The 60,948-nt window shown below is 40.1% G+C and overlaps 3 protein-coding genes and 1 pseudogene across 3 annotated transcripts in view; 3 read left to right on the forward strand and 1 right to left on the reverse strand.

Annotated features, from left to right (window-relative positions):
* LOC148907728 (uncharacterized) overlaps positions 1 to 2,189 on the forward strand; it is a 2,898-nt gene extending 709 nt beyond the window's left edge. Inside the window, exons 2-4 of the mRNA XM_089036121.1 lie at positions 41 to 183; positions 829 to 1,887; positions 2,055 to 2,189. Coding sequence (XP_088892247.1) covers positions 76 to 183; positions 829 to 1,827 — 1,107 coding nt within the window. The 5' untranslated portion in view covers positions 41 to 75 and the 3' untranslated portion in view covers positions 1,828 to 1,887; positions 2,055 to 2,189. The remainder of the gene's footprint in view (positions 1 to 40; positions 184 to 828; positions 1,888 to 2,054) is intronic.
* Positions 2,190 to 21,163: 18,974 nt separating this feature from the next.
* Positions 21,164 to 25,713, reverse strand: LOC116288554 (uncharacterized). Its single transcript, XM_089035729.1, has 9 exons — positions 25,617 to 25,713; positions 25,404 to 25,462; positions 25,107 to 25,217; positions 24,193 to 25,023; positions 23,685 to 23,796; positions 23,316 to 23,577; positions 22,681 to 22,969; positions 22,276 to 22,579; positions 21,164 to 22,161 (listed from the first exon to the last, which is right to left on the reverse strand). The coding sequence occupies exons 1-9, from the start codon at positions 25,711 to 25,713 to the stop codon at positions 21,188 to 21,190; spliced, it is 3,039 nt and encodes a 1,012-aa protein (XP_088891855.1). The 3' UTR covers positions 21,164 to 21,187.
* A 4,080-nt stretch (positions 25,714 to 29,793) lies between these two features.
* LOC148907729 (uncharacterized) lies at positions 29,794 to 33,404 on the forward strand. The gene is made up of 3 exons (XM_089035730.1): positions 29,794 to 30,192; positions 30,583 to 30,951; positions 33,285 to 33,404. Exons 1-3 carry the CDS (start codon positions 29,794 to 29,796, stop codon positions 33,402 to 33,404), a joined length of 888 nt encoding a protein of 295 aa, XP_088891856.1.
* Positions 33,405 to 36,509: 3,105 nt separating this feature from the next.
* LOC148907730 (uncharacterized) lies at positions 36,510 to 46,795 on the forward strand (annotated as a pseudogene).
* The last annotated feature ends 14,153 nt before the right edge of the window (positions 46,796 to 60,948 follow it).

A 60,948-nucleotide genomic window follows, 5' to 3' on the forward strand; every position in this document is an offset into this window, starting at 1 on the left:
GGAAGTAGTATTTTAAGTCGTAGTGTGCATTGTTTGGCAGGTATCTGCGTGAGTTGCAGGAAAAAAATAAGAGAGATGGTCAGTAATATTGACACACAGAAATCTAGAAGTTCGTTTGTAGATGAGGAATGCATTGACGCGGAAACAGAGACACTCGAAAAACTAAAGCATTTGAGAATAGAGGTAGGTCTGCCAATCTAAGCCTTTATTTAAAAAGGTGCTAAAATAATCCAATCCATCCTTCTCATTCCATCTATTGTATATCCAACCAACCATCCATCCATCCAATCTCATTCCATCCATTCTTCTATATCTTCTATATTCCTTTTATATCCCATCTATTCCATTCCCTTCATCACATTCCAGCCTATCCATCCATTTCAGCCAATCCTCCATACATCCATCCCTCCATCCAACCGTCAATCTCAGACCCGCATCAAGGAACGCAGCAAGGCCCACAGCTTAGAAATATGGGAAGGGGAGAGGGGGGGGGGGGGGGGGGGGGGGAAGGTGGGAGACAAAACAACTTTTTTTCCGGAAGACCATAATATACTCGCCTAACCATACTCTAGCCAAGTCAGCAAGTATGATTACCAAAAGCTGCACCAACAGATATTGATTTATTTACATTTTTATTCACGTACCATTTCAACGTAACCTACCTCGACCCTATATATCTCAACTTTGCCTTGTACCTTTTTTTTTTAAAAAGAAGAAGCTGAGTGGGGGGTGGACCTGAATTTATCACATTCCATGCACCCTTATTCCAATTTATTCATACACCCACTCAAAAAATATAAAGATTTATATTTCTTTTCCCGGTTTTAGGAAGAGAGGAGTAAAGAGCAAAACGAAAAAGAGGAAAAAGAAGAGGAGGTGTTCTTTAAACAGCCATTACCTTTAAGTCCAACAAATATTTCAATGTCTTCTACGTGGACGAATACGCCAGTGAGTCAATATCACGAAGAGGACATTTCTAGTGTAACTGTTGACGGTTCTTTTCTTTTCGATTCGTCACCAAGAGAAAAACTCAATGCTTATTTAGCATCAAGAGATGTTAGTCCTGTCCGCTTTGTGCTAGCAACCCCATGGGACGAAGCATCTGAACGCTCGAGACGTTATTACAAAAGAAAAGGAAAACAAGTGGTTGCTTCATGCTTAGAGGAAGTTGCTCCTGGGCAGTCCGACAAGATCTTTGATTCTTTAGCAAAATCCAATCTTAAACATGGCGATACTACTTTTGATTTTTCATTGATGGAAGCCCTTTGTGAATGTTACAATAATGCCAATCATTGGAGCACTAGAAGACAGATCCTCTCCCTTATGGCAGATAAAGTAAGCTTCAATGATTTAAAGAGATGGATACCCGACATATCGATGTACCCCCTTAAAATAGCGCGGCATCATCGTTTACTTCATGGTCGAGGTTCTGTTCTCTCGCCCGTAAAGAATACGCGCATGTATATAAAACCCGAGAAACTAGAGCACTTTTTGACATTCATTACGAGCTCTCACATAGTTCAAGATTTACCTTTCGGAGAAAGAGTACTCAAGTTGTCGTCAGGCTGTGAGCTAAAAGTTCCAAATGTGGTTCGAACTCTCATACCGGAACAAATAATACGTCAATACCAAAGTTACTGCTCGGAAACAGGTTTTGCCCCAGTAAGCCGTAGCACATTGCTCAGGATCCTCAGTGCCTGCTCTGCGTCCATCCGCAAATCCCTTCAAGGGCTGGACTATTTTTCAGCAAATGGAGCCCAGTCCTTTGATGATCTAGAAGACGTGGTGGAGACACTTGGGGATAGTTATGGAAAGGGACTAACGTGAGCGAACATGACTAATGAAAAGCTAAAACAAGCGAAACGATACCTTAAAAGCGATTATAAGGTAAAACTGAATTTTGAAACTCAAGTATTAAAGCTAACACCACAACAAACACTAGAAAACTGACAAAACAAAAAACAAACAAACAAACAAACAAAAAATGAAAAAAGAAAGACAAGAAGTTAATGCATTTTCCTCCTCCTGACGACTATCTTTTTATTTTATTTTAGGTGCATGTTTCAAAAAACTCGGTGGTTGCCGATCGCTGCAGAGTGTTCGCTCTCAGTTCCCCTGACGACCCCTGCTTCGAAAAGTGTTGTGATCACGAACATAATCTAAAATGTGATAGATGCAGCATCTTCCCTAGTGCTCTTGAAGAAATACGTTCAGCCATTAAAAGCGTTGACTGCTCATTAGAAGAAAGAGAAGAGATTGGAGAATACCATAGGTCAATCCGCTCAAAATATCGATGCGTGGAAAGCTCATCTTCTTCGAACCATCAACCAGGATACCGCAAAACATGAAATATTGAAAATTATGGATGATCAATCAGTGGTTCTTGTATCTGATTGGGCCATGAAATTCGTACCGCGAAAGTTTCGCGAAAGCCAAAGAGATTGGTTTGGAAAGCGCGGGATTTCCTGGCACCTTACAGTTGCTGTAACGAAACCAAAGGATAATGACATAAACATGTTGACTTTTGTTCATGTTTTTGAAAGCTGTACTCAGGATAGTCCCACAGTCTTGGCTATTTTCGATGATGTCCTCCAGCAACTCAAGAGTATTTTATCAAGTGTAAAGTTTGTCTACATGAAACAAGATAACGCTGGATGCTATCATTCGGCACCAACTATGCTTGCTATAAAGCACATTGCTACGAAACACGGAATCTGCCTTTCTCGGATCGACTTTTCGGATCCACAAGGAGGGAAAGGCGCATGTGATCGAAAGGCCGCGAACATCAAAAATCACATGAAAAGATATTTGGACTCAGGCCATGATATCGAAACAGCCAAACAAATGAAACAAGCAATTGAGTCATCTGGAGGCATACCGGGCGTAACAGTGACTTTGTGTGGCCCACAATCTACATCAGGCTTCAAATCTGTCAAATTTGATGGAATTAGCTATATTAACAATATCCAATACAGCGAAGAGGGAATGAAAATGTGGAGAGCCTATGAGATTGGTCCTGGGAAATACATCAATTGGAATGACCTAAGTCTCCCAACCGGCATACCCACACTAAACAAAACGTCGGATGATAATAGCAACAAAATCTTATTTGTTCCTGTAAAACCCCGAAAAGCCCAAAAAGTTCAAAATTAGAGAGCAAAGATGATGCCAGTGACGATGATGATGAAGGTAATAGCATTGATGATTGTTATGATAATGATGATGACAATGATGATGGCGATGCTGGTGGTAATGCTGATTGTGGCGAAGGCGACGCTGAGGATCTACAGGCAGATGCTGATAAAAAGCTGTTCTGTTGTCCAGAGGAGGGCTGTACAAAGTCGTTTCAGCGGTATTCGTCACTTGAAAAACATCTGGACATTGGAAAACACAAGTATTCCCTTGAACTTCAGACATTTTATGACAAATCAATGATAGGTTACGCCTCAAAACTCGAAAAAGGGATGAGTGAAGTTCCAACATTCCCTCAGCCAGACACGCTTGAATCAGAAGATAGTATGGCAGATTCAGTACTTCCGATGGGTTGGGCCTTGAAGTCTACAGGAAAGAGGAAAAGGTTTACTGAAACCCAAAAAAAATATCTCATGGAAAACTTTAAAAATGGTGAATTTATCTGGGCAAAAAGCAGATCCACGAACTGTATCTAAGTCAATGAGAAAAGCCAAAAATGCTGATGGCTCTTGCATGTTCCGGAAAGAGGATTTTCTATCTTCTCAGCAAATTTCAAATTTTTTTTCTCGCTTAGCAAAAGCAAAAAATATAGACTCTTATGAAAAAGATGTAATGGGAGGAAATGTTGGAGAAATTGTGAACAGACATGTGCAAGAACTGACGGATGAAGTGATGAATGCAATTACTCTTCAACACCCAATAATGTATCACACTTACGACATCTGCAAAATGTCTTCACAATCAAAACTTCCAAGATTCTCTATTGCCATGCTGAAAGATATTTGTGCTGCTTTCGAACTTGATATATCCAGTATTACAGTCAATCGCAAAATGCCGTACATCGATATTCTCAATGAACTTGTCAGGCAACGTAGTTGTGCAAGCAATACATAAAACTATAGTCCAGCCTTGTAGCCGGTTTATTTCGAAAGCAGGTATAGTCCGGGCTTTAGAAGTCGAATCAATTATATGGTTACTTAATTGTCGTATACTTAACTATGATATGCCTGGTTGAATCAGATTTCTGTGATTGCTGTATTTATATATACAAATACAGCAATATGTAGAGACTTTAACTAAAATAATGATAAATCAAGTTTTTTCTAGTATACTCGATAAGAGTATTGCTTGAAAAAATATAGGCAGATGATAGTGACAAAATTGCTGCAAACGTCAATTTTTTCCTATTGATAAAACAACGGTTAAAGTCTGTTGTGAAGAATTATTCAACTCGGAACTTGTCTGAGATCTAGGACTGGGACTATGCGTTTAGGATTATGATCACAAGCCGGTTGAATCCGATTTAAACGGTTTGATTGGCTTCGATCTCTCATTCAGATTCTCACTCTTGAAAAGATTTCTCTTGAAAAATTAAAGAGACAAACAAACAAATAAATACTTTTATTTCTCTGAAATTGAAAAGAAAAAGACTTTATTTTTAAATTGCAAAAACTAAATCTGTCGCGTTACACATTTCAGCCCTGCCGCTCAGTCACTAAATAATTGTAAACAGAAGTTCCCGGGCATAAATTGTTGTTAAATTCTAGGTAAAATCAAATGTAAAAACGAAATTCTTGCGGTATTTGTCATTATATTACATTGAACTTGTATGCTGATGATGTTTTTATGATACTTTGCCAAATTAAGATTTAAAAATCCAAAAAGTTATGCAAATTTGTCAATCGCTTTGATTTGGCCGACCGTCTGAGCTCTTCAAAATTTCTGTAACTTTTAGATTTTATTTCTCATCGCAGAACAAAAACCCCCAAAAATGACTTCACCCACGATTAGAACATTATTTTAGCTTTTCAATTTCTTAATATCAACGTCTTATTTTATTTAGCACACGGATAAATTTTTTTTTGAAAATTCCTCATTTTTGACGCGAAGTCAAAGTACCCTGGTGAATAAATATTTTTCGCCACTATGAATTTATTCGAACACCGTGAAATTCCATCTTTTTAATGTTAAAACACTATCCCAAATAATTTCCCAAGATTGAGTCTGTAGATATTTTTGCGAAGGCGCGCGAAGCCCCCAAAGTTGGAGTATATTTTGACTCTCTCAGAGAGTCAATTATGCACGAATTTGTTTTTCTTGTTTTTCTCGCAAATAAAGCGATATTTTGGCAAATGAAGCATACCACGGTTTATATCGCATCAAGGTCTTCCTAATACCAAAATATGAACGAATTCGATTTTTCGGCTGTTGCCGGCGTATGGTCGATTTTTGCTGACATCCTCTCTTAAATCTGGAATAAAATAATGATAGCTCTTTTTAATTTATGCTATTCCGGTCGGATTATAGAATGCGGAATATACTTTCCCTATGCCGCTAAATCGGAAATGTCTAATAGCATCTCAAAATAGAACATGTAGCTCCTTATCCTTGCTTTAATTTTGCTAAAACTGCATGCCTTTATCCTCCTTTCTTTTGTTTTCTCTCATTTGATACTATATATTACCAAGCTAAAAAGACACCTCAAGAGTATAAGCCTGTGGTTTAGCAGCAGTAAGGGGGATTCGCGACTGCTGTTCGGAATACGCTGGGGATTATCTGCCCCCACGTAACGGCGGCCCCCTCGGGAATTATCTGAGCCAACTCTACGGACTTTTAGGCAAATATCCGATTTGTCCACCTTACCCGTACCAAACCCGTAGGCAGTAAGGGGGACTCGCGGCCACCATTCGGAATCGCCCGGGAATTACCCGTGTTTACGCACTAGCGTCCCCCGCGGGAATTACCCGTGTTCTGTTATATGTTGCGCGAAAGTTGGGAATATTTGTCTTATATATGCATGAATGTAAAAAGTTCACCAATGACTTCTGTATAATTTGCCTAAGATCCACCCAAGCATCTTGGGTTGATGTCACGGGCATGTCCGTGGATTTGAACTACTCGGGAAAGAAGTTGATAATATGCAGTATTTGCATTGGCACGAGTAGTCACGCCAACGTCGGCTTTAGGTTCCTGGATGAGAATGGCGTACTGCAGCCTATGAGAAATAAGACAAACAACAGAGAGGCTACACATTTTTCAGTAGAGCCGCCCCCCACCAGCAACGAAAACTTATCGGTTTGGACTTTTCACATGGTTGCTGATTGTCATGGGTTAGTGAAGCTGCAAATGCGCGTAGATGACACCGGGAGCGTTTGTGTAAATAGTATGGAAAATCAAAGAAATGCGGTTTTTAATCACGCCACCATTAGCACTCTTACGGTATTAAGCTTATGAACCTGAAATATATGAACCCACATGTGAAGGAAGATTGGTTTCTTCATTACTTAGAGTATAAAAAATATACGGGGGGGTGATAGTTGGCGCGACACTGGGTTGTGGGTTGAGGTTGGAGGCTTGGGATTGATTATTTGCACTATTAGCATTAACACGGGGAACAGGTTTAATGTTGGGTTTAGAATCCTAGACGAGACCAATACACCATTACCGCCTTATAGGATAAAAGATAACAAGAGGAACCCAGCCCATTTTTCGTTTGAACCCAACCCACGAAGCGGAGAAGACTTAACGCCCGTGACTTTTCATATGATAGCTAATTGTCAATATGCAAAGCTTCAAGTTCGCCCCAGCGATGCCGCCAGTGGCGTCTACCCCGGCATCCTCCGAATAAATGGGCAATATGAATGGGTGGACGACGCTTATAATCATAAGGCCATTAGCACCATGAGTGTGCTGCCGCTAGTTCCGCATTATCAAGGCGGTGCGAATACTATCTTTACTTATCCCCAGTCGAGAACACCTCGGATGCCTGACGACGATAAGCCACCAGTAATACACAAGGATAAGATCAACCCATCATCTTCTTCAGGAGTACCACTCCAATAGCGACGACCAAGATCCAAATGTTATTCCACACGAACTTCAACAGTTCACCGCCGGTTCTTAATACCAGGCCAAGAACGCTACTGAGCAAGCCAGGAATGCTTGCTGCCATTTTTTTACCTAAGTCCGTTAGCCCATTGCCTAATTTCTTTACGCCCGCGCCTGTAGCCTTAAGCGCGGATAGGATAACTCCTACTACGGTGCTAATAGCAACCGCAAACGCCAGCGGAACGCCATACTTCAAAAGGGCTCTTTTTACCTTTTCCTTGGTGGTAAGCCCCAGCTCCTTTTCCAGGTTTTCCTTTTGCGCCCGTAATTCCGCAAGGCGCACCTCTAGATCTTCTGTTTCCCTTTGGGCAGCCTCCCTTTCCTCTTCGGTACGAGTTTGGTCCGCAACTACTTCTTGCTGCCGCTCTATTTGCTCCTCCAGGTCTTCAATTGCCTGATCTCTTTGCCGGATTTGTTCCTCCTTAGTATTGATTTCAGCCATTAACCGCCGCCTTTCCTCTAAAGAGCCAGCTATGGTAGTTTGTAGGTCCTTAGCGTCGTCTCTTGTTAAGTCCAACTCTTGCAGGGCAAGGTTAAGGGCCCTTTGGGTTTGGTTTCTTTCGCGACGAATTTTGGTTCTTTGTTCTACCAGCTCCCTTATATCTTGATCTTTGAATTCGACCTCCCTTTTGTGTGCGTCGGCGAGCCGCTGGTTTTGCTTCATGTATTCTTCCTCCCTTTCTTCCAACAATCTTCCTAACAAACAACAAGAAAAATAAGATCAGGATTTGAGACTCTTTGCACAAACCCTGCTTTACTATTAAAGGCCCCAAGAAATGCTATTGCGTATCATATATTTCAAAGAGTGTCTCAGAATGTTGACAATAAGGTTAAATCTTTGTTAAGGATGCCTGGAAACTATTTCAAAAATTCCCGGGCGATTCCGAATGGTGACCGCGAGTCCCCCTTACTGCTGCGGGTTTCTTCCTGAGGTGTCTGCCGCCCTGAGTTTACTATTTAATTTATTACTATAGCTGAATCTTTGTAAATACAATAATAACAAAAATGACAACAATAGTAGTTTTAATAATCTTGCTGATACTGTATTGTAAATATTCATGCTTTATATATATATATATATATGTAATTGTATAAAATTATTGTATTGTAAACCTTTATTGTAAAAAATGTAGAACTGTAATGTAAACTCTAGGTGGTGTGAAATATGATTAAATGAACTTGAACTTGTCATGCTCTCTGTTGGTAAATATTTTACTCTTTGGTTACCATGCAGGTGTGCATCCTCATTTAACTTGGTTATCACACAGTCAATCACAAAATAATCAAGGTATCTCTCTCTCCCACCAAAGTCGTGAAAGATTGTAAATCAAGAGACTTGTTTTCAACTTTCAAAATAGTTGAGCCCATATTGCTGTTCCATAGCACATCTCGTATTGTTCTCATCTTGTGGTCTTGAATACCATACATGGAATCCTTCAACCAGACCTGCTCTCTCTCGACGTCCTTTTTTACTTTGTTTACTTCACAAACGTTTTGCAACCCATAAATACCACTGCCATTAAAATACCCAAGATGCCCAATTTTTACAATAGTTGGGGAGAACAGTTGTGAAGAATGATCTGTTTGCGCTTTCCACCATATTTCCTGTCTAATTTTTCTTTGGCAATTTCGTACGCTGCTGCTGAATGCCCGAGGCTTCCAACAACCTTCAGGGCTTCTCCTTCGAGGCTGTTGTGCAGGCATAGTAATTTGGGCGTGGCTGTGGTTTTGTCCACACAGGACACGAATGCTGTTCTCCATGATTCGTAGTTTCTTTTTTCTCCAGCAAACTTTGGGAATTTGTACTCTGCTTAAGAGTGAGTGTCTGAGAAAACCGGGCTGGTCGAACGGATGGGGATCGGCCGATTCTTTTCATACTTCGGCTGTTTTATACATTTGACTAGCTATGTTGAAAATAAATATTATTAGATTTGAAATCCCTTTCGTTCTTGAGATCGACCACCCCCCCTTAAAATGCGACCGGCGGCGACATCAAATTTTTATCTGTCACGGCATCTGAAGATAAACATCACAGTTTCACATTAAACGTGTTGGAAACCGATCCAAACTTCGTATTCTTTTTAATAAAGGACTAAGTTATACCTCCAAGGCCAAAACGAATTAAAAGAAGTCTTTTCAGGAAAATTATGAAGTCAAAAATTTGCATAAAGCAAAATTCGATGATTCTCGCTTCGCTGAAAAAGCCTTTTTTTAAAATCAAGTTTCTCCGGTCGGCGGCGTTTGTTTAAAACAAACCAAAGTTCTCCGTTCTCAGCGTTATTTCTTCTTTCACAACATGTTTTTAATTTTTTGGGATCTTTAAATGCCTTTGAAATATGAACTATTTTCAGGACCATATTCATCGCTAATTACTCTAAATGAGCATTCGCGTCACGCAATGTCACCTGTTGACAAACTACATTTTGGAAGACTTTTAGACTTTTTAACTTAATTCTGAACAAAGTATACAACTTTTCTCGATTTTATGAGGGTGTATAAGTGTTTATTCCTTTTTATTAGCAATGATCAAGGAACGAGCGGACCGTATTGTCAACAAACAAAGCCGTATGTAAACACAGTCACGCATAGTACTGAAGGCCTCTCTAAAAGCCCAACATTAAAACATTCATTCATTGATACCTTCGTGCATCCATTCATCCATCTATCCATATCTATCCATCTATCCATCTACATCTATCCATCCATACATCAATCCATCCATTCATTTAACTTTGTGACTAAATTAAAGTGCACACGGCGAAATGTTTATTGTTCTTCAGAATGTGGTAGATTAATATTTGCTTAAAAAGAATGATAAGCTTATCAGTAGATAAAATGAAAAAATTCACATCCGAATTTTAGGCTTCACGGGCAATATAATTTGAGGTGTCATTTTTATGAAACTTTGTATGAATATACTTTAAGATATACACTTTAAATATACAAAAAGAAAAAATGAGGAGTCACCGTCTTCGTTTTTATGAGCCGTACAATTTTGACGGAATTGCGAAAGAAAATTAAAGCGAGCGGGATACGCTCTATGTGCACAGCCAGAAAATGGAAGTCAAAAATATGAAAAATGTCTTAAACAACCAGATATTCCATCTGAAGCATCTGAAGTAATTTTCGAGATATTTCACTTTGTTCGCTATTTTGAATTGCTCATTCGAATGACGTCATCACGAAGTGCGCAGGCGCACAAAACCGATTGAAAATCGATGCGCAGAAAGATGCAGGTGAGTATTCCCACGAACGTCGTTAAAATAGCCTACTTAAAAATAGCTTACTTCTGTCCTGAAGATTGGGGCGACTTTTTACAATTGTCGCGTCACTTGGGTTCCAAAACTTTCAGTTGCAAACAACAACAACAAGCAAGGAAAATGGCAAGTTCAAACGACGCAGTATCACTTCCTTCTCTTCTTGCTGCTTGTGCGCTGGTCATCGATTGACTCCTATTTTCTTGAAGCTGATATTGCGACCTATAAGTAAAGTCAAAGTGGAAAAAGAAGTGGCGTTTTTTGGCGATTCAAATGCCATTTTAATTGTAAAGAAAAGGAGGGCAATATTCGAATTATGCATTTTAGATATGATATGCACGTTAAACTTTTAATTAAAAATTGACATAAGTGTACCTGGTCATCGCTTGAAACACGAACAACTTGAGACAAACACGGTTATGCTGTTGACATAAGGGCGTTTTAAATTTCTTGATTGACTTGACCTCTCGACATCCAGACCATAAAGGTTGCAAATACTTTCAAGTTGGGCAGTCTTGAAACTTGTAAGCTTGTTGTTCTTTGTCATTTCACAGATGTTGCGTCCCTCAAAAAAAATTGGGTGTTCTATATCAACCGCATTGTAGACGGCATTCCTGAGATCCTCATTGGCGATGTTTGACTCCAATTCTCTGTAATCTCCTTCAGTTAAGTTTTCCTCTTCATCGACAGTCACTGGATGTTCACTTTTTCTTTGCAGTGCTGATAAGCGTGAAAAAAAGCTGGCTATTTGTCTTTCTGTTTTCCAATCTTCTGGAGTAAAGAGTAGTTTCCCCTCAGAGTGTTGCCCTCTGCATCTCTCAAGAAACGTTTTCTGGACTTGCTTTCTGGCCATTCCCCAAGCCTTCATTAAATTTCGCTATCAAATATGTTCTGACATGAGCTGGGAATTTTGCAGCGGCCTTCTGGCTTTTCAGTGCCCATCCTTGTGATACTCTCTCTTTGGGACCGGATTTGTTTGCAGTTCATGGATTGGTAGTGGTTTTGTCTGTGGTTGCAAAATTTACTTCTCCTATGGTGGAAACCATTTCTCCAACATTCTGAGCCCATTTTTGTCTTACGGAGTCATAAAAACTTTCTCTTTCTGGAACAAGATTATGAACTCCTGTATCCATATGAGCTTCAGCATCGTCCTCGCTAGCAAAGGTAAGCACACACCCTGGGACATGACAGAAAAAAACTTCAGATTTCGGCGTATGTTTAGAAGCAACTCGTTTGGATGTCAAATATGAAGGTGGTGTAGATCCGAACGGCTCTATAACTGTCAAACCAGTCCTTCCTTGAGTCTGTTTTCCTTCAAGTGATTCTGTCTTGCCGCAGTCAATATCATATGCTCGCCACATTTGGATTTCTTCCTTTTTAAACTCGAAGTTGTTGAGCTTACTGATTCCTTTAAGTTTATGCTCAGTGCCACGTTCATTAGCGGTGTTAATAGCTAGAACAGTAGCTTTGCAGCCTTTGATCCCACCATGTGATTCTAGCGCCTTCTTCATGTCGCTTGCTGTGGTGACGTTCTTTTCATTAACGTATCTCCTAATATGAGCTTTCATCGGCGCAATCTTACGATCGCACTTATCTTTACCCGACTGGGGCTCGGAAAAATCATATCTTCAAATTCCAATTCCTGTTCTTGTGCCAATAGATGACAGAGCGAAAATCAAAGGGGCATTATGATAACAAGCACCATTGTCAGATCGAAGATAAGCTTCCGTGATATGTGGTTGTTCAATCTTAATCGTTTCCAATAAATGCTCAATAATAGAAGCGACTGCAAACCAGTCCTGGGTGCAACTATGTTGAACGATGTGAACAAAGCATTGTACGATAAAATCGCCATCTTGCTTTAGGATCGCTGCACTTACGTGCCAGCTAATTCCTCTCTTACCGAAAAAATCCTTCATTGTTTCTCTAAAGTACATGGGTACAAATTTCATTGCCCAATCCATAATAATCAGGCAGCTATTAGAACTCAGCTTAGAAAGAATATCTTGCTTTGCAATCGCTATCGCGTTAATATATTAACATTACAATTCATGGTCATGATAGGTAAGGTATGTTTTTATTTTACGGCCTGACTCATATTTAAAATTGAAATTGATTTTTTTTTACAAATTGCAATACTTTTGCTTGTAAGTTTACTCCGGTGTACAAAGAAATGATATATATGGCCGGTCGTTTTGCCTGTAGAAGCTTTATACCTCGTCATTACATTAGATATGGCCTTTATTTTCAATGTCGAAGTAGATTATGCTATAAAACAACTACAATAAAACAGGTATCGAAAGCGCCTCAAATGAAAAGGTACCCACCCTTCCCCGCCCCCTAAGCCCATCGTCTCCGCGGTCGCTGTCTTTGCATTATAAAATATCAATAATAACGATAACGATAACATGCGCATTATCAACATACAAGCATTCAATTATGTTAATTATGTTTATAAAATAACTGTTATGAATGTCGCGTTCTGATTGGTTTGGAGCGCGTGCTTTAAGGTGACTGCCTACTTTTGGAATCTTATTCAAACTTTTTTTAAAACTTCGATTTTCCGAATTGAAATTTAATGCTGATTCCAAATCTGGAAAGAAAAATAGGGTGTCCCGAGCTCGTTTTCGAGATAATCAGCATTTAATGGAAGCCTACGCACGAGCTTTTGGAGTAAAAATTGCGCCACCGGAAGTGATTAGAAAAAAATTAAGATGAATAAGATAATAGTTATTTGCAGACTAAATGATTGCACGAATGAAGGCTAGTCATGGATATCTACATGAATACATGGATATTTTCGACAAAAAGACAAAGGGATACATTGATTTGTCATATTTTGTAGTTTCGGTGCTCTTAAAAAATCTCATAAAGTCGAACACAAATCCCTACAAAAATCTATTTTTTCATGTGTTACTGATTTAAACTTTTTCTAAAATGTTGATATAACCTAGATTTTTAGGAGTTTTTTCAAATGAGCTATTAAAAAATAGAGAGTCCCGTGCAAAATTTGAGGGTTTTGCCCTGTTGAAGCTCAAAACGCGTATGGTTCTTCAATAAAATCTTGTAGATTTTTCAGCGGTTTTTGAGCGCGCGCTCATCATGGGCTCAATTCGAACGTTCAAAAGTAGGCAGCCACCTTAAGAGAGCACATTGCACGCCCGCGCACTTTTCGTTCCGTCATTCCTATCTATCACTGTAATTTGTATTTTATAAAAGAAATAAAAATCTTGCTTGCTGTGTTGTGTGCAGTCATAAAGCACTTGCGGGTTGGTAGAACACTCGAGAAGTGTCGAGAAGCAATCCGCTACGCGTCGCGCTTCTCCTAACACTTCTCTCGTGTTCTGCCAACCCCCGCGTGCTTTATGACAGCACACAGTACGCGCGCGCGTTTTTTATTTCTTCAATATTTCAGCCTTAAGACCACAGAAGCACGCGCGTACAAATTGCGAAAACAGATTGATATGTTTTGTGATAGCTTGCATGCATCCTTCTCATCAATTCGGTGTCTCTAAATATTTCATTTTTGTAGTGAAGACTTACCTGCTCCAATAGGAATGATTTGATTTTCGAACTTTAGAAGACTTCGCGACATCTCTAAATTAATGTGACGTGGATTCACCTCTTTCTTTCGCTTACCAACGTGTTTACTATGAAAGCAAGAATGCCGTTTTCTTCCATCCCATCCGACAGTAAATTGATGACGATGTCTAGGACAAACTGTTAATTTTAGAACTTCTTCTTCACTGCAAAATATCAATCCGGCACGATTCAACAGGACATCGACTTCTTTAACTAAATTTGTTTCTTTCTTTCGCCCGATCCATTTGCTTATCCCCAGTGCCGATAAATGACTGCTCAAGTCATTAGTACAAGATGTTACTGGTATAACTGTTGTGTATTCATTGTTTTCACGAGAAGCACCACATGGTGAAGCGTCGCTTAAGAAAGAGCAACTCATCGTGTAGAACTCTAGATTTATTTACTACACGAATTCAGACTTGCGACACTTTTTAATTGACGGTGTAACCAACAAACTGCATGCTTTTTAACACGCGTAATGATCAAAGTTTCAAAATAATTCACTCGCACTGAGTTTAACTTCAAACTATGATTGTATACACAAAAGTTATAACATGATAGAATTAGAAAAGGTATTTAATGTTTAAAAAAGGAAGTTAAAAAGTCTAAAAGTCTTCCAAAATGTAGTTTGTCAACAGGTGACATTGCGTGACGCTAATGCTCATTTAGAGTAATTAGCGATGAATATGGTCCTGAAAATAGTTCATATTTCAAAGGCATTTAAAGATCCCAAAAAATTAAAAACATGTTGTGAAAGAAGAAATAACGCTGAGAACGGAGAACTTTGGTTTGTTTTAAACAAACGCCGCCGACCGGAGAAACTTGATTTTAAAAAAAGGCTTTTTCAGCGAAGCGAGAATCATCGAATTTTGCTTTATGCAAATTTTTGACTTCATAATTTTCCTGAAAAGACTTCTTTTAATTCGTTTTGGCCTTGGAGGTATAACTTAGTCCTTTATTAAAAAGAATACGAAGTTTGGATCGGTTTCCAACATGTTTAATGTGAAACTGTGATGTTTATCTTCAGATGCCGTGACAGATAAAAATTTGATGTCGCCGCCGGTCGCATTTTAAGGGGGGGGTGGTCGATCTCAAGAACGAAAGGGATTTCAAATCTAATAATATTTATTTTCAACATAGCTAGTCAAATGTATAAAACAGCCGAAGTATGAAAAGAATCGGCCGATCCCCATCCGTTCGACCTGCCCGGTTTTCTCAGACACTCACTTGTTTCCTTCTATCTTATTTAGCTGAAAAAAACGTGATCAAAAACAAAATTATTGAGAGGCTTCATAGTCGATGTGTTACTGCTTAACAATATTCATTCATGTCACATCTAAATTGTCTACTTTACATTTTTCAACATTTATTTAATACAGTACCACCTGAATTCATTGCAGCATGGGAACGTGTTTGTTTCGCGTCTTTACCGTGTCGGAATGGACGCGAATGGAGGCGGTCAGTATGCTCTTTCGTTCTTATTGCGGTTTATAGAACGTACAGTAGCATTTATAGCACATGTGCAATGTGAGTACATTTACAGTGAAAGTGCCCCAAAAACGAGACATCACTTTTTAATCAAATGAGCAGCATTTTCTGAAAAACGTAGCATAATCATCGACCGATTGTACGTATATAGTCAGATAGTCTATTAATAATGGAAGTTTGAAACTTTCGAATATTTTCGAAATTAAAATGTTGGGAATATTTGGAAGTAAAGTCAAATCTACAAAAACCGTCGAACTCTTCTTTTAAAGTTTATTTAAAAGTATCACAATATGTCACTGAGTTTTAAGTTAGTTGTTGGCTCTTAAAAGAGCCGTTGTGTTTTTTCTGGCATCACTGTCTTCCAAAACTGTTGGATGTCCGACAGAATCTCTGCCTTGTTCTTAGGCTTGGCATCCTTTCGAAGAAAGTGCTTCATTTCATGCCATAGCATTTCTATTGGGTTCGGCCTTCCCGCTCAATACATTTTGGCACGATTTTGTTTAGGTGACCAATGTACTGTTGGCATTTTTCTGGCATCACTGTTTTCCAAAACTGTTGGATGCCTGACAGAATCTCTTCCTTGTTCTTAGGCTTGACATCCTTCCGAAGAAAGTGTTTCATTTCATGCCATAGCATTTCTATTGGGTTTAGGTCAGGGCTTTCAGCAGGAGTGCACCAATGATTTATATTGTTATCCGCTATGAATTGCATTGCTAATTTGCCTAAAATCAAACAATTAGATAAACCCAATTAGATAAATTTATTATTAAAATCCGAGATTAAGGATCAGTGTATACCACAATCCTGTTGAAATCGATGACCATCAGGAAATCACTCTTTAATAAATGGCAGTAGGCTGTCACGGAAAATGTTCTCTGTAAAGAAGACCTTTTCCATTGTGCCGGTGAAATTTAGGATGGGAGAGCTCCCCGCTTAGAAATGGCTGCCCAAAATTCATCTACATGTTTCCTTTGTCTGACTAAGAGCTAGACGAATTTGACGTGTTTTCCTTCATGACTGAACAGGAATGACGATGTCCTTTACAAAATATTCGTATATAATCAATCGCGGGTCAAGTAATGAAAGCCCCTTTGTTCAAAAATCACTTAATAACGGTTACTTTAATCAGTTGAGGTTTTTGGGAATGGAAATTTTGTAGGTGTCATAAATTTGACTAGGAAGACCATTGCCAATAACGACTACCACTTGTTTCACGATAAGGTCTGGACTAATGAAATAGCATTTCAGTATAATTACCCACAATAATTTCCATCTCTGATTACATGTTTATACCAATGTTCAACTTCACTCTTATAACGGGGCACATACCTTTTTCCTAACGTGTTTTGTAATGTTGCAGAGATCACGTGACCCTTTATTGCACTTTTGGCACTTGTGTAGAGTGATGGTCCACATTTCTGGCTTTTTTATGAGGAGAGCGGGACATTAGTACAGATCCTTGGGAGGCTTCTGGCGCTGCATCGGTTAACAAACGTCAATGCCACTTGGCCATGCACTTAACTGTTGCCTTTATCGTTTTACTGCTCTTACGAACCGCCTCAGCTTACCTTATATCCTGAAATAGATTATGTAATATTCAAAGCTATTAATATCTGTATTGTATTATAAATATTGTGGTAAACTTCCTGTAGAAATATAAGGAACAACAACTATAAACGCTTTAACTGACCCCTAGTTTCGCTGTTTGTAGTTTCTTTTCATAATCGGTTGACATCGATTCTCTTTCTCTCCATATCAAATAAATGACAAATAAAGAGGTATTGGAATGTACGACTTTGTTGATATTCTGGACAATAGAAAGGCGTAACGAAATATACAAAGTGAAATGAAATGTTTCGGAATGTTTGTGATCTTTCACTCAACAACAACCGTCTTGCTGCGATAAAATGCCAGTTAGCAGTTCCCGAAGGTTCCACTCCCAATAGATGTTCTTGTTTTTACCAGATACTTGTCGTTTAATTGCCTTTAGATTAGGGCTTGAAGCAGGCTGTAATCTAGAGCTCTTATTCGAGGGTCCTCTTCTTCATCAGACGAACCAATGTCACACTGGATACCTTGTTCCACGTGCATGACACAGTAGATAATGAAGTTGTGTAAAACCCTTTATTCACAAGTGTTGTGAATGATGCCACGTCAATTGATCTTGAGCCAACAGACAAAATGGTGTCAGTAATTTTCCTCTGCCATAAAACATTCTTGGGCTCTACGACGTCACAAGGTTGGTTGTTTAACCAGACCTTGTCTAGTTTGATCTGATGCTTACTGGTAGCAACCTCTCAATATTTTCTTAGAACCTCAACACCAGCTAAATTGAAGATTCCTATACTTCCAATTTCTAACTCGTAGAAACATGATGCATAGACACGAGTTATTGTGAGGGGTCTGAATATGCAATAGGGTCACTCGCTCACTCATATACGTCATCTGATTACAAAAGTTCCACGATACTAACAAGCACATAGCTCTTATTCAGTTTAGACTACTTTCGCAATTTGATGAAATGAACTGCTGATGCTTCATGTGGGATATTTCTAGCAATGTGGACCCCCTGTGCACATTCGCACACTCGCCACTTAGTTTTATCTTTGGATTACTTATATCAAAAGAATCAAGGAAAGATGCAAGTTGACAGAGCTGGATACATCGAAAAAAGAACTTTTCGTTAGATTTCAAAACGAGAGTCATAGAGTCTTAAAGAAAGTTCGGCTACTTTTGCCACTCAAATAAGCCGTTCTGAATAAAAAGTAGATTGATCCTCGGACATCACAAAGAGCCGAAGCTATGTTCTTGTATGTAAACTGCGAAAGTACAAATCTACTCTATAGATATCGCTCGAGACAACTAACAAGAATTCACTCCTATAAATATTCAGTACTTGACAGAAGGAAGGTCGAATAAAATAGTAGTTCTAAAGGAATTTTAAAAAAGGCTTATACTAATGATTCCTGTAATACAGCACTCAAGTCGATTCCTAAATTAAAAACAAACAAACAAAAAAAAAAAAGATCTAGAATTTGTTTTTAGAAGACTTAGCAAATAGAAGTGTGTTGAAGTCAAACTCGTCTTTCGTAATTGAAGTAACCTCAGACAAATAATTTATCACGGAATTCGCTTCCAAACTCAACAAAATAACAAAGATTTAAAAAAAGTAGGTGTTAAAAGCATAATAAAAGGACGACTAAATAATCTTAACAGCTAATTTGAGTATTAAAAATATTAATTGAACGAAACACTTTGAAGGTGAAGGTGTACGGGTAAACTGAAAAGTATCACCAAAATCTCTACAATTAAAAAAATCATCAAGAGTGCCGTTGACATCTTTCTTTGCACACTGATCAGTATCAGAGATATCAAGATCTGCAAACTGTTTCCTTGTTACAGATGATAGCAGGTAGGTGGTAAATCAGACAAGATTTGGCTGTGTCAGCGCCACATGCAGCGCCACAGCCTCGGAAAAAGAACTTTGTTTCACATTGACAAAAAAATAAAAAATAAAAAAAAGAGGGCAGGAAGTAAGGAAGGAAGAAGATAAAACCTTTAACTACGAAATAAGTCATTGCAACCTTAAAATTACTATTGTACTACCTTCAGTGATGCATTCTTTAACTTTAATAAATTGCAATTTTAAAGACAACATCTTTTCTGGCAGCACGTGTGTTAGGATTTGGTAAATTTGTACTAAGAGTTCTTTTCGCACGGTGTCAGTGTTTTTTCATTTAACATATTATAGTTCCACAACAGTAGATAGATTTCTTAGCATCTTGAACTTAAGAAGGAAAAATAAATAAATAAATAAATGGGGGGGGGGGGGGGGGGGGACCATTCTTGTTTTGGGGATATATATGTACTGTATTAAATTATGAAATTGATATTTAGGCAAACAACGACACTTTTTGATATTTGGCAGTTTTAAACCAAACATTTTCGGCAGGTTCGACTGCCATCATCAATGATGGTAAAGTAAAGTGAGATAACAATATATATAGCAGAGTACAATCGGTGATAGGCTAATGAACTAATTTAAGGTTAACATGATGTACTTGTTGGTTTAGTGTTGGTTTAAGCCATTGCATACGTAATGCTTCCTTGATTTTTAACGTGTATATAGAAGACGCTTGGTCAATGATGGAAAATCACTTCCTAGAGCAAGCATTGTGGCATGCTTCTAATGCGTTAGTGTGTTTGAATACGTGAGATCCTTTATCTGAGGAAATGTGTTCACGGGAAAATATATGATCAAATAGATGGAGTAGCCATGGGCTCTCCACTAGCGCCTGTACTACCCAATCTTCTCATGGGTCATTTTGAAAAATGTATTTTCCATTGGTATTATTGTTTCGTTAACCTTGGCATGCCTGCATGCCTGCATGCTTGTTGGTATTGATTATAGTGATGATGATAATAATGGTAGTTATGAAGTTAATGATAATGGTGGTAGCAATGATGACGATTTTTTACCTGAAGTAAGATATTGGTAGTGAAATTTGAATCATGCGCATGTAGTTCGTGGTCCAGAAACACAATTGGGTTACGCTCATGTACCATCACCCCAACAACGTGTACTTTCAATCTCCAAGCTGTGCTCAATAGGCTGTAACGTAAGGTGGAGGAAGGTAGTTCTGTCTTATTTTGGTCCATGCCATCTATTGCGATGGAGAGGTATTTATTTGTTCTCGATGTCCTAAAACTCCACGGTTTAGATAAAGTTTTCATAAAAATTGTCACTTATTTTGTTAAGAGCGAGTCCACCTGAAAGCCATGCAATGCTGAAAAAATGTGTCTACATGGGGTATCTCCGATTATCTTGATATTTTGCACAGTTATGTACTTTGATGTGATTATTAAATGTGTGGAATATCAGACGAAAATTTTAAAACGCCGAGAAGATATAGATGTCGAATGAATCATGCCCAGACAAATTATGCAAATTACTTGAAATTAGAGCGAAATTCACAATAACAGTTCTCTAAAACTACAGCTCTTTTCGAAATGGAAAATTATACAAGTGTAGTATATCTATTGAACACTACGATGAAGGTATCAAACTATCACTGCAATTCGAAAGAAAATAATTAAGGTAATTTACGATTAAGTCGTTGGAATCGAAATTTAAAACAGGTATTTTTGGCCTGAAATAAACATCGTATATTCTCGCTGCGGCGGGCTTCTAAAAGTACGCAGTTTGATTTTTCTTTACTATAGATAATAGGAAACAAGTGCACGAAAAAATATTTTTGTAAAGTATTAACTGTGAAGCATGAGAGCACCGCAAATTGCGTGATTTAGCGATTATCTTACACAACGAGCTAATGGCTGATTACAACAAAGATGACTCATCAAATGAAAAACCATTGCAAACCAGTAGTAAATAAAGGAAAACAATCTAGAAGAAGTCAGATATTTAGCTCTGCTACTTACTGTTTGTGAGAGAATGATACAACATTAACAAAGTCAAAAAGCCATACACCAAAATACAGTACATATTCATTGATCTGGACGTCTTTAGATATTGATATATATCTTCAACACAAGAAGTTTAAAAGACATTTGTTTAGAAAAAAATCAAAATACAACAAATATAATCCTCCAAGTGGTACTATGGCCATTCAAAGCCGACCATTTCATGTTTTAAGCTGCAACATCATATTGTTATTACATGTGCGACATCATTTGAAACTAGTTTCCAGTGCCCTTAAATTTTTACTAGAGTCATCGCAAGGTCCTCCCAAAATACACTCTAGCTCGACCGATTAAAGAAGTCACAAAGTCAAGACTCTCTCACGCAGATCATATCTTTTGGTCGTACGCACGGCAACTTCGACTTCTTCCTCTTCTTCTTCAGTTAGAGGTGCTGGTGGCAACTGACCAAGTTTTTTCATCGCCGCTAGTCTTGAAAAATAGCTGGTGAACTGCTGTACCGTTAGCCAATCTTCTTTATCAAAGACTCGTTTCCCGTTACTATCACGCATGGAACGCATTCGTGTCGATGTTTCTGCTGGCGTCACTTTCCTACCTGTGTCCTCCCCAATCAGGAACTGCCCTACAAGGTAGCTCTTCACGTGCAGTGGAAATCGTTTGCACTGCTTCGATTTTTTCAATGCCCAGCCGGTCACTAGATCAGGAACATGTACTTCTTCTGAATTAGAAGCCGAGCTAACCATTGGTGGACACGAGGGGTTTGGAGGTTTTAGAGAAGTGCATTTTTGCGCCCATTTCCGTCGTATTTGATCATACTGTGATTCTTCGTGAAGCTTGAATTCATGCTTTCCAATATCAAGGTGCTGTTTAAGATAGCGACTGCAGCTATATGCTTTAATACATCCTTCTTCGGGACAATAAAACTTGACAGGTTCTTTGTCTTTTATATCAGGGATATTTGGCTCATTTTTTGCAGCTGGACATGAAGAAGGTTCCACTATAGTTTTCTTTAAAATGCCAGACGTCACTTTTGGTTCAAGAAATGGCCGCGTTACGATTACGCCCGTCTCACTTTGAGGACTGCCAGTCTTCGATATTTTCATACCCTTTCCGATGTTCCACGCCTGCCATACCGTCATTTCTCCACCAATGTTATATTCGAATTGTTTAAGCTTGCTAATGCCTTTTAATTTAAAAGGTTTCGTGGCACTTTGTATCTTCGTATCTAGCTCAATTATAGCAGCTTGGCATCCTTTCAACCCTCCATAGGAATCAATAGCTTCTTTCAGATGTTCAGCCGAAGTGATATCATGACCTAGTAGGTAAAAATAGTTATATATTAATTAAAGTGAAGTAATATCACCGGCCATATTTCCTGCAATAGATTTACGTTGAAAAAAAAAAAAAAAAAAGAATAAAGTTGTGTTACCTTCATTCAAATATCTGTTAATATGTGCCTTAAGTGGTGCAATATTTCTGTCGCAGACGTCTTTACCACTATTTGCCTCACTGAAACTGTAGTTCTTCAGAATCAGCCCTTGTTTCTTAGCAATGGTATGGATACTTGTGATTAAGGCAGCATTATGATAGCAACCAGCATTGTCGCTTCTCAAAAATACTTCTTTGATGTTTGGCAAGGTTTTTGGAAGTTCAAGAAACAGATTCTCTAATACCGACAGCACCGAAAACCAATCTTGATTACACTTTTCTAAAATATGAACGAAGGTGCGCACCTGTGAACAGCAGCAAACATGCATAAAATCATAAAATCCAATTTGTTGTATTTGTATAAAACGCAATTCATTGCATTCTTACCAAAAGACAAATAACGTACCTCGAAGTCGTTTTCTCTGTTATTAGCTGCTTTTGTTATACAGGCCGAAACGTGCCAACTAATTCCCTTTTTCCCAAACCACTCGTTCTGGGTTTCACGGTACTTTTGAGGGAGCCATTTCATAGCCCAATCCATTATGATCAAAGTCTGTTCGTAAGCAAGGCTGTCAAGAACTTTTCTTTTGGCCCTTTCTTGGTTGATAGCCCTGACAATGTGTGATTTCCAATCTAGGATTTTCTCTGCTGCTTTTTCGGCATCATGTTTTAGCTCTTCTTGTTGCTCTGGATAACTAGGAATAATAAGGTTAAAGTAGTTATTTGAAGCACCTGTAGATAAGTCCGGCTATTCTGTATGAATATCGTTACAATAGTTCCTTTGCAGCTAGAGGTCAAGTGACCTCACCTACCTTAAATCAATCAGCAGTGCCAAACTGATGCCCAGAAATGGAAAGGACAGGTCGAGTTTAGTTAGACGACAATTGCTGATTTGTTTTTAGGTAGGTGAGGTCACAAGACCTCTAACTGCAAAGGGTCTATCACTTAAAGGGAAGAGGGAAGAAATTATACCTTAAAGATCGAGTGCTGATTAAAAATGAAATAATGAAATATTTATGTTATATAAAGTTTTGACTATACCTGTATGAAATAGCTTTTGAGTCGAGCTCGGAAATTATATCTTCACAGACGTCTCTGCAGTCCTGACACCGATCGCATAGCATATCATGATCATGTTTACAATCTGACTTATACTGATTTTCATTTGAAGACAGTGCGAATCGTATACAATGATCAGCACAGGGATTTTCCTCGATTACATGGAGTTTGTAATCAGCTTTCAGATATCTCTTAGCTGTTTGAATCCTTTGTATGAAGTTGTTGGCATGATCAACAGATAAACCTGTACGCATAAGAAAAGGGGTAAGAAGATCTTATATAAGCCACTTACGAGTCAGAAAAGAGGGTCGTAAGATAATTCATCACATTTGTTGTAAAATAGATGTTTACCGAGGGATGCCATGGTGTGTATGATCATTTCCATGGTGTCAAAAGCTGACGCTCCTTCAGTCGCTGTGTTGTCTAGTCCTGCAAGACTTTTCTTCTGAGACGATGCACATACCTATGGGAAAATGCATTGAGATCAGATATCAATTTATTATATGTCATATAAATAAATGAATGAACGGTCGGTCGGTCGGAAGGAGGGAAGGAGGGAGGGAGGGTGGGATTGGTGGATAGATAAATAAACGTACAAACGAATAAATGAACACACACACTGCATGAAAATTAACCATAAGCCTGGACTCCGCAAAAATCTGTAGCCTAGTAATTAGATTATCCGTCTAGTACGCAGATAGCCTGCGTAGGATCATGCGTTCGATTTCTATTTGGAGCTCAGATTTTTGGTGTCAGGTGCCCCTTATGATTTATTTTCATTTAGTGTCTTTTTTATTTAGAAATAGTTTAATTTCTTTCATTGAAAAGATATAATATTTGTTTGATTTTAAATGCATACCTTTAAAATGGAAAAGAGCGTCGATCGTCCAAGTGGTGTAAAGCCTTTTTCTTGGCAATATGATTCATAGAGCCTTACCATTCTTGAATTTATCACAGTCCGAACCATGTTTGGTATTTCGATTACTTCTCCATTCGACAACTTTAGCTTCCTTGTTCCGTATGCCACGTCCTGAAGATAATAAGGGCTGCTGATGAAATCTACAAAATGATCGACTTTCTTTTCATCTAACCGATAACGAATCACAGGGTTTTTTCCTTCGCACAAATTTCCAACGACTGCGTATTTTCTTGCTTCGTCGATTCGCCATGTTGTTAGTCCAGGAACCATTGCCTTGAGTTGCGTTTTGATGTAGTTCTTGACGAAGATTGACAACAATGTCAGTTTGGTGTGCCGTGATGTGGCCCCATTGTATAGTGAAATGAGCGTCTTCATGACATCATTTTCAGGTCTGTCATCAATTGTTGAAGAAGATACCGTTATTAGCCCGAGAAGTTCTTCAGACTGTCTGGGCGCTATACATTCAAGAGTTGTTGTGACAACTTTATTGGCCTTTCGTTTAATATAAGAACGAGTGCTTCTGGCAACTTCTGTTGTGGCTTGGTTTAGTTGAAATCGCACCGGGCTCACTCGCCCGTCACTCAAACTGGTAATGTGTCGATTCAGGGTTTGAAGTTTACGGTTTGGAAGGGGAGTAGGCATGTATTCTTGATCAGATTGGTAAGCTTGATCATTCAAAGATAAATACTCTGTTTGACTGACTAAATGAGACACTGGTGACGTCAAATCATCATGCTTGTTTTCTAACTTAAAGTATACCCCTGGTTGCGCCTATAAATAGATACATATATGGATAGAACTTTAGCTGCGTTTACACCATACCGGACCATAAAAACACATGCAGACATACGAACCTCTGTTCGCTTTGTTCTTGTGATGGCCGCCACTTCGTCATCACTGTCGGCTAGGGCTAGGGGAGGTATAATACCTTTCTCTTCGTTCAAGCTACAGGCTGAGTCTTGCAACTGGCGGGATAAAATGTAAACAAGACAAAAATTAAATGGACTAACAACCCTTCTAGATCTGGCACATCTGCATCTGACTGAATGACTGACTGACTGACTGACTGACCTGACCGACTGACCGACCGACCGACCGACTGACCGACTGACCGATTGACTTACTTAAACATGGGATAATTAAAATCATACCTGCGATACTGAGCCCTCTAGAGTTCTTCTGTGAATTCCTAAACATTTCATGCAAATCCCTGCGTGAAACAATGGTAAACAACGTTCTGAATTAGCTTTTTCATAAATCTAATTAGCAAAACTGAAGAATAAAGTAAATAAAGCAGTACCTTGACCGATTTCGCACAAAATCCCTCAACTTTCAAATATTTCTGATGACAGTCGCTTTGTTACTCCTATAACCGGTTTTTGTTTGCTGTCGTGAGCTGGATGTTTGCATGATTTGCTTGGACGCCATCCCAGCCCAAACTGATCTCTGTGGAGTGGGCATATTGTGAAAGTGTCCACATCCTCTTCATTGAATAATCCCGCTCTGAGAAGACACAACTTCCATTCCACGTTCACATCATTCGGTGAAGTCTGGAAGCAGCCTTTTAGATGATTTGAGACATTTTTACATGATTTTAGTGGAAGAAAAAACGTCTGTTTGTTGTTTCGCCTAGAAATCCCACAAGATTTTTTCGAATATTTTTGGAAAGAGCAAAACGCCATTGCATTATCAGAACCAAAACAAGGTTCTCATATAGTTAAAGAAATGATTGATGTATAATTAACTATCGATCGATACGTCGCTTTTAATGTCTTCACTGTTAATGTATGCAAATTTGGTGTGTATTTAAATACGTCTAATAAAAACACATTCGAAGTCTATAAGAAGTCTATAATTAAGATGTATCAAAGAAATCTAAGAAAATATTATAGAATCTTAAAATTTTTCAAGTTCGTCGTGATTAGATGAAAAAGCTGGATCATGTAATAGTGATGATGATAAAGTTAGCATGAACCGAGTTAAAAGAAATTCCGCGCAACCAATGCAATCAGAGACAACTATTCTCACGCCTGAAATGAACAAGATATTTTGATTTCGATCCTGATCGATCGTATCAGATAAAAACATTAAAATGTTAAAGTATTTTTGAGTTTGGTTTATCGTATGTGAGCGTAGTTTTGTTTATATCAACATAAAGTTAAGTGGATGTCAAACGAATAAGGGAATTTAAAATCAAGATGAAATTGTATAAAAAGCATCGATCGACACAAAGTGCCTTATATTTGAGTCAACGAGCACAGAATATATATATGTATATGTTAAAGTATTTTTGAGTTTGGTTTATCGTATGTAAACGTAGTTTTGTTTATAGCAACATAAAGTTAAGTGGATGTCAAACGAATAAGGGAATTTAAAATCAAGATGAAATTGTATAAAAAGCATCGATCGACACAAAGTGCCTTATATTTGAGTCAACGAGCACAGAATATATATATGTAAACAACAAATCTAAATTGTGAACTTGTATTTACTATTCTTACACGGTAAAGGTTTTTATACATTATAATATGGCCTAAGTCTACGCCGTTTTTTGTTTGAAAATATCGTCATGGACGTATTGTTGGGTCACGTGACACGTAACAAGCGAATTTTCATCTATTTGAGGTGTAATTTTTCCTAGAAAAATGAAACCTTTACAAAGATTTTTTTTGTTAAACAGGTTGCCCTATCATTGATATATCTGTGATAGCTTTCGAAGTCAAAGGAAATGAAGCCGCATATTTGAACATAGCTCCTTTCTAATCTATATTTTTATAAGCTCGAAAACAACTGCATAATAGCCATAATTCAAAAATCTACAGAACTGTCAAATTTTAAATACTTAAATTTTTATTTACTTTACAATGCTTATAAGGTCACAAGTCAGTCGTGGAAAAGATATGAATTCTCTATCTAAACTGTAGAGAAAATACGAGACCCTCAAACTTCAGGAAAATTTTATGCTAATTTTGGCCGTTTTGAGGCTAAAACATTCAAACAGCTGTAACTCCAACGCTTTTTACGCTAAGGTCAAACAATTTGCTTGAGTAGTAATCTCATCAAGATGTACAAACAAGTTAAGTTTAAAGAAAATCGGTGAGGTACCATGTAGACCTGCCTGCATGGTTTTCACACGGACTCGCTCTTAAAACGACAAGGAGACCACTTTTGATGTATAGTAGTGACTCTCAGCTGCTCTCCAGGTAGAAAGATGGTTTAAACATCACTCTGACTACCTAACCTAACAACGTCAATATTGACCCGTTTCGTATGGATCCAACTCCTCTAAAACGTATTCTATTATCTTATAAAGTTATAAGTCTTATAAATCCTGTATATGATCACTGTATATTAGATATCAGTTGTTGTAGTTTGAAATTTCGTAATTTTCAAATTTCCAAACTGGTTTAATTTTTGGCTGCCACTGCGTTATATTGATGCAATGCTAGCTGTACATGTAATAATAACTCAAAATAATGCCAACCTAAAGGGGACAAGAATTTCCTGCTTCATCTAGTAGTATAGGGGATGGGGGTTCCAGCGCAACGACCACCGGAGGATTACCCGTCTAAAGTGAATTCCTCGATTCGTACCGCGATTACCCGCATCCCGTGTTTATGTAGTTAAATATGTTAGTCTATATATGGAGTGCGAAGATTGTAAAGAGTTTGCTTATGATTTCTGTGTAAAGTGCTTGAAACCCAAGTTTGTACCTACTAAGCCAAATAAGTATATTTGTTGTGGTAAAAAAATGCAAATAGAAGACGACACGTCAGCACAGTGTTACGAGTGTGGTAAGAATATTCGTAATGCCGTACCAAATGCTACCAGAGAGCAATATTACGCCAGTGGAGGTCATAAGAAAACACCTTATAAGAGAATAAAATACTTCCGAGACTGGATGAGCCATATCCAAGGTTATCGACCGGTATATTTAGACAACGAAGTAAAGAAGAAAATCATAGACCACTTAGAAGAGCCAACCCCACAAAGTCTACGGAAAACGCTGAAAAAATTAAAACTAGGGAAATATTACAAAGGTATTCCCTATCTTTTGTCTGAAATTACCGGTAAGTCTATTCCCGAGGTTTCTGATATGAGCAGAGCCGAGTGGATGTTTTGTCGGCTGAATAAGGATATCCCTTATTACCCTGACGTAATTTACGAAATATTTTACAAAATAGACCCCAACCACCCCCTGTTAGGATGGATTCCGAGAAAATAAAAATGCAAAACTGGCGTTTATTTTGCCAGAAACCCCACTGGGGAATGCATCGCGCAGAACACCAAGCTATCCCCAGTGGGGTTTTTTGCATTTTGGGCTTACGGGGCTTATTTCATCCCGCGCCAGAGGCCCTCTAGTACATACACATATATCTTTCTTACGACCCACCAGAGGGTGAACTCCGGACAGCGTCCCGAGACACCCCCTGACTTTTCCAACTTTTCCTCGCGAAACCCCCCATCGCGGGGTTGAATCGCACTTTCTATCTTTTCCGCCCCTCCCCCCATGGTTGCTGAGTGGGGGAGGCTTTTTTTTTCACTCACAGCAACCGGTCCAAATGCATCTACAGCGAGGCTTGAACTCGGGACTTTAGGCCTCCCCAGCTCCAAAGTCCACGATCACAAGCGAACGCCAGACACATCTGGACGCTTATGTATGTGAAAATTATTATATTTATGTCTTACACTCTAATTGGCATATTTTCTAGACTGACGTTCGATATGTAAATAGAATCCTGTCACGCTTTTTTCAAAGCAGATGTTTACTGAGCAAGCTTTTTTTGAAGCTCTTCTTTTGCCTCCTGGTAGATCTTTTTGTGAGATTCCTCGGAAAGATCTTTTACGACTGTTTTTTTATTCCTTATGTCCGACTTTAATTTCTCGTATTTGTCTTCTTCGGCCAGAATAAGCGAGAATTCTACGTCATCTATCTTTCTGTCACGCAAAGCCTTTGAGACAAGATCGGTAATTGTATTTACTTTAGCCCTAGACAGAGCTATTGTCGTGTCATGCTTGTATATTTTGCTTGACAACTGTTTCATAATGCCCGTAGCAACAGCAGAAATGATACCACAGGCTGCCCCAACACTGGCCAAAGGAACTCCAACCATTATTCCCGGTCCAGTAAGCGAAGCAGCAACGCCGGAGCCCGTTAACACAACGGATATGGATCCTGAAGTTATCGAAATCTTATGTAGCGTACTCCGGGCTCTGACGTACTTTTTTCGGACTTTTTCGTAGTGTTTTGTTTGCCCTTCCAAGTAAGCCAGGATTAAGTTCGCTTTATTAAGCCTGAAATTCTCCGCGTTTAGTTCGTTAGGTGTAGTATAGGGAACATCTGGGTACAACTTAGGTGCTGATGGTATAACATCCATTATATATAGTATGTACGACGCTTTTGGGAATGATATTGAGGACCAGCCACATCACGATAATCGAGATTACTGGAAATGGAGAGCATTTAGGAAGATGTTTCCGCATGCAGACCCTAGTAAGTTTGAGCGTAGACCTGATGGGATTTACTTCAACGGCGAAAGAATGTACAGTAATGCGGACTTGGAGCCAAAGGCGACCGCCAAGCATCCTAAGATTTTACCACCTGGTTATGTTAAACCAAAGCCCGTGCATAAAGAAAGGCTACCTAATTTTCCAAAGAATCTATTAATAACCAACCAGGATTACCCATTTTACGATGCTGAAGGTGGTATAAACAACTTTGATAAAATAGTAACGCATTTAAAGATTCCAGTGGGTAAGCAAACGTTTGACGTAGTAATAAGGGATATCTTTAAGGATTTTAACCTTACGCACACTTCAGGAAAAGAAGCCCACGAATGGTTAAAGGGGCCTAACTTCAAGTACTGGCCGCAGCAGTTAAACTTTGCTGTCTGGGCGGCTACAAAGGGCTGCGGGGTTGCCGCGGATATGTTCGACATTGCCTTTCTAAGGTTCCACGTTGCCTTTACTATGCGGCGCATATTGAAGGAGCTTAGCGTACCGCTGGCGGGGGAAAAGCCATTCAATCGAATGGATAACCACTACGATTCCGCTGCCCTAGAAAGGCTAATGAATGAGTTTAAGCCGCAGCAAAAAGAATTTCGTTATCGGGAGGGCGCCACGCATGGCTTGGGTATTATTTATGCTTGGCATGTTGACGGCGTGCGTCCGGCCGACATGTATCATCAATAATACCCCGGGATCCTAAAGTTTTACGACTTGGGTGGTCGTAAGAATGACGTTACGCTGATCGATAGGATTGAGACAATTTACCCCAGTCCTTGGGATCCGTTTGTATTATTAAAAGGAAAAGGCCTAAGAAACCTAGCTCGAATTAACCGCAGCATTGAAGCATTTGTCTACTGCATCCTGGGAGCGCAGGTAAATACCCGCAGCTCCATTGTTGGATCCCAAGGTGCTTCGCGGGAAACGCAACAGGAATTCCTAACCCTGTTTGAGTCCGCAATAATAGAAAATGACATATCCAAGTCGGTGCAGAGATATCAATTAGCGGTGCAGCAATCTAAAGTGCGGCTAGATTATGCCTTGAGTCCTGGTTGTTGGTTAATGCCAAGTAACTTGGTTATTAACACCAATTCCGCTGTGGGTTACAACAACAAGCTGCAGCGAGCAACCAAAGACATGAAGTTTGGGGCAAATGACGTGAACTCTGACATGACCAAGGGCATTCCTCACTTTGTAGAGAAGCCAAAAAAGTCACACGAAACGAAGCTACCCGTAGTTAAGAAACCATCAAAGAAGGTCCTGCCTGCGATACCTGAGGAATATGACCATAACTTACTAAAAGCCGGCTTGGCTACCGCAAGCATTGGTCTGAGCTATTATATATGGCGATGAATAACCCCTACGTGGCTGGAGTAGATTGTGTTTATACGACTTACACAGGCGAGAAAAAATACACCCAGGCATCTTGGGTTGATGTCACTGGAATGTCTGTAGACTTGAACTACTCAGGAAAGAAGTTGATAATATGCAGCATTTGCATTGGCACGAGCAGCCACGCCAACGTGGGCTTTAGGTTCCTGGATGAGAATGGCATACTGCAGCCTATGCGTGTGAAGACAAACAACAGGGAGCCTACGCATTTCTCCGTAGAGCCCAACCCCGGCAGCGCCGAAAACATCTCGGTTTGGACTTTCCACATGGTTGCTGATTGCCACGGGAAGGTAAAGCTGCAAATGAGAGTAGACGACACGGGCGTAGTAACGATAAATAGCATACATGACCAAAGAGATCGACCTTATAATCACGCTACCATTAGCACTCTTACGGTGCTTAGCCTTTAGAAGCAAATTTATTTGCTGAAATATATGAATCCACACGCGAAGGAAGATTGGCTTCTCCATTACCTGGAGGAAAAGGAGTACGTGGGCGACAAGTGGCAAGACGCCGGATTGTGGGTGGAGGTTGGAGGCCTGGGATTGATCATGTGCACTATTTGTATTTCGGCGGGGTACTTATGCAATGCCGGTTTTAGGATCGTTGATGAGAATAACCACCCATTACCGCCATACAGGGTAAAAAGTAATAATAGGTATCCGGCTCATTTTTCGTCGGAGCCCGTTCCTCCGCAAACGGAAGACATAACACCGGTAACTTTCCATATGATAGCTAATTGCCAATATGCGAAGCTTCAAGTTCGCCCCAGCGATGGTAACGGCCGCATACGAATGAATGCCGCCCCGACTGTTAACCCTTCGACGGATGCCACTTGGAATCATAAGCCCATTAGCACCATGAGTGTGCTGCCGCTAGTTCCGCATTATCAAGGCGGTGCGAATACTATCTTTACTTATCCCCAGTCGAGGACGCCTCGGATGCCTGACGACGATAAGCCACCAGTAATACACAAGGATAAGATCAACCCCTCATCTTCTTCAGGAGTACCACTCCAATAGCGACAACCAAGATCCAAATGTTATTCCCCACAAACTTTAGCAGTTCGCCGCCGGCCCTAAGTGCCAAGGAAACAACCGAACCCAGCAGCCCAGGAAGACCGGCTGCCATCTTTTTTCCCAAGTCCGTCAGCCCATTGCCTAATTTCTTTACGCCCGCGCCTGTAGCCTTAAGCGCGGATAGGATAACTCCTACTACGGTGCTAATAGCGACCGCAAATGCCAGTGGAACGCCATACTTCAAAAGGGCTCTTTTTACCTTTTCCTTGGTGGTAAGCCCCAGCTCCTTTTCCAGGTTGTCCTTTTGTGCCTGTAATTCCGCAAGGCGCACCTGAAGGGTTTCTACTTCCTTTTGAGCTGCTTCCCTTTCCTCTTCGGGACGAGTCTGATCGTTGATTATTTCCTGCTGCCGCTCTATTTGCCCCTCCAGGTCTTCGATGGCCTGGCTCATTTGCCGAATTTGTTCTTCCTTAGTGTTAATTTCGGCAATCAACTGCCGCCGTTCCTCCAAAGAGCCGGCTATGGTGACATGCAAGTTTTTGGCTTCTTCCTTGCTCATGTCCAGGTCTTGCAGGGCAAGTTCGAAGGCCTTTTGGGCTTGGTCCCTATCGCGCAGGGCATTGTCTCTTTGTTCTCTCATTTCTATCATTCTTTGGTTTTTATTGTCGATTTCTCTCTTTAGCATCGAGAAGTAGTCGGTTTTGTCTCGTATTCTGCTTCCCTTTCTTCCAACGTTTCTTGCAGCTCCTCGACGCGCTTTTCTAACGCGACTCTCTCATTCAAGGCTGCCAACCTTTCTAACGCACTTCAGGTAGCTAGTTGAAAGCCTTTTAATCTCGCCACGTCACCCCTAACTTCGCCATTTTCGTCGAAAAGGGGTTGTGGTTTCATCCAGCGGTTCTTGTCGGGAAATCTCAGGTCTTGAACGCTTATGAAGACTCTACCGCCACGCTCGGTAAGCCTTACTTCGTCTGAGTTAAAGTTGGAATACTTATCTTTTAGCCGCTGCATGGCTGAGTTTACGGTACCTAAGTCCTCTAGCTCTATGTGCTCGCGCGTAAATACGTACTCGCGTGCTTTGGGATGTCTTAAGGCCTTTGCGATTGTATTTCTTAGGGAATCATCGGGTGGTTGGGCGGGAAGCAGCGGTTCTTCGTCGCCGTCGTTAATGTCTTCTTTACCTTCCCCAGTGGTGGGGCCAAAGTCAGTAGTTTCGTCTACCTCCATTATATATGATAAGCTCAAAGTTAAACCCCAACGTATTACCTAAGCAGGTTGGCGGACTAAAGGCAGAACGCACCTTTCACCGGGTCACATTCACGCCATCCAGCGCAAAGCCGGGAGAAACCTTGTATGTAGGCGTGCCCCGCCTAACGGATAACCTAGTATTGGTACCCGGCACCTTGGCTTTAAGGTTTGACCTAACGGTGCAGCCAGATACCGCAGACGCGCGTCATGTCGTCAATAACGCAGGCAGAAACCTTGTCTCTAAGATGAGAATCAAGTTCGCCGGGGAATCCCTTTTGGACTTGAACAGGTACGATCTGTACACCACGTACAAAGACTTATGGTTGACGGCCTTTGACCGCGTGCAAAGGATAGAGCAGGGAATAGCAAGCGTAGCCATACGTAAGGTAAGGAGCGCAGCCTCTGGCGCCTCGGGAGAAGACGAAATAAAGGCGGACTACGGTACTAAATATGTTATCCCGTTGGACTTCGAAGTTATCACGAACCACGGTGCATACTACCCAAGGCAGCTAAGTGAACTGCAGTTCGAAGTGACCCTAGCAGATACTACGAACATCCTGCAGGGAAAAGACGTAAGTTCAGCAGCCGTCCACACATACTCCGTTACTAACTTGGAGCTGCAGTACGAAACGGTATACAGCGAAGAGCTGGCTCGTAGCGCTGGCATGGAATACAGTGCAGGGAAGGCTTTTCTTTACGATCACGTAGTAATGTACAAGACGTTCAGCTTTACGAACAACGTCGAAGAGGTTATCAACCAAAGCATTAACCTTCCCAGGCGCAGCCTTACAGGGTTAATGTTGCTGTTCGCAAAGACATACACCGCAGGATTGCGTGACTCTGAGGTATTCTTTAATCCTAACATTACCAACGTAGGTGTTAGTATTAACGGAGTGTCTAACAAGGTCTACTCCCAAGGGATAAAGCCCGCGGATATGTACCGGGAAGTCGCGCGCAAGTTTGGTGACCAAATTGCCCCAAAGGAGTTCTTCACGGATAAGTATGCGTTATGGATTGACATGCGCACTACCAACGATGAATCTATGCACGGTCAGGGTTTACGTCTAGTGAATACGCAGGATGGGATAACATTGGAAATTAAACGCACCAAACATGCCAGCGATTCGACTAAGATAAACTGCTACGTCTTCGTGGTGTCTGACGCGCAGCTAAGCGTAGAAATGAATCAGCTAAAGAGCGTTGCTTATTAAAATATTTGTCTAATATACCATGTTACGCGTATTTGAAAATAACGACACCAAACTGCAATGCATAGTGCAAGGCAAAACTTTGTACTTTAAGGCGAAGGAAGTGGCTTTGGCGTTGGGCTATGAGCGCCCCAGAGATGCAATTAGAGCACACGTATCTGAGAAATACCAGAAAAGATGGGTCGATCTGCAAGGGGCTCCAAATCACCGCTCCCCTACTACGCAACCACATTCCGTGTTCATTTCTGAGCCTGGTCTGTATCAGCAGATATTTAGCTCCAAACTACCCAAGGCCGTAGAGTTCCAAGATTGGGTATTCGAGGAGGTCTTACCAGCATTAAGGAAGACAGGCAAGTATGAAATAGAGCGGCGTTTTAACAGTCCAAACAAGTTGGTATTTAAGATCGAAAATGAATTCGACCTGCATAAAAAGGTAGTGGACTACATCCGCAGGTTTTACCCCCAAATGCTCGTGACCCCTGGTCTAGGTGAACTGCAGGATTCGGACGGCAAACGTATAAAGTGCTGGCAGAAAGGATATCAACGCGGCCAGCCCGACTTGTTAATTCTTAATGCACACGTGCGATACCGTGGTTTCTGCGTAGAGCTGAAGACCCCTAAAGGCAATGGGGTATTATCTGAGGATCAACGCCGCCTGTTGCACGAATACGAAAGAAATGGGTACAAAGTAATGATCAGCAACGATTACGACGACATCTGCAGAGCCATCACGGAGTATGCACGAGGAATGCGTTTACCATGTAGGTGGTGCTGTAAGCGCTTTAAGAACGCGGACACTTTAAAGACGCATTTAAAGATATTTCATAGAATATATGGAGTTTGAGGCTGTAAGGCAGATACACTGGAGAGACTTAAAGGAGGGCGTTACGTATGAAATAAAAAATTATGTAGGCCTTTAAGATATTGACAGGCTACGGTTGTTGTTGGCGCATGAGGGTGTCACATACAGCCTGTGGGTGCCGGATCGCGTTCGTTACGTCATCGAAGGACAGGAGTTTACGCATCTGAGGTCGTATGGGAAGGATGGTCGCTGGGCGTTTGACGTCGCAAAGTGCGTCCTTCCTTCGCCTCTATGTAGTTAGGCGCATTTAAAGTAGGGTCGTCGGCAGTGCTCGGCGACTCTTTTTTAACGATGCAGTCTGCAGGGGGTTCGCACGTAATACAGTCCATATATTGAAAGGGCGATTAGGAATCCTCCAATGCAGCTGCGTAGGCTATCATATATCCTTGCCAGAAACCCTTGTAGAATGTTAAGGATGAGGTTGTTATCTTGTTAAGTAGGATCTGAAACTATCTCAGAAACCCTTGTAGAATGTTAAGGATGAGGTTGTTATCTTGTTAAGCAGTTAGAGATGTGTCCCTCTTCTCTGACGCATCCGCAGCGGTCACACTCCTGCCTCCAATATTCTCTGTTAGTCCATGGAATTCCTTCGGTGCGCTCAAAGAAAGGAAAGGTATGGATTATCTTCCTATGGTAGTCTATTCTATTCCTTAGATATTCCTCTTTATGTTCGCAACGACTCATAATATCACCGCACTGGTAACAATCTACTCCTTCCATGTCGTAGGTCCTAGAAAGGAATCGATAAGTCTCCTCATGCCTCTTTCTATGTGTCTGAAGACGTTGACGGCTGCTAAGTATCTTATCACAGAAACTACACTGCCTAGTCCTACAGCAAACCCCTCTTTTCAGATGTTGCTGCATTTCCTGAAGAGTGCTGAATTCCTTATTACAATCCTTACAGGCGCTTCTACAGACGCGTCTTTCCTGGTGTTGCTGCATCTTTTGAACGGTGCTGAATTCCTTATTACAATCCTTACAAACCTTACTAATTGGCTTCTTTGTGCAAACTCCATGCCGAACATGGTATTGCAGTCTTTGCTTGGTGCTAAACACCCTCTTACACATCAAACAGTCCATATATACTTAACTATATTTTAGCCTCCATTTAACATCCTTTAACAAGATAACAACACATTCCTTAACATTCTATGGGCATCTCAGAATAGTTTCCGGCCTTACTTAACAAGATAACAACTTCATCCTCAACATCCTATGGGGTTTTTTTGAGGAGTTTCGTACCCTACTTAACAAGATAACAACTTCATCCTCAACATCCTAAGGCATCATTTAAATGACTTTCGAACACTTGTCCACACAATTTACATAGGATATTTCATAAAGTCCTTCACGGACTCTTTTGCCCAACCTGCCATCGTTATCAGCGCGCCAAACCGTTCTGCGCGCTTTAGACCACACATTTCCTCATAAAGCTCCTTTACGCGTTCATTCAGCCGGTCTATCTCCTCCCTTTGCATTTCAACCGTCCTCTCCAGGTCTGACTTTTCTTTAACGACGTTAACCATTGCTTTGACTGCTTCCACGGGCTCCATTATATATGAACCCAGATCACATGCCTTGTAACGCTCTGATAGTAGGACCCACCGGCTGCGGAAAGACCCAATTCGTCGTGAAGCAGCTATTAGGACCCTTTAGATACCGCTTCGACTACATAGTGCTGCTCTGCCCCACCTACGTGAATAACCGCACCTGGACGGGCATAGGAGCAAAAGATGACGACTTCTTCGTAGATATCTTAGACCCTAACGAGTTATCTGGACATCTTAAGTTCTGGCACAAACAATTCTCGTCTCGCGAGGCTCGACGAGCGAGTACGCAAACCCTCCTTATACTGGATGACATTGCCTGCGGGGACGACGTAAAAAGACGCACGCCAGAGCTCGTTAAACTCGCCTTTAGCGGCAGACATGACAATATCAGCGTTTGGTTGCTCTCGCAGCAGCTTACCAGCGTCTCTAAGCCCTTCAGGGAAAACATAGGTTCACTTGTCGTATTTTATACTCCGAGGAAGTCAGACCTGGAAACCATCTTAAGCGACTACGGCGGCGAGATATCCAAGGAACAGTTGCATGAATACATGCGGCATCTAAAGACGCACCAACATTCCAAGATGATCTTCTCCTTAAGGTTTCCTTATGACGTTAATGTTTATGGAGATTGAGCAGCTCTTAGATGACGTCCCCACACAGCTAGATGAAAGTAACCTCAAGGAACAACTTAACATCCTGGTGTCTCCTGGGAAGTGTAAAGAAATGATAGGCAAGGAACTTACCCATGAGCAGGTTAATAAGTTGTCAGAAGAGGAGGTTAAGAAGTTCCATAAGAGGTACGAGGCCGCCCTTGCAAGTAAGACCGCGGACGCCGTAGCAGATTCCGCCATCCGATTTGCGACTAAATTGCTTGGACTTGCGCTGCCCATAGACGACGTGGAGCAACTACGGAAGGACATTAGCGAGGACTATGTCATCGCCCAAGAACTTAAGATAACCTGTGGGTGGTTGTCGTTGAAGTGTGGTAAGTTAATGGCAGTCGCCTCTGCGGCACTTCACGTAGCTCAGCATGTCAACTTGAAGGAACTTACGACGTCTTGGAAAGACTTTGAGAAGGATAGAGAAGTCGAAAAGGTCTTCCAGGCGGCACTTGCTGAGGTACCTGATCAAGTCGCCTCAAGTACTTAGTCAAGTCGTCCTCAGGAATTACCCAGGTCGCCTCAAGTACTTAGTCAAGTCGTCCTTAAGTACTTAGTCAAGTCCTATTAAGTTACTTATCAAGTCCTTCAAGTCCTTAGATATAAATGGAAGCGGAGAAGCAGCCCCAAGAGGAGCAAAAGATTACCAAGGCTAAATCTCTGGGCAGAGTTGCCGCTGGAAAGAAGCTCGCGGAGATGAATAAAAAGAACAAAGCAAAGAAGGAGGAAAAGGTAGAAGAGAAAGAAGAGGATTCCTTTATTAATCCTGGGTACGTCATCGGCAGCGTTAGGAGTCATCATAGCAGCAGGTAGCCTTTACTTACAATGGAAGGCAGCAAAGCCAAAGGTAGAACCCGTGCATGTGACGCAGGAGCCTAGAAGCAAAATACCCGTGATGGAATAGCAAGGTCATTCCCATGCGGAATAACCTTCTCGCTGTGTAATATAATGTCAACCGCGTTATTGAAAACTGTTGAAGAAGCAGCTATCATTACTTCCATCGTTGCGGGTATTGGTTGGGTAGGTAAGAAAGTGCTCAAAGAAGACTTTACTGAAGACCCAAGCAAGAGCTTCGCTAATTTTGCTAAGATGACCGCTGCCGTGGGCGGGGCTATCATGGTAAAGGATTACCTACGAAAGGAAAAGTACCTGCCTAACATATAAATGGCTACCTTGGTCGCAGGCGGAGTTATTGCAGCTTTAGCATTCACTGGAGCTAATTATGGCGGTCAGTATTTGGATAGATTAGTTAGAGGCGATCGCAGCGGAGAATTAGCCGTTGAAAGGAAGAGACATGACTTAGCAGCTGGAGAAATATCAGCGAGACGTGGCAGCTTGGAATGAAAAAAGACAAGCTTACAGGGATTGGTTGGATAAAAACTACCAAGACAAAATGCAGGCAGACAAGAACTTCGAAAATACAGACTACGCCTTTAAGCTCTATGTGCAAGCACACCCCGCGGCATCGACGGGGTTAAAAAGGCCTCAGTTTAAGAATTACTATCAGCCTTCTAAGAAACAAAAAGATAGTGAGCTGGTCTTTGTAGGAGTCGCTGGGCTGGCAGGAGGCGTAGCTTTGGCGTATTTAGTCTAAGCTGTGCTTAGCCTCTAGTGGCGCCTTTGGCGCCTAGAATATAATGATCGTCTTTTTGGAAAGCAATAAGAATAACTTTACCACTTATCTGAATCCCCCCATCAAAGCCCATAAGGTTCGGCTGGTTAGTTGCTCTTTGTACAATTCTTGGTATAATTTAGTCAATGCCTTGGTCACTGTACTTAAGGCACCCGGCAAATATCAAGGCGTAGTGCTGCCTGATGGACATTACACGCCAATCACCCTTGCTAAGGAGCTCGCCAAGCGCGGTTATGCTCTCACCACGGGATTGCCGCACGAAATGACCCTCAAGCATAATATGCCAAACTATTCAGTAACTTTTGGAAAGTTTGACCCATTGGGATCTTTATTATGTGACTCGGGCAAAACAATTACCGACACGGCCATACCTGTGAAATGGAAAGTCGCATCCTCTTACGAAGTCTATTGCGACTTGGTCCATAGTTACAACAATGGAGAAAAGTCTTCTCTTATGTCCAAGTTTCTGCCTAAAGGTAATCCATTTGACCCAGTAGAATACACTCCCATTTCTTTAAGCTATGACTTGTCTAATTTGGTAGAAAGCATAAACATCACCATTAAGGTGGACGAAAAGACGGTGGATTTTAACGGACGCAAGATCAATCTGGTTTTGGAATTCATATAATGGGCCGCGTAGAGCACAAACTTAAGAGGATTTACTATGGACCTGAAGGCTATTGGAGAGGAGCATCGGCGATCAAGAAACTTGCGACCGCGGCCAGGGTATCAGAAGAAACGGCTAAGAATTGGTTAAAAAAGCAAACCCTCTGGCAGGTTTATCTTCCCGTGCCCAAGTACATTCCCAGGCCCAGCTTCACCATAAATGCCCCCAACGAGGTTCATCAGGCAGATTTGCTTTTCTTACCGCACGACAAGGTGAGAAGAAAGACCTATAAGTACGCTTTGACCGTAGTTGATATCACAAGCAGATACAAAGACGCCGAACCCATAACCAGCAAGGATTCTGGGGAAGTCGCAGAAGCCCTAGGTAGGATTTATAAGCGCGTTTTGAAATGGCCTAAGCTGCTGCAAGTGGATGCGGGGACAGAGTTCATGGGCGTGGTTACTAAGACCCTGAAAGACCACAGCACTAAAATTAGGAGAGCTGAAGCTGAGTACCACAGGGGTCAGAGCATTGTTGAAAGATTCGATAAGACCCTAGCCGAGCGCCTCTTTGGGTACCAGTATTGGAAAGAGCTGGAAGATCCCTCCAAACGCAACAGTGAATGGACCCAGAGGCTCCCCCAGGTCGTCGCGGCTTTGAACAACGAGGCGGCCAGGGCTACGGGAATGAAACCCAAGGATGCCATAAAAAAGAAACACGTGGAACACAAGTCCTACGTCAGAAGTTCGAGGGCGGTCTTCCCCCAGGAAAAGAGATTAGGTGATGTCACGGTTCGATATCTCTATGAGCCGGGTGAATTAGAAGGAGGATCCAAAAGAGCTACGGATCCTAATTGGTCTTTGGAAACTTACCAGATCCGAAGTGCGCTAGCTAAGAAGGGTCAGCCCATCTTGTATTATCTTCATGATGGTCCCACTCGTGGGTTCGTCAAAGAAGAACTGCTTATCGTGTGATGTCCGAATGCTATCGTATGGATGCCATCATCACACATCCACCTCTTACCGTCAAATGCAGACAGTGACACCTTCTCCTGCGTAACGTTGTGTATTTGATGTCCATAGCTGCGCAGGCTGTTCATCTTATGCTGCTGTTCCTTACGCGTACGCAGGACCTTTAAGTAGGAATCGTGGGTTATGGCCTTCTTAACCACGTATTTTTTTACGCCTTTAGCTTTCTTTTCTACACCGTCCAGCTTTAGCACGCTGTACATCTTGGGTTTCAGGACCACGTATTCCACGATGGGTTTTCCTTTCATCTCATCCTTCATTTTCCCGATTACTTTCTTGTTTTTAGGGGAGTAAAGAAAGTGGTCGCGTGGGTAATCGCTGGTGTCGTATTCATCGATGTTGTGAGCACAGTCTTCGTAAATGTCTTCCGTCTGCACCTCTAGTATCAAGGAATCGGTGTCGGTGTATAAGAGGCGGCACTTATCACTGTATTTCGGTTTTAGCTTGTCGTAGTAAAACTCATACATGAGCAGCTTTGATAGGTCTAACACTGTAAACCCCGTGTATACGGGTTTATTCAGGAATAGGTTCGCTTTCTTCATGTGAATCACGTAGAAGTTTAACATTTCTACGTATTTAACGAATCCAGGCTGTGACACGTATGCTTCTGCTTCCTCTCTGGTGCTGGCTATCTTTATGCTTACGCGCTTGCGGATGTTCTCCATGGTCTTACCAAATACGCTATTGTTCATTAGTTTAAACAGGTTCTTTTCGAAGTCATTCTTTGCCAGCGTACGCTTTTGTGTGTTAAAGTCAATGTAGGAGCGCATCCATGGTTCCTGCGTGAACTTCAAAACGCGGTGGATCTTCTTCACGCGTAAGCCGTGGCGCACATAGAACTGCAGGTTGTGGTAATGCACCACGTACTTCTTCTTGTCCATTAGGTTCATCGTTAGCTTCCTGTACGGTTTGTAGCCAGGGCACATTTCCCTCTGCAGTGGACTCAGCTGCTTAAATGGTATTTCTATTGCTTCTGGTGCTAACGGGAACTCATCGTGTGCGTCGTGCAAATGCTCTGGGTACTCCAGGTCCACCTCCAGCACATAAACTTTGTCGTCTTCTTTACCTACGTTTAGGTAAAACTCTATGGGCTTTATGTCGTCCCATTCGAAGTCGCGTACAGGTAAGTACTGCGACATTGCCCAACCGTAGAGGTTGTTTGCGTCTAAGTAGAAGATGTATGTGGTTGGCTTCTCCAGGTCGTACTCCACCGTGGGATTGTTCGCTTTTGCGTATCGTCTGCTGGGTCCGCAAACACCGCCGCGGATACCGTCTTCCATAAAGCGGTACATGTCGTATTCCGTTAGGAGATCCAGTTGCGCGTTTGTCTTCTTTAGCAGCGCACTCCAACTAAGCCCAGGAGCCGTGTAGAAGTTCGCTGGATCCAACCCGTAGTATTCCATTGCCATCTTTCGAAAGCTTTGGAAAACATCTGCGAGCAGCACTACGTCCGATCTTAGGTAGATGTCGTGGTAGTCCCCCATATTCTCACAGGAGTACTTTTCCCACACATCTAACGCATGCTGGTACTCTTCGTCTTTTATACCAGACTCGTTTAGGGTGCTGTAGAATCTCTCTTTGGGCGGTAGGGGTTCTTCGAATCGATCCCAGGAATCCATGTATTCGTATGGGTAGACTCCTTTCCTTTCCGCGCCGTATTGACTGGAAATGGGGAACTCCGTGTTGTATTTAACCAAGTTTGCTAAGGAGTCCGCCATGAACTGCTGCGAGTCTAAGAACTTCAGCTTGCCCACAGTTACGGACATGTACCTTTCTTTGTTGTTGGGTATGCACTGTACTTCGGAGCCGTCTGTTCCTTGTAAGAGTAAGTGACTGTCGTAACCCCTTAAATTGTGAAAGAATACGGGTATTTCCATTTCTGGATCTACTTTGAAGTTTATATTGCATTTCCAATGAGCCGCACCTCTGTATTTACCCGTGATGTGGCAGTGATCTCTAACCTTATCCACATAGAAATCCTCAACGAATGCTTTATGACAATGAATGCAGTGGGTGGAAGGCTTGTTGGGCTTTCCCCACTTCCTTGCATACCTGCCACATTTGAAATGAGCTTCTCCTAGATACTTTCCATCTTCGTCCCACGCTTTCTTGGCCCGTCTTCCAAACTGGAGAAGCGTATGTTCGCAAATGTGGCATTTCTTTGCCTTGGTAAAAGCCTCCTGGTTCTCTTTGGTAAATACCATCTTCTTTGGGCGTCTTAATTGTTCTCTTATCTCTTCCTCCTCTTCTCGCAATGCTTCTAGAAACTCATTAGCTGCGTTCTTACCTCGGTAAATTACAGGAGGGTCGGCCTTACCATCTGATCTGACTACTATGTAACCAAAGGAGCAGATCTCGTGTAATCCCACCTTATTCGTGGCACCACTTTTCTGCTCTTCCTTAGTTATCAACGCTTCAAAGTCTGCATATATCACGTAAGGCACCTGCATCTGCTTTTGATGGTCTGAGTAGGATAGGTTCTTATCTGTGGGCATCTGGATCTGTTGCGCCACTTCTTTGACTCCGCGACATATTTCGTCGTGATCCTTTAGAGCTTTAACGCTGGTAAAGGATAACAAACAACAGTCGCAAAAGTATTTCTTGCCTTTGTGTTTGGTGTGTCTGTAAAATAGTCTGCTAACATGTTTGACCCACGAATAATGTCCGCCGTGGTAGAAGAGGTGTATTCGTTCTCCTTTACTCTTTGACAGCACTAGTGGCACTATCGTTTGGTCTCTGACTCCGTAAACGTTAATGGCTAGGTCATTTTCCTGCTCGAATATCGGTATGTCTATCAACTGCATTGGGAACTCTACGCCATCCCACTCCAAATCATCTGTTGGGTACTTGCTTGGTCTACATGGATCCTTATCTACTGTATACAGTGCGGATCGTATTGCCCACATAAAGCATCTGTTGTCATCATTTTTTACGTTGACTATGGCTTTCTTCCTTTCTACACACACCGGCAGGGGCACGTAACTTCCTCCTCGTATTGGCACGTACCTTGCCATGCTAACCTCCATACCTTCTACCTCCTCCACTGTCCAACCTGATCCTTCTTTCGTGTAGTTAGACAGCGACTCCATTATTGCTTCTAAGGCTTCGCTGAGTGACCTATCCAGATTCGTGGACTCTAATATAACCAGTGACTTTGATCGCAGCATTGCTGTCGTCGTTACCTCATCTTTTGACAAACTTACTTCTACCATTATACTCGCTTTCAGGGCTCCTAATTCTTCTATACCTTTTCGAAGCGTTCTCTTGACCTTCCTTTCTGACTGACGACAAAACTGTCTAACATCAATCTCACCGTTACCGGGTATTGACACCGTTTCGAAATTGCTTTGGGATTCCATCTATATAATAGGAAATTAGTATAAGTCTTAAATTAGTATGAGTCTTAAGAATTCACAATTTATTGTATTTTATTTTCAAGAATTTACACAAAACTATATGCACACATTTTATAGACCAATATACTGCACCAATATTCTCTCAACAACAAGTGCTTTTTTCCCCTTAAAAATAAAGAACCTATTTAGCCTGATTTCCCAGGAATTGCCAATGTTTATGTAAAAAACCTCTTTAGGCTAACTTGAAACAATCAGGTTCTTATGTGTATGATTTTGCTATAATATTATGGTGTTAAATTATTTCATTTGCAGGATGCAATAAATGCTTCAAAGAATTTACAAGACAAAGGTTTGGAGATAAAACAGATTATTCAGGCTTTGACAGAGACAACTGGATACCTCACACAAGTGATCAACACAAGGCAGATGCAGAAAGAGAGTTGCATGCTAAAACACCAACTGATGCAAAAAGTATCTCATCAGGTACTGGAGCAAGATATTCTGCCTTATTCCAACTGCCATATTATGATGCCGTGCGATTTGTTATTATTGACCCCATGCACAATCTTTTACTTGGAACTGCTAAGCATGTGCTTAACACTTGGTTAGATATGGGTTTTCTCAGTAATGCATCTTTTCAGAGAATTCAAACTCGTGTTAACAGTGTCAAGGTTCCAACAGAAATTGGTAGAATACCTGGAAAAATATTGAATGGCTTTACTGGATTCACAGCAGATCAGTGGAAGAACTGGGTTTGTGTGTACTCTTTGTATGCATTAAAGGGTTTAATTCCCAATGAACAGTACTGTATGTGGACACACTTTGTCCATGCATGCCAAATCTTATGCTCCAAAGTAATAACTACAATTGGTTGCAAGAAGGCGGATGAAGAATTGATGTCTTTTTGTAAACAATTTGAAGAGCTGTGTGGAAAGGAAAGATGCACTCCAAACATGCATCTTCATGGACACTTATGTGAGTGTGTCGTAGATTATGGTCCAGTATATTCTTTCTGGTGTTTTTCATTCGAACGGTACAATGGAATCTTGGGGGAGTATCACACCAATAATGTCAACATTGGTAAATTATATTATCTAATGTAATAACCATAACACATACAACTGGACTCAACACCATGAGTGAATTGAGTTTGTTAGTTCTCACCTGGCCATAGGGGGGAACGTTGTCTGGGTTCTCTGGTTTTCCTTCCTTAACAAAAATCAACCCTTACTTGATCTGAGCTGTGTTTCATGGTCAGTCATGAGTTGGCCTCCATGAGATGTGTCCTCTGCAATTCACCTATTCTGCATGGAAGGGTGATTAGCCAGTCTCCAAACCATTATTATTTCAAACGATGTAAAGGACATCGAAAGTAAGGTCTCTACATGTAGGTGATATCTTGTAATATTACTATTTAATTTATACAGTACATCTTGATATGAACATACAGTTCACATGTCCCCATGCCCCTCAACCCCCCCCCCCCCCCCCCGATCCCACCTATGGAAAGTGATACAACACTGTTATTGAAAAAAAAAATTTTTTTGTGTGTTTAGGTGTACAGATGATGCGCAAGTTTTTCAGAGACCAGGAGCTGATCAACTCTGAATTTCCAGATGAGATGCAGGATATCAAAGAACTCATTGATGATGCAGTCAAGCAAAGAAGAACACTTTTACAAACAACTGTAGATCCTAAGCTTTTTACAGCCACTGCAGCATCAGTGGATGGAAACCCCCAAGAAATTAACTTCTCAAAGAGTGAGGCTGAATTTCCCCTGCCCCCAATTTGTAAAACTGCTGTCAATGCTCTATACGTTACAAAATTAAGGCACATGTATGAATATGTTTATCCTAATCATAGAATTCTTCATGTGATGTGTCGAGTTTTTGTCAGAAATTTAAACATCTTCTTCTTTCTGGTTGTCATTATAAATCCCATCCAACTGATAACCAACAGGCCTCTACGGTTTTTGCAGTTTGGTTTGATGGTGGCAAAAGACCAGCCGTAATTAGGGAATTTCTTTCGCATGACATTGTTTTAGGTAAAGAAAATGGCAAGTCCGAAAGAATAACTCATGTTTTGGCAAAAGTAGATTGGTTTGTTAAGCACCCGTTGTGCACAGCTAGGTACTCATCTCCACTTCAAGTCTGGTCTACTGACTTTGAGTATTCTGTCCCTCCATATGCTAACTTTATGCCAGTAGCTAGAATTCAGGAAAGTTGTGTTGCAGTTAAGACTGTAATCTTGGCATCAAGTAGACAAAAAGAAAAGGTCAATGTCATTATTCCCTTGCCAAAATCCACAATGTTATAAATTATAACAGATATTCACTAAAAACCAACATAAAATTTACTGTTGCTTTACCTAATCCATTATCTGTATTTACATATGATGAGAATACATTTACATAAAACTGATGTTTATATATATATATTAAACATAGATAGACAGAGAAAGAGAGAGTGGAGTCACTGACCTGGGAAATAGATATTATAATTCTATTGTTTTCTTGAATTTGTCTTACTGTCAGTAAACCTTATTTCAAGGTTTCTGATTTCACTCTAGCTTGTGTAGTTTGTATAAAGATGATGTTTATAGTTAGATATTCGAGTATAGTATATCCAGAAATTGCAATGATAGTATTTTTGATGAAAAAATGATAACATTGTCTCGTATTGTACCAGGTGTTTATTCTAGCTGTTAGTATATTATTACTTCATTATTTTAAAAAAAACTATTGTTTTGAAATGCAATGCAAGATAAAAAAAACTGACCCCAAATGAACATTTCTTGAAGAATGCTGATACATCTTAATTTTACACTGTGTTAACGTGTATGTATACATAAGTTTTTTCTTTGATTCTTGTCTCGGGTATTTAGAGCCGTAATTCGTGTAATTCAAGCCTGCAATTTTTCGGTTCGCGTTTTTTCATTTGTTTTGTTTGGTTCTACGTCATAGGAACAATCGCTTTTTCAAATTTCCAAACTGCGCATGCGTATAAAGATTTTAATAGATTTTTGCGTATGTGATATACCTATTAACTCATATTGGATAAAGAAACAGTCACTAGTTGCGTTTGACGAAAGAATTGGTACATGCTATGAATATGCTGCTACAAGAGGAGATTTTCGCAAGTTGTTCTCCGGTCCCACATGGGACACAAATCTTAGCTCATAGTGAGGGGGTGGGATGTACTCGTCGAACAGCTGCACATGACGAAAGAATAGGTACTATCAATGCGCGGCGGCGTTATCTGTGGCCTTGGGTCCCGGTAGTAACCTCCCATGCAGTCAAGTGAAGGCACCGTCAAGTTCCTCGGAACTACAAAAGACCTTTTAAGGCGCCCCGACATTCGAGGAAGGCCGAAGGTTCAAGCACTCGCTTTGCAGAGAAGAGTCGCAACTTCACCTGTAGGCAGAGACTTGTTCTTTTGTGCTGTGGTCTAGGGGATCTCCACAAATAATTCAAAAATAGTACTTGGAAGAACACGGCCATGATAAGACTCGGTATCATTCAATGCAAGGTCCAAAAGAAATAAGCAAGGTCATAAATTTCTCCATATCATATATTTTGCGTTACTCTGTATAGTTTATTCTAAGCTACAAGGGCATGAGAAAAGAGAAAATTGACGATATATTGACTAATTCAATTCCGTAGAACAATACGAATTTGAAACACGTAGTGACAGCAGTATAAATAGAGGATTTTATCTTCTCGTGTTGAAAATCTCTCACTCGTTTCGCTATGCTCCCTCGTGAGAGATCTTTTCATAAAATTCGTATCTCCAAGTGGCCATATAATATTATGTTTATCATATAATTATCAATGAAGTATGTTTGGTTTTTTCAGGCAATTCTTTCCGTGTATTTTTGAATAGCAATCGCAATGGTGTTATCTTCACACTTGAAAATAATTTAATGTTATTTTCACGTGTGAATATGTATATATTTTTGATTTTTTTTTTTTTTTTTTTTTTTCCATTGGTAATTATATAATAAATTAGAATAATACATTACGACACTCGAAATATACTGTACCGTGATACGTATGACACGCAGTGGTACTGGTATACGTATCCAGGTACTAAATGACACGCGGTGACACAGAGTATCATGATTCTGATACCCCATGACACTCCATGTACCAACGTATCAAGACCAAGAAATTCTCTTATACTCTACGTATCATGATACGTTGCATTCATTACTCATGACACGTGAGATTTCAAAAAGATTTCCATTGTCGGAAATTCCAGGATTTTCATTATTTCATGCAGTGTAAGACAATAAAATGACTTGACTTTTTCCCTTTTTTTGTGAGAGGCCTTTGTTACCAGAAGGTGTCTTTTTTTGGGGACTTAATTCCCTGGTCTGTTAACAACTGTATACAGATGCAGATTTTGGGTAACGGATTTTCTGTGATTTGTATCATTACAAAAGCCATCGTACTATAATGCTCGCTAAAATACTTGTAAGCTCTATTTGGAAACTATACATAGATCTAGAAACTTGTTATTTCATTGACAAATTCCAATCCTATCAAAAATTAAGACAATATAGGTGTAACAGCGGTTTGTCAAACAATGCTTAAATGTTCATTCAAATTATTGTATACCGAGTTCAATTTATCGTCACATTTATTTATTTTTCTATAGCAAATCACATTTCCCAATAAAGGTCATAAAATTAATCTCAACCAATGTTGTATATAATAATTCGTAACAAATAGATGATTTTGCTCAATAAAAAATATAAATTATATGTTATGTTTCATTGTTGTTTTTATTCTATGCAAGGGTACTGGATGATGTCCATACATTGTTCCTACTGACGCCAGTACTCAACTAGTTTGTGCCATGAAGAATTGGTATTCTTCGCTTGATATGTTGTGCATAACAGCATATCGTTCTCTTCTATGAGGTGACACATTTACTCTTTTTCTTTCACTGTCACAAGTGTGGAGTTACTCTTTGTGTGCACGTTTTGTTTTTTGTACCTTCGCGATTGGTGCAGCACTTTTCTGATTGCCCACCCGCCCACGTGACGCACCTTCGATTTTCCCACTTGACTCATACTGTCTACGTCAAAGTTAACTGTCTCTTGTCTAGATAAGGGGTCCAAATAGGGGATCCAGCGATTGTTGCTTCACAAGGAATTGTGCTTAGGAATGGTTGGCAATTGATTCATAAAACGCTTACCTTATGCTTTTCAAAGATTTCCCTCAGTTCTATAATAGTTTTTTTCCAAGAAGCGAACTATCTGTAGATCGAAGTAAAGTTTTGAAGTGATTTTAGTGTTTATCTAGGTTTTGGTAGACTTTGGCTTATATTACCCATTAACAATAGAAATTGACCGTCAGTAAATTTCAACTGTAAACCTAGCTTTACATGATACTTACTTCATCATCCATATTGCATGCCAACAGAACAACTTTCAAAACCAAGAGTGGCAGTGAAAACTGACGACTACTGAAAGAAACCAAGAACGTGAAAGGAACCAAGCTAGAAGACTATCTTACAGCTGTACTAGCTCGTGAAAACCTAGAACTAGTCCATGTGCAGATCCACGTGAAAGGATACGAGTGGTCACGTGTCTAATCGGAAATCAGAAATCGGAAATCAGAAGTCGGAAATCCGAAATCGGAAGGCCCTTCTCGGCCATCGTATATGGTTGTGCAGCTTTACCTTTAACTACTCCATCAAAGTGTGGTCCAACCTTGGAGAGGTAGATTGTGTGTTCGGACACTGCATTAGTATTGGGGAGGAGAAGGGTTCTTACAACTCCACCATGCACGTAGTACACTATAACCGAAGTTTTGGTTATATTTGCTAACACGTGCAGCATTAAATCAATAATACTAGCGTTAAAGCGTCTCGAGTAGAAGTAGTCATCAAGCTCTTCCAACAAGTCAATGTCTCCAACGAAGGGGGCGTAGAAACTAAGATTTTCCTAGATTTCAATTTGGATAAAGGGAAACAGTGAATGGACATTGTTTGGTGCATTCGCATTGGCGTCCACCAATCCATCCAAAAAGGCACGTAGGATGCAGTGTCCGTCTCCGGGGTTCCTTTTTCTTTCCCAAGCTTTTGATGAAGGTTTCTACTTTCTTTATATCTTCCATCTGGGCAACTTGGGTCAGCTTGGATTTGCCAAAACCACATGATAAACGTTCTTTTTTCGAAATGCGGAGATTACCCAATGAATGCTTGTGAATATGTTAGTAAGTGTCAAAAGAAACTTGCATAAATAAATGCTGAATCAATTTGTTAATTAGAAAAAAGACATGTTGTAATACCACTGTTGAGTAACATATTGGTTGGTTTTTGTTTAGCTCTGGGAATCTCTACAAAACACGATTCAAGACCTTCGGAAATTAAGTCTAAGATTGCTCTTCTAATGGATTTGATTTTAACTTTTATATGCAGTCCAACACCTCCGGCGTTTGTTTCTGAATACTTACTGATACATTGATACCTAGGAATAGAAATATAAATACTATCACAAGATAATTTAGTTTCAAATATTGCAATTTTACTAGGCATTTCCTTGGCAGAGATTGTTGAGAACAACATGCCACCTGCAGCCACATACATTAAATCAGGATTGTAGAGGTGATTAGCAACTATAATGACTGGCTGCCGCAAACCCTTGATGGCCTCAGCCAGTGACTGATGGTCCTGTGAAAATAACAATTTGCAACTTTTTAAAAATCATTTCCTTATCATTGTGTAGGTTGGGAGGGGGCAATATAGTTAATTCACCTCATAACACTCGAGGCTAATATTTTATTGCACTTACTGGAATTACCTTGTTCACAGCCTTTTTCATGAATTAGTTTTTTTAAAGTCATAATTTCGAGCGGAGCCCCATACTTAAGAAAAAATGGTAAACCATCAAGTTGATTTTTCATGGCTTGGCTGACGTCACTTCCGTCCGTCCGTCCGTCCGTGTACGCAAGAATCCTGATTGCTCCTGCTAGGAGCTCTCATGCTTTGCCCGGAAGGTGCTTAGGATAGTTACGCATCTGTGAGGGGAAATAGCCATGGTAATTCCATGCCTACCACCCGGAAGGTGCTTTGATTAGTTATAGCATCTGCGAGGGAAAAGCATGCTAGGAGCTCTCATGCTTTCTCGGAAGGTGCTTAGGATAGTTACGCATCTGTGAGGGGAAATAGCCATGATAATTCCATGCCTACCACCCGGAAGGTGGTATACCACCCGAATATAATCACAAATGTTATGGGATGTATATATCCTCCATTATATTTTTTCGAGTTGTTTATCATTAGGGCTTTCTGAAAAAAATATCAAGAAAGATATCCCGCCCTGTCTGATATACTTTCGATATACTTGTATTTATATTTGAAACGGCCATAATTTTTGCAAATGGCAAATATATGTATATATATATATATATATACAAAAATCATAACTGCGTTCATACACTAATAGTTATTAACACTAATAGTTAAATACATTTCTTTTTTTGCATCCATAAACTTACATGGTGTGTGCTTTTTGGTTTTCTGTTTGATGGATGGCAATGCTTCTGCTGCTAAAAAACAACAACAGTAATTGTATATATAAATCATAACTGCATTCATACACTGAAAGTTAAATACATTCCTTTTTTGCATCTATAAACTTACATGGTGTGTGGTTCTTGTCGGTTTTTGGTTTGAAAGATGGCCATGGTGATGATGCTGCTGCTGCTGAGGGAAAAAAACAACAACAGTAATTGTATATATCATAACTGCATGCATGCAAAAGTTACTGCAGCCAGATCTAACTAATCGATTTATAAAACATACCTTCTCGCCATACACTATTGCATGTAAGCTTTTTTGAAACCAATAATAAAGCATGCAAACAGTGGTTTACCCTTAGATAATTAATAATATTGATGATTAATTAATCTTTTAAGAACTAGGATATGGTCAGAAGTCCTGAAACCCTCTCTGAAGCCAAATTTGTTCCAGATATAAATGATTAAGTTACACATAGTATAGAGTGCAATTTACATTCATGATATTACAATAATTTACAATAATATAAATGTGCTGCTGGATGATATACAATATGTCGCTGCATGGTAATGAAAAATTTCATGAAGCCTCCCCTAATAGATAGAGCACATTATTCCTTCAAGGGTTTTTTTTGGAGGGGACTGCACTTTGCACTAATATTGTCTCCTCAAAAGTGAAGCAAGAGTGTGAGCCTTTAAATTCTCAAGCAATTTAATGACCAACTGGATTACAAATCAAAAACTAAAAATGGTTAAGAAGTCTCAATATTTTGACAATCAAAGTAATATACTCACTAATTCCTAAGTCATCTCCAGACTGATCCTGTTTTTGCTGCTCATCTGAAAAATAAAGAAAAAAGTCCATAACCAAATTCAACCTGATTTAAGAACAATAATTATTCATTCCTATACTCCCCCATTAGACTAATTAATATGCCAGCTTATAGGCCAGCCAGATCAGACGTCGAACTTTCCGCTCCGAATCTAATGTCCTTTGCGTTTGTTTGCCCTGTAACTGCTAGAAGTACGTAAGCCTAACACATGACATGACATCTCCTGGTGCAAAGCAAAAGAGCTGATTTAATTCTTATATTGTAATCCTTGCTGTTTTCTTAGCTGCTGGATGCAAACGTGTGACATCTGAACCTAAGCTAATGCATATATTCTTATCAAGTTAATGTATTATAAATACTTAAACTTAGAACTTTATGAATTATTCTTCAAAGAGTTCCTGCAACAACTGTATATATGTGATTGCTTTCAGACTTCGGTTGATCGAAAGAATTACTGATTTTATACTGCAGTCCATTCATAGCATAGTATCCAGAAGACCGTGTTGATAACAGGTTCAGTCCTTGTTTACAAAAGGCAACCTATATTTACTGACTCATTGAGCTGTGACACAGGAAGCCCAAGCAAAGAAATCTTGTACAAACAATAAAGAATGTCAGGAAAATATTAAATCACTCAAAATCTTATGACGTTTTTGATCAAAATTGCTCTGCTTTACTTTTTTATTTTGTCCTCATTGGGTTCTCTTTTGGTTATGCACTCAAATTCAAGACCAATTGAGGCATTTTTTATTGTTAGGGGAAAAAATCTTCAAATGGCTTGCAATCACGTACAGAACCCAAAAAGAACATGAATACATGAGAAAAAGCAGAGCAATTTTGATTAAAAACTTCTTAAGATTTGGAGTGTTTTGATATTTCCCTGATTCTTTGTTGTTTCTACAAAATCTCTTTGCTTGGGCTTCCTGTGGTAATTAGTCTGACGTCACTGCGAACTGTAACACGATGCAAAATACCCATACCTTTGCCTCTGGATAACCTTTCATTGGAATCTGTAATAAAAAACAACAATTGCTCGTAAAGGATCATCTAAACAGTAACCGGCCCACATGGTTTATTATTTCCCCATGCATCAATTACCTTTTTTGTGATACAAGAAAATCTTCTTGGATTTGGTTCCTTTCATTAGCGAAAGCAGCTCATTCGCACTAGGGAGAGAGGCTGCTACCCTTTCCATTTTCGACCCTCTTGAAGTGGATCTAACACTTGCAATCTGGTGAATATAATTCGGACAAATACGAATATTTCAAGTGCACAAACAAGAAACAATTTAATGCATGTTAGTTAAAAAAATGGTTTTGATAATGATTCTTTGTTTATTGTTTAGCTTAAATATTAAGTTACAAGATCGGAGTTCTATTCGTCTTATAATGTTCGTTCGCAAGGTCACTTACCGGTCTAATGACACATTAGCCAGGCGGGGCATGGAAGATTTCAGGAGATCCCCCAATTGATCTTTTGATAACTTTGGGGAAAATGAAATCCACTTTGCCCTGCCGGAATTCTTCAATCCTTTCTCTATTACACCTCTGGGTATACACTTTACCCGATGCTTTAAAAGCCAAAATTCTCTCTTCACAGTCCTGGTTCTCAGGGGACTTGGTTCTCTTTCGCTCTCACTAGAGCTACCGGAGCTGGAAGAGCTCGAAGACGTTGCTGGGTTCATGGTATTAGCAGTAGAGTTCAGAGTAGAGTCGATGTTTTCTAGATGAAGCGAAGTTTCGAAAGACTGTTCTACGACAATGACAAAGCGTTTCAAACGCCGCCCTAGTAAAGGCGTATACCTGCGTTTCCTGGCATATAAGGCATCTCATATTACACTGCACAAATGCTATCCAGACATGATGACTACCGTAAAACAATTCATCAGTCTCAACAAAAAGCAAGAATGCATTTCATGATGGCAAGATATAATAATATTATCATAAGATTATTATATATAATGTACTGATATGTAATGAAGAATCGGCTTCACATCAAAATACAGTAGCTGCCAATGCCATCTGGATTATTTATTCTATTCATTGACAAGTTTCAAAAATTCAGTTTCAAAATCAGGTTAAACCGGAAACTGTCGTCTCACGAATAAGCCTCCTTTAGGCCTTCAAAATAGAATTGGAATTCTAAAAATTAGAATTTATTCAGAAAAGGAATGAAAAAGTATAAAACAATACAGCAAAGGGTAAAAAAAGAACTATTTCGTGCGGGCTGGAACCCACCCTTGCTTTGAGGCGCTTCCAGTATGGCGAATCATATTACAGGGACGGCGGAGCAGTTTTTTGATTGGGGGGCTCAATAGTGACATTGTATGACAAGATGGGGGGGTGGGGGTCTAAATTTAGTGAAAATGTATTAAAATTTCACAAAAAGTGGGGGGCCCATGCTTCTATGATATTTTCTTTTAAATGATTACGGATTTTGTTGGGCTGAAATTTAAAAAAAAAACATGCCATTGTCATTACCGACTTTTTTCTTAGTTCAGCAAAATAAAATCGCATACTGGAAATTTTTAGTTTAATCTTTCATATGCAGTTCCGCATATGCAAGACACTCTCACACCTGAATAGAGCATAAGTGGTTTAAGAATTATTTATGTAAACTTTAAAACAACACACTACTTCAGCACAGCCAACTAGAGGCAAGTGTAGCATAATAAACATTTTGATAGTGAGTAGCTGTTAACTAGCGTGATTTGACTGGTAATTGCTTTCGGTAGGCCAAGTTATGGTTGCTTAACTTAGTTGTCATTTCCTGAAGTTTGCGACTTTTATCGTTCTTTTTACCGTGTAAACGCTCGACTATTAATCAAATTAAACTAGCTTTAAATTGCTTCTGTAGTGTTTCCATTGGCATTTCCGGATTTTTTCTTTAAGCTGGTTTAAAATTTCCTGCAAGAAACGCACCCAGTGAAAAAAACATTCGAAACGCAAATAAATAAATAATAACACCTAAAATTGATATAGTTTGCTCCAAACTTAATTTTTAAGTATGATGTATGATGGTTTACGATAAAGTATGATAGATGGATGAATGAATTTTTATCACTTCCTTGATCCTTCAATCTATTAATATATTCCGTATAGTACGCTCATGGGTTGTCAATACATACATTTTTGTGGTGTGTCTGTCGTTGATGGACCAGTAATAAGGGCAGAAGACTTGGCGGTGTTGGCGTTTATCTTTTTTGTGCTCCTGCATTACATTGTGGGGGATTTGGCTTTGGCATTCCCCACACTTCTCTAGCCTAAAGAGGCATGTGTTTTGATGGTCGTCCATCACTTCTCTTTTGCAAGAAAAGCTACATCCTTCAGCATGAAAGGCGCATTTAATATCGCGGTATTGACAGATGCCAGAGTGCGCCTCGTGCTCCTCAACTTTACCCTTCCACGGACATTCCTGGATTTTGCACCGTGATTGAAGGCTCAAAAGCAGTTTTTTGAGCATGATGTTACTTAGCACATCACTTCTTTCTATTATCATTCTGCATGATGGATATTTTCTTGAATTAAAGGATCCTTCAGTAATTTTCTTAACACTAGGAGCACAGAAAGTATGCCCACATGGCAGGACTTTGGGGTCATTCATGAGACTATAGCTGTAAATAGAAAAAAACATGAAGTTGTACTTAAAAAGGGCGTTCATATGCGCTTACGTTTTCTTGTGCCATTTCTTCCCCCTTCTTCTTACAATCACTTTCTGGTTCGTTCGCTTCACCAGTAATGGATTGGCAGCTCTTGCCATTACGCGTATCTCTAGCTGATTTCCCTTTCCAGATATCTTGTAAGCTCTCTGATGTTTTGGCGGCATTTTTCTGCTTTTGTCTGATGAGGTAAAACTTCTCGGCTGTCTTCTGGTTGTGACTCATTAGATCAGCAAGTTTGTCTTTAAGATGAGAATGGTTTTCATGAACGACAGAAACAGCTGCTTTCCTGAAGGAAGCGGCATTTACCCTTTCTTTACGATTACCTGTACACTTCTGCCACAAAGAGTTAATTTGTGCTGAGACCATAGATGAAGACATCGCTTTTCCAGACCAACTTAGGAAAACGTGCTCATTCTTTCAACTTGAAGCTCCAGGAATATGGTTGCGCATGTGCACCACAAAGACAAGAACCCATTTGTTTAGTGTTTCACTTAGTACCACTGTGGCTGGACCATGCGCTTTTAAGGTCTTGTGATTGAAGACTGTCACCACATATGATCCCTTTTCTTTCTTGGCCTTACTCAGCTCTCCCATGGTCATACCAGACAATGGCCCAGCCCGACATGCGTTGTTAATACAAAGACTTGAGTTCTCACTTTCCCCAGACGACTCATCGGCCACATTAGGACCTTTCATGATTCGTTTCGCTATATCTGATCTTTCTTGTGGTGTGAGCACAACGACAGAGCTTTCGGAACTAGTTGAACCAGCTGTAGCAACAATGTTCTCCTCCATCTCCTTCGTGTTCACCTCAAGTTCCTCAAGAGTGGCCGTTTGCAGATAGTGCTTATAACTGTCATCATTGCATCTTGTGCTTTCCTTGAAGATGATTATGGAGTTTTCTCACAACGGCACTACATCCAGGGTACGGACACACTCTTCGTCTATGGATACGCGATTTTTCTTTTTTTGCTGACTTAGCGCGAAGATCAAACATAGAAAGAACAGTTCTCGACTTTTCAACGTCCCATTTGTGTACATTTCGTAGATGTCTTGGTAGATGGACAATAGATTTAGAACAAACCGGACAAGGGTGAGATTTTCTTGATGTGCTCTTACTTTCCATCTTCTGCAGACCAACAGTTACTATAAATTAATGATTTAAAAATCGAAATGAAGCAGCAGTTTTGCTTACTTCTCTCTAACCTTCCCTCACATGTGTTACCAGATATTCTGGGGAGCTATGGGGGGCTCCCTTACAAATGTCTGGAGCATTTCATCCGCATGATGTCTGGAAATATTAACTTACCTCGCGTAGGAAAAACACTCTCATACGTACGACGTTTTAGATACGAATTTGCATCGCCTATAGTTAAGACCATCTTTATTTAATGTGGGACCATATTGAATATTTCTTTAGCTATTTATAATGCACATTGATAGCTTTAAGAATGGTAGCTAATGATAATAGCTTCAAAAATGGCAATTGTTTCAAAATTTGAGAACTGATACTTTTATATTTCGCTATATGTTTGACTTGGTTAGCAAAGTGCATGCGCAAAGTCAAATCTCTCCTTATTTTGCATATAAAAAAGTATATTCATGCTATTTTTGCGAGACTTCAGGTAAAAATAGCTTTTTAGAGTTTATTATAGGAACCTCATCAATGTGAACAACTAAGATTACAGAAGAGTACGCTTGATCTCTTTTGTAACCTTTGGGGGTTACAAAAGGGAACCAAAAAGTTACATTAGGGAACAATGTTCCCTTTTGCACCCATGGCAAGGTTACATTAGGGATCACGAAGTTACATTAGGGAACATCGTTCCCTTTTGTAACCGTAACAGGGTCATTCATTCACTCATTCATTTATTCATAAGTTCTTTCAATCATTTATTAATACACAACGGTATGTACATTCAGCTGCCAAATCCCTTCGACATCCCTGGACTCTTCGTTTGAAATATAGTTTAATTTGTCCAGAGAAATACATAACTTTTTCGCCTGCTTTACACGTAATCTGGATTGACTATTTGCTACTCGAAGGTAATCTGGACTTCCCTTTGTTTGACGCTTAAAGCGAGTGGCTTCACATGTGTTCCCCTTCTTATTCCTCTCGTAAGTTGTAAGGAAATCTTCTTTGTCCTTTTGAATAATCTGGGCTCTTTTATCCAGGGACTCTACCCTTCGAAAGCATTTCTTGCATACTCTTACGGACTCATTTGTATATGATAGAGATTTACCAAGGATCCGATCAATTCTTTCGTTAAGACCCTGATATTTTTGAACGTAGTAAAAACTCTTTTGGCTGTTCAAACTAAAGTTCTGTACACAGAAGAGGCAACTGCTATCTTTCTGACTCCTTGCGTACTTAATTGGCAGTCTGTGGAGAATTAATTTTTTTCGGGTTTGGAGAACATTTTGGTTTATTACTCATTTTCTTCTTTATAGCTTATAGACTCGTTACTCTGTATTCGCAGCAATACTACTGACAAGTGTAGTTTTGGCGCCAAACATTATTTGACGATGAGGGCGGCTGTCAAAATCATGACAGCGTTGCTAAGTTACGCCACGCATGCGCGACAGAAATAACGTCCTACATCGGCAGAGTATTTTTCTCTCTCAACCAAAACAAAAGGAAAATAGGCTCTGCTAGCAGGGAATGTCAGCTTATGCTTATGCTTTTTTTTCCTTCCTTCCTTCCTTCCTTCCTTCCTTTCTTCCTTACCTACCTACCTACCTACCTACCTACCTACCTACCTACTTACCGTCATACTTATTTTATACTTTATACGTATACTTTGCAATTACGAAATCTGATTTTTCTTATCAAAGCTGATTGCTAGCCAATTCAAAATAGTATTTTTGTCTTATATAAATGCTATCGGCTATTTACTGTATTTGACATTTCGTGTTTCTCGAAGTGTGGTAGGATATAAGATGTCAAAGTTGCCCTGATACTTGATATGTTACTAAAAATACGTGATCTGACACTTAGTATTATTCGGTGAATACTCAATGAATATCGGAAATTTAAATTTTTTGAGGATTCTTTAGGCTTTAAATTTATAGTTTCAAATCTAATGAAAACACCCCCGTTACCATAAAAAGTATGTGCAATGTTTTCTTTCATTAGCAAATCATTTTATTTTACATCAATCAATATCAAATCTACATGTCATGTGATGAGATAATCTACTTCTTAATATGGAAGTGACACAATTCATGGCAATGAAAAAGAGTTTAAAATAAAGTTATAACAAGGAAGTAGTGTATATGGAATAAGTAATGCTAAAGCCAAATTGCAATTAAATGAAAATATGCAAAACACACTGACGTTAAAGTTCAAATTGGTCTTCATCATCACTCATTATCCTGCGATATCGCTTTTCGGAGCTAGAGGAGTTTGATGAACAAACGCTAGTGCTTAGATTTTCTTGGCTTGAAGCTTGAACTGCGAGTACTACGTCTGCTAGTTCTTGTCGCCGTCTATTTGTACTTGCTCGTGCTCGTGGAGTTGAAGTTGAGTGTTGAGAGGAGGAGGAGGAGGACGACGACGAATGACTTGAAGGATTTCACGGATGGCCCAGGATGGACAAGAAGATGGCACCAGCCTCTGACAAGGTCGCCCAAGTACCGCCTATTTTTGGGATGTCTGAAAGTAGTTTTTGCATCCCTTTCGTTTACTTTTTTATGGAGTGTTGTTATAAGATTTTCCAGTTCCGGGATCCGCCACATTGGCTTTCGAACACGACAAGCGCCTGAATTTTCTCTAGTTCCATCCTCTTCGTCACTCATTAGAATGGGATCTAGATCCTGCCAATAGACCATATAGGAATATGATAACAGGAAGTTTACGATTGGGGTATGTTTCGTTGATTTTATCCGATGAAATACGCCATTTGCCAAAAATGAAAAAGGGAGTACAATTTTCCAATTATTCTTGAGTCCTACACATAGATGGGAAAGGGATGAAGAAATAGAAAACGCAAGCGCGTGCTGTGTGCTGTCTTAAAGCACATGGGGGTTGGCAGAACACGAGAGTGTTGGGAGAAGCACAACGCGCAGTGAATTGCTTCTGGACACTTCTCGAGTGTTCTGCCAATCCCCAAGTGCTTTATAACGGCACACAGCACAGCAAGCAAGTTTTTTATTTCTTTTATAAAATACAAATTACAATAATAGATAGGAATAAAGCAACGGAAAGTGCGCGAAGGTGCAATCTGCTCTCATAAAGCACGCGCTCCAAACCAATCAGAGCGCGACATTCATAACAGTTTTTTTTAATTTTTATTTTCATCGTTATGGGAAAGGGATAAATGATAGAACATAGATGGGTAAGGAATAAATGATAAAACATAGATGGGAAAGGGATAAATGATAAAACATAGATGGGTAAGGAATAAATGATAGCACATAGATGGGAAAGGGATAAATGATAGAACATAGATGGGAAAGGGATAAATGATAGAACATAGATGGGAAAGGGATAAATGATAAAACATAGATGGGAAAGGGATAAATGATAAAACATAGATGGGTAAGGAATAAATGATAAAACATAGATGGGAAAGGGATAAATGATAAAACATAGATGGGAAAGGAAT

Source organism: Actinia tenebrosa, unplaced genomic scaffold, assembly GCF_029948245.1.
Source record: "Actinia tenebrosa isolate PJP-AT-01 unplaced genomic scaffold, QUT_ActTen_1.0 PGA_scaffold3__52_contigs__length_22856419, whole genome shotgun sequence".
In the NCBI taxonomy this organism is placed as follows: Eukaryota; Metazoa; Cnidaria; class Anthozoa; order Actiniaria; family Actiniidae; genus Actinia; species Actinia tenebrosa.

Excerpts from the sequence above, each read along its gene's own strand:
- LOC148907729 (XM_089035730.1), top strand. The coding sequence starts at position 29,794 with ATGTACAGTAATGCGGACTTGGAGCCAAAGGCGACCGCCAAGCATCCT. Across the intron at positions 30,193-30,582 it reads CCGCGGATATGTTCGACATT|CGAATTAACCGCAGCATTGA; the intron begins GCCTTTCTAAGG and ends AGAAACCTAGCT. Across the intron at positions 30,952-33,284 it reads CCAAGGGCATTCCTCACTTT|GGAATCATCGGGTGGTTGGG; the intron begins GTAGAGAAGCCA and ends TGTATTTCTTAG.
- LOC116288554 (XM_089035729.1), bottom strand. The coding sequence starts at position 25,713 with ATGCCCACTCCACAGAGATCAGTTTGGGCTGGGATGGCGTCCAAGCAA. Across the intron at positions 25,024-25,106 it reads CAAGAACAAAGCGAACAGAG|GCGCAACCAGGGGTATACTT; the intron begins GTTCGTATGTCT and ends ATCTATTTATAG. Across the intron at positions 22,580-22,680 it reads ACAGAGAAAACGACTTCGAG|GTGCGCACCTTCGTTCATAT; the intron begins GTACGTTATTTG and ends TGCTGTTCACAG.